This window comes from Cinclus cinclus, chromosome 3, assembly GCF_963662255.1.
Source record: "Cinclus cinclus chromosome 3, bCinCin1.1, whole genome shotgun sequence".
Lineage (NCBI taxonomy): Eukaryota > Metazoa > Chordata > Aves > Passeriformes > Cinclidae > Cinclus > Cinclus cinclus.
The window spans coordinates 96,709,921-96,780,464 of record NC_085048.1 but is presented as its reverse complement, the minus strand read 5'-3'; the positions used below and the strand labels follow the sequence as shown (position 1 = coordinate 96,780,464).

General features: G+C 47.9%; 1 protein-coding gene across 2 annotated transcripts; it reads left to right on the top strand.

Annotated features, from left to right (window-relative positions):
• Positions 1-9,994: 9,994 nt before the first annotated feature.
• On the top strand, positions 9,995-21,842 carry LBH (LBH regulator of WNT signaling pathway). 2 transcript variants are annotated; one of them, XM_062490491.1, is made up of 3 exons: positions 9,995-10,126; positions 10,849-10,951; positions 19,375-21,842. In XM_062490491.1, the coding sequence occupies exons 1-3, from the start codon at positions 10,101-10,103 to the stop codon at positions 19,570-19,572; spliced, it is 327 nt and encodes a 108-aa protein (XP_062346475.1). In that variant the 5' UTR covers positions 9,995-10,100; the 3' UTR covers positions 19,573-21,842. The 2 variants fall into 2 exon arrangements, with proteins under 2 accessions (XP_062346475.1, XP_062346477.1); XM_062490493.1 differs by lacking the exon at positions 9,995-10,126 and adding an exon at positions 10,248-10,693.
• The last annotated feature ends 48,702 nt before the right edge of the window (positions 21,843-70,544 follow it).

The following is a 70,544-nucleotide window of genomic DNA, read 5'->3' as shown; positions in this document are numbered from 1 at the left end:
TAAAAACACACTACTCCATCCATCTCCACATAATAAACACATTAAAAAGGAACAAGGTGTGTCTCCAACTGTCTCCAAGGCTTTACATGGGCCAAGCTATTTTTTTTTTACCTTTTTACAACAAATGGAAGTAGAGCAGTGGGTTGGTTTCAGGGTAGAGAAAGGAGTGGGAGGCAGAATATCACATCCTATTTCCTCTTTTAAACACTTGGCAAGGGAGAAAACTTTCCATTCCCATCTGGCATAAGCAGACTAAACACAGGTTCCTTTCTGATAGCCATCTGCACTCTTCTGCTACCTTTTCCCATCAGTCTTCTGAAGACAAAATGCAAACCCGCACACTATTTAAAGATTCTCAGATTCAGGGAGTGTAACAAAATGATCCCTTTCAGTTACCTTCGTTCCAAGTCACAGAGCTTCTAGTGCCAAGCCAAACAATAACCCAGTTAATCAACAGGCTCAGGACATGAAAGCAACTCCATTTCCTATTTGTGAATGCACAGATGTTGTTTATCTTGGATCTCCCCTTGTTGGTCCCCCAGGATTAAATCACAGGCCTTTAGGTGGAGCATGAGTGATTGCTTTTCTATTGAAGCAGCTCACAGCAAGGCTTGTCCAGCCCTGCTGCTGTGTCATCCTCCATCCCTTATGCTGGGTCTCTCTGCTGGCCCAAGGGATCCCCCACAAGAAGTGGGGTGTGTCATGGTGTTTGAGGGCATGGTTCCAGAGACACTTGCTGACACAGAGCTGGGTTATCTCTGCAAGGACCTGCCCCAGCACACCCTCAGGATGGTGGGGCTGATAGTTCTCAAGACCAGGCAAAGCTGGGTCAACCCTGGAACTGATAAGGGAGATGAGCTTCCTTGCAGACACAGATGTGGGACCCGATTCCTGTGCAGCTCTATGTCCAGCCAGCCAGCCCCACCTTGCAAGCCCAGCATGGTTATGGCCAGGCCAGGGAACACCATATTTCAAACGAGGTGCTGTTTTTGGTGGGGTGCAGTAGCTGGTGTTGCTATGAGAAAGCCATCCTTGGTCAGACCCCTGTGCCATCCCTTGCTCCCAAGCACTGAAGCTGGGCTGCAGCATAGCCCAGGGAATCTACTGGCTCCGTCTGTGAGCAGGCTTGGCCTCCATGTGTCCTACCAGACCGTGTTGTCCACAGTCAGGTCAGTGGGACGATTCCTCCTTCATACAAACTGAGATGCTCTGAAGGCCCAGGCACATTTTCCACCTGATGCCAACTCCAGCCACCTCGCTCAGCCCTGGCGGGGAGGGCTGTTAGCTCTCCTGCCTGCTTATGTAGCCTTTAATTTCAAGTGGAGAAGGCCATCCTCATCCTTCCCTATGCTTGTCAAACTGCTGTAGAGTCAGGGTGGCACGGCCTCATCTGCAAACCCTCCTGTAGGGGTGGCTGCACCAGAGAGGTGTCGGTGATGCTGGGGCACGGGTTCCACGCAGTATTTTGAGAGGCTTTCTGTGGCACGAGTGCCACTTTTTGCAGCATCGGCTGTGACTGCACTCGTGACTTACTTCCTCGGCTGCCAAGTGCTCTTTTGCAGAGCGGGGAGCCATGGTGATAGTTTTCCATATTGCAGAAACACCCCGACTGCAAGACTGAGCTGGTGGTGGCTGAGGCTGTGTTTGGAGACACCTTCCCACCCACAAACCCTCTGCTGCCGTCTGCCTACCGAACGAGAGTCCTCCTCCCGCAAACCCAGCACGCAGGCTTGCTCCGCAGCTACGAAACGCCGAGCAGCCCCGCTCCGCGCACGGCCCGGCCGGTCCGTCTGTCTGTCTGTCCGTCCCGTAGCGAGGCCAGCTGGGTGCGCAGCACCGGGGCCGCTCCCCGCAGAGGATGCTGCAGGGCCGGGCGCTCCCGGCAGGGAGCGTGTCCCGCACGCCGCGGGAGCGACTGGAGGCGCAGGGGGAGGAAGAGGGGGTAGAGAGCCATGGATCGAGACCTCGGCAGCCGGCCGCTTTCCCTGCTCCCCCAGGCACGTTCTAGCGCGCCTGACACCGGTCCAGAATGACTCGGAGACCTGGAGAAGCATCAGCTCGTGCCGCCGGTTCACGCTCTGGACGCAATTTTCCCCTAAGATGCTGTCTGCAGGAATTTCAGTGCCCAGGTTTCAGTGGCAGCAGGGGGGCCGCTCCCACCTATGGGCACAGGGTGACATGGGGACACGGCGTGTCCTGGGTGCCCTCAGCAGCTGGGAGCGGTCCCCGGAGCGGGACAAAGGGGGTGGGTTTTCTCGTGGTGCAATTGCAGTGAAATCCATACAAGTACAGGTGAACGAGCAGAGAATTTGTCTCTTCTTTAGTGGGGTGACTGAGCAGTCTGATTACTATTTTTCAACATTAGTGACAGATTTAAGGCAAAGCCCATCCCTTCCCCTGGGGGCAGGCCAGAGGACAGAGCCACCAGGCTGTTTCCTACCATGGGAAATGCCCGGAGCTGTGTAAAACAAACCACAGTGACTCTTTCTGGAGGCCTCGCTGGATAAAGGGCTTACACAGTGAGGACTGTCCCACTCCCATGTGTGTAACTCTATGGATGTGATGAGCTAGGGCCAGGATCCTTTTCCTGCTCGTTTAAGAATGGTAGGAGTAGTGGTGGGTGAAGAAGGAAGGAGTCATTCTGCCGCATGGTTGTTCTGGACAGTGGATCACAAACCAGTGATTGAGAAGTCTCACTGAGTGCAGGAACACAAATCTCCATTGGGGCCATGTTGCAGCCTTTTGAAAGGAAGTACTGCCACTGAATAGGCACAAGACTTCAGAGCTGAGCTACTTTAGTTATTCATTCCTTGAGTCCCCAAAGATGCAATTACTGCATCGATCCCTGTCTTAGTGAGCTCTCGGAGCAGAAGGCAAAAGGATAACTAGCCTTCACTCTTAAGTAGGAAGCTGAGGATTTTATGGGATTACTTCTTGCTCCTTGACAGATGTAGGTCCTGTTAGGTCAGAGTTAAGGTTGGTGCTGAGCATCATGGTTTGATTTAATAAACAGTAAGAAACTTTCATCAGGACAGGGATGGGACAGGCCGATGACCACAAGGGACTGTGCTGACTCTTGCACACCTATGCACATGCAGGACAGAGTGTGGAGATGAGCACTGCAGAGAGCCATGTGGTCAGAGTCTCTCTCTCCCCCAGGTGCCTGGATTTGCTCCCCAAGCCTAGACCTACAAGAAACCCAGAGGGGCTGGATGCCTGCCAGAATCCAGGCCACCCAGCACATCCTGGTTCAAGTTGTTCTCTGCCCTTCATCTGCAGTGTGGCCATAGCCCTTCCTAAGTCTGGCTTTCATCCAACAATTAGAAGAGCTTGGGGTTCTGCTGGGTGAGCAGCTATCTCCCTAAATCAGTACTAAATTTTCATCTGTAATTTTCTGCCCTAGGTCCTTTCAACTCTTTTTAACAAAGCTGATTCTGCTGGGAAAACTCCAGGGGCTGCCATGCCCCTGTCCATCCTCTCCCATTCTTTGTAGTGGGGACACTATGGTTTACCTGCTCTTACAGCAGCCATAGCTAGAGCAATGGCTCAGTTCTATTGAGACAGATGAGCCTGACATCAAGGATGTTAGTCCTCTTTTGGTGCAAAAATAGTACTACAGGTGTAAAAGCTGCTCTGTGCTGTGAGAGCAGTGTCACAGCTTTAATTACAGTGCCAGAGCCAAACAAGTACAACAGCACAGCTGAGATACTACATAAGCAATACATTCCCCCAGTCAGCTCCTGTGTTTTGGTGCCTTCTTGATGCTTAGATTTACATGTTGCCTCTCTCCCTCTTAGGGATGGGACATATCTTTTTGTTTCTCATGCTCCCAACTGTCTCCCTGATGCTTGCAAGTAACCTGCAAGAAACTGGGAAGGGGTGATGTTGCCTCTAGGGTCAACTTTTCTCAGGGTACTACTCATCTGACCAACAGAATAAAAAAGGGAAATAAATACCAGTGTTAAAAAAATAAACTCTTTAAAAAAAAAAAAAAAACAAACTATGCTGTTAAAAAAAACATACCCTGTTAAAAAAAAATGAACCCATCAATAAATAAAAGTCTAGGATGATGAAAAGGGGAAATACAGTGATTGAGTAAACGATTCAATTTTTTAAATGAAAGATCTTCCATGCACCAATTCCAGCCAAAAACACATATCTGTTCCCTTGACAGAATATAAATATTAAACCAGACACTCTTTGTTCTCAATGTGTCCTTTTGTATTGGCATGATCTGGAACCACATTGAGAGCTCACATCTTTTGCCGGCTGTCTTGAGGATGCAGGGTGCTCTGCTGCTCCAGAGAGCCCAGCAAGGACACATCCTCCTGCCCTGAACATGGGGCTCGCCTGGTCATCCATGCTTTATCTGAGTGGATCTCCTGCAGGTGCCATCAGGGTTCAGCAGAAGGATGGAGAAGACACCTCCTTTTGCAGAAAGGTGGAGGGGATGCTGGTGAGACACCTACACCATGTGAAGTGCACATCAAATCCCCTTCACTGGGGTTTTAAGCCAAATACTCTCCTGCTTTGTGGAATTTTACCTTATTGCAAAGTGGTCTGAAATTCTGCCCCTCTGGTGAGAGCAGTGGGCAACAGCAATGGCCATGGAAGAGTCAAGGAAGCCAGCCACGTGCCCAGGAAGACTGCAGGCTATGTGGGGACATGTCCCAGTCAGGGCTGGGTGAAACAAGGACCAGGCATTGGGTGAAACACTGGCCAGGCTGGAAATGGGGCTAGCAAGCTGTGCCACCTCTAGCAATGGAGAGGAAAAGAGAAGAAACCATGAAGAAACCAAGGTCATCATATGTTAGGTTTCTTGAGACAAAGAAGCCACATCCTTTGTCCTTTCCTCCTACCACCAGCCTTTCCACTCTCCTCCTGGCTATCTACAGGAGCTGTCACCACCCAAGGAAAGGCCCCAGCTCAGAAAACTCCTTAAGCATAAACCTAATTATCAGGACAAGATAAAGGTTTTAGCTGAATCGGGCTGGCAGAGCTGGATGGAAACCAGCTGAGCCACCATGAGCCAGGCTCACCAGAGACTCCAGACTCAGCTCCAGCACGGCCCCTTCCTTCCTGGGGGTAAGGGGGGTGGGATGGGTGTCAGTGTAAAATAAAACCAGAGGCAACCTTGCAAAAGCAGATCCAATTCCCAGGCCCTTAGCAGCCCATCTGGGTCCATAAGATTAAACCCCTCCACTCTGCCAGCTGTATCCATCCTTTTTGCTTTTCAGCACAGAGTATGAACCCCACTTTTCTGTGCTCTCCAACCCCCTTCACAACCAGGCACACAGAGCAAAGGCCAAATGTTGAGTGGCCTTTTCTTCTCAATTACTCTGAAAGTCACTGTGAAATGCGATGCTGTGTGGAAAGTGACTGGAAAGAATGACACTGCGAGAGCCTAATTTTTTTCCAAGGAAATAAATAGATTATGTGCCATGAGCATGGAGAGGAGAGGGTTTGTGCCAGGTCATGCACAGGTAAGGCCATGCAGGGACAACCCAGAGTTGTTTGAGCTGAAGTCACCACCTCTGAGGAAGATTTTGCTGGGCAGAAGCACATGGGACAGTCTCTTGTGGTGCCTCCAAGGTGGCAGCCTGCAGGTGGCAGCTGTTTCAGCTTGTCTGCAGCATCCCTGGGCATGCAAACTATTTGCAAGGGGGTCATGAAAGGTAGTGAAGCAAAACAAGCTACTGCACACTGTGTGTGCGGGAACCCAGACATGGGGAGGGGCTGACCACCCCTCAGTTGAGGAGGGGGGATTTTAATGCCTGGTGGGATGTCAGGAAAGCCAGAGCTCGAGGCCTGGCTCCAACATGGTTGCAGCGATGGCCTGGATTCAACTATTTCAAAGGGCACTGGATGGTCAAATCAAGCCCCAGATTTAAATTTGTTAAAATAACTTTTTGCAAAACATTAGGACAGAGAGAAATGTTTCCATGGTTTTGTTTTTAAATTCCAAGTGGGAAGAGTTTATTTTTTCACTAGGAAACTTTCCCCGTAGGATTCACAACGCTGGCTGGGAGACAAGAAACAGTGAGCTCCGCTGCCGAATGGAGGTGACCCTAAGGGTCACCCTGTGGTGGTCACGTCGCTGTGTGCAGCCTCAGTTACCCCTTGGAAAAGGGAGGTGGACATGTGCATGGCTGCAGAGGGGCTGGGACACCAGCGTGGCTGGCTATCGTGTGGTCAGCTCGTGCCGAGAGGGATCTAAATATGGACACATAGTGCCTTGTATCTGCTTGGAGGCAAATGCAATGAAAACTCTCACATTGCAAGCAGGTTAGGGTTAAATATGAGGAAATTACCAATCTCCTTGGCTCTGCTTATGCACAAGTGTCTTCCAGGAGTATAGTGATGGTCTGTCCTTTACCATCCCTCTGCTCCTGCTGGGTTGCTGCTGATCCAGAACCACTTGTTTGTCCTCTATTGGTTTATGCTGTCCTGAAAAGCAAAATATTATAGAGATTTATAAAATTAACTGAAGGTAATAAAAAAGGCACAGGGCCTCATCTAGTTCCCCTCACCTCAGTGCCCTGGAAAGCCCTTTGCCCCAAGGGCTTTGAGAGCCCAAGTGCTGCTGTTCCTGCCCCCAGGTAACTGGGGAGTCCCCGGTGTTTAATGCAAAAATTACACAGCAGTGAAAGAGGGATTTGGTGAACATTGAGATGAGGAAAGAAGGGGAAATCAGGGCAGGTTGAGTACCATTTACTAGAACTGGCTGAAATAAAAGACAAAAAAAATGGCAATTTGAAATGCTTGTGTCTTGCTCCTATCAAGATACAGAGAAAGAGCACAGGGGTTTATTGCCACTTGTCATCAAAGACTTTGAGCTGATCCTATTTTATTCTCTACTCCCATGTACTGCTCTGCTGTTGTGGGTCATGGATGGCAGGGAACTCCTCTTGCTTTGCTCTCCAAGAGAAGTGAAGACTTGGCATTTTAGGATCTCGGCTGTAATGAAAACTGATTTCTTGGACATGTGGTTTCCAAGGTGACAGCTCAGTAGCTCAAGGGTTAATGTTGCTCTCTCATTTTCAGCCTAGACATTGATATAAAGGCTTATCCAAAGTGGAAAGCTTGTTCTTAGCAAGGTGGGAGCTGCAAGTACAACAGCCCCTCCTGCTGACCTCTGCAGCCCCAGCTTTTCACACCTGGCTGGGGAAAACAAAGCAGAAGGAGCTGTTACAGCACAACTCCCTTGCATAGAGAATGCCTCCCCAGGCTTACAACACACCTCCCATCCCTCGGATACTCGGATGCCTTCAGCAAGACTTCCCCCAAGGGTAGGGCCAAGGGTGCAGTGTTGCTGGTGCACAGCTCACCCATGGAACCTCAGCCTGGTGGCGATGGGCTGTGGAGCCACCCTGATGCAGGGAAGCAGCCAAGCAAGACTGATGGGAATCACGGGAGGTGTGCCTTTGCTTTCAAAAGGACTATTAACACGCTTAGGGTTAATCACACAAATAAATCTCGCTGTGGCTTGGAGCCAAAGAGAGCAGTAAAAGCATTGATCCCCAGGCCTCCCGATGGGAATTGGCCAGGGCCAGGGCCCACGTTCTCACCCAGTGCTTGGGAAGTAATCTGTGTACTCAGCACAGAGGAATCCAGGGATTTTGTTCCATGTCATCCCCCCCGCCACACACCCCCTGAAAGGCACTTGCCCAGGTGGAAACTTGAATGTCTTCCCATGCCAGCCCAGATGGCAAGGCAGTGTCCAGAGGACATTGGCAAAGGACTTATCTGAGCTGCTTTTTTTCAATGGTGGCTGCAGGAGCCATGGAGGGTGGATGGAGGGGAGGGCGAGACCCAGTTCTGTCCCTTGACCTCCTTCAGGGACTTTGATGTAGCAAAAATTATATACTTAAAGGACTGAGCTTCCCAAGGAGGGAAAAGCCTTGAACTTCAAGCCCTGCTGAGTGTAGGAGGGCGTTTAGAGAGACAAATCGGTGTGCCTGGTGCAAGAGAGACTGGGGGCATACGTTTTTTTCATTAGCTTTTATTTTGTACAGACACCACCAGGAAATCCATAGCGGGTGTGTGTATGTTTGAGGGATACAGACAGGGCTGCTTCCAATGAAACATGCAAGGGAATTGAGCTATGGCCCCATCTCATGTCGCATGTTTTAACTGGACATGGTGGGAGATGAAAGCTCTTGGGGCAGACTGTAAAGTTAATATTTAGAGACTTGACTCAAGCAGCACCCTGTCTCTCTCTTTCTCCCAGAGTGGTCTCCTAGCCTCTGCACATACCACCAGGCTGACCTGGGCTTCAAAAAGATGTTTCATAAATTAAGTCTTTGTGTTCTCTTAGTGCAGAAATTAGCAAAGACAGTCAGTGTGAACGTGTGTGTCCCAGGGGATGCAGGAGGGATAGGGGATCCAGGTGAACAGGTCAGCAAAACAGGAAACCTGTTTCCCTAGCACTTTGGAGACTTGGTTTTGCTCTTACTCCTCTCCCTGGCTCCAAACTTCATTATCAGGAGGCTCAAGGAGGGCAAAGGGACTGTGTGCACTGTGTCCTCTCTGCTGCCTCCCTCCGATTAACCTTGTGGAAGGTGACTGATTGCCCTTTGCTGGGAGCCCACTCTCACCCACCTGAATTTCCACACAATGCAGGGGCTCTATTGACTCCTCCTGATTCATTTAAATATGGCACAAAGCAGCAGTTTGCTGGAGCCTGATGTGAAACACCCACATACGCTCACATTATATAATATAAATCTAAGAAGATTAAATTATCCGGTCGGAGGAAATGCATGCATGTATGGATGTATACATTTATACACAGTCTGGAGGGTAGCTGAGGGCAAAGCTTCCCTTCAGACACACTGAACTTATGCTTTTTTAGCACTTAAAAACAGTATTTGCTCATGCGTAGGCACATGCGTGAAGCACGGCAGCAGCTGCGTGTTCTGCATTTGAAGGAAACACGAGAAGGGTTTGTAAGTGCATGCTTGGTTATCCACAACGTTGGCAAAGTCTGAGCAGCAGCATGGAGCAACAGGTGGAATCCAAACGACCCCGACACTAAACTTCACCTGTCAGCATATGGACACATACTGCTCCCTGGGAAAGCAAACAGAGGAGGAAACCGTCCCTAAAACCTTGGGTATCTCTCAGCAGCCTTGGAGAGCCTGGCCCATCCTGTGGCCAAGAGCCCTGCCCTGGAGGTATGTGCCTCAGGGCACAGCCCCTTCCGCAGGCTGCACCAACACTGGCAGATCGATGCACAAAGTCGGGAGTCACGCTGAGTTTGGGGTGCCCAGGCCTTTTGCCCAAAGATGCACTTGGCCTTCCAGAAGTTCCATGTTGGGAGGGAAATGCAGGAAATGTGCTTCACCTACAGCTGCCCACGGTGCTCTTGCTGCCCAGGCAGCGAACGGATTTGCCTCTTTCTCTTCTCCTGCACCTTCCCGTCATTGATTCACATTGTTTCGCTAAATATAGCTCGGTCCCCTGAAGCTGCTCGCTTCTTTTGCTCCAGAGAGATGCGGAGCAGGGAAGATGCCGGCAGGAGCGGCCCTGGGCGTCCTCCATGCCCGCGTCCCCGGCCACCCCCCGCCATCACCGCCATCAAGGGGATGGGTCTGAGCCCCGCTTCGTGAGACCCAGCCCCGGCGACGCTGGGGGTACCGCTGGTGTGCCCCTCCGCGGCCGGCAGCAGAGCCGGGGAGCCGCACCCTCGGGGGACACGGTGGGGAGGGACGGACGGACGGACGGACGGACGGACGGACGGACGGACGGACACCACCACCACCACCACCACCACCACCACCACCACCACCACCACCACCACCACCACCCCCCCCCCCCCCCCCCCCCACAACCCCTCAGGCGGCGCGCGCCGAGGCCATTCATGAAAAAGTTGACGTCAGGCAGGTGGGCGGGGCTGGGGCTGGGCCACGCCCCTGGGGCTATTTAAGGAGGCGCGGCGGCAGGCGCCGGGCTCAGACGGGAGGCGGCGGCTGAGGCGTGAGGGGGTCGGCTCGGTCCGGGGTAGCGCCGCGCATCGTCCCGCCCTGTCCCGCCGTGCCTGGGTGCCTCTCCCGCCACCCACCCCCACCCCGGCTCGGGGCAGCCTCTGCTGGGACTTCATGTCTGTGCTGTGTCCCCTGCCCTGGTGAGTGGGCGCGGCGGGCGGGGGATGGCGGCTCTGCTGTTGCGGGGTGCTGCCGCGGCCGGGGGGACGCTTGAGGCCGAGCCCGTTCAGCTGTCCCCTCTCCCCTGCGCCGGGGGGAGGTGGGGCGGCGAGGGGCTCCGGGGGGCGGTCTAGGAGCAGGGGCCCGTGGCGGTGGTTCCCACGGCGGGCCGGGCGGTAGCGAGATGGATGCGGGAGGGAGTTCGCTGCATTTTCTCGTGCTGGAATTGCCATTAAGGCTGTCAGAGCCGAGCTGGAGTTGGCGTGGAAGTCCCCGAGTTTGTAAAATAAGTCAGTGGGATCTAAAGCACACCGGCTTAAGAAATGGAGCGAAAAAAAGAAAAAAGGAAAGAAAAACCAAAACCCCTCGCTTGCACTTTATTTAGTGTGGTTTTTACTTCCCCCCGTCCCCGCGGGGCAGAGCTGGAGGAAGCGGAGTTAAAAGCGAAGCGCTGCTGCCGGAGCGTCCCCGGGTGTGCTTGAGCCGGGCTTTGGGGACAGAGCCGGGGAGGTGCTCCGGGGGCGTTGGATGTAGCTCCGGCTTACAAGGTACTGAGCTTTTTCCGCTGCCTTCCAAGGGGGGGCAGGAAGGAAGGGACCAGAAATAGACTGCCTACAGCCTCTGCTGCTCTCTTCCCGGTTTGAATCGTGCTCAGCCCTGCCGGAGCCCCTCAGATCACTGGAATGCTGTCTTTTGTTTCTAGCTCTGATTATCTGAGGTCCGCTGAAATGACTGAAGTGATGATGAACACCCCAGCCATGGATGAGATTGGACTAAGCCCCCGCAAGGATGGGCTGTCGTATCAGGTAAGTGTTTTGCTGGCAGTTGGGGCTCTAATCCCTTGAGGAATTGCCTGAGCCAGACTGTAAGCTTGGTGTAAAGTACCTTTTCATAGCCTGACCTAATAGCAGATCTTGCAGTAGTAAGAACTAGTCAACCGACTGGAATGTTTGCTTGGCAGGAGATGGTTGTCTAAAATATCACTTGCTATCAGTGTGGGTTGGCAGAGGATTCACTTGTTTTGAAGTGACCCAGCCTGTGCTCATTCAGCATTCCCGGGGCTCAGTGGGAGATGGGTTAAAGAAGGATTCATGATGCTCACTGGGCTGTGAGGGCTCTTTTGAATTCCTTATAACACAATGTATACAGCTGATCTGCTGAAAGCAGGAGGATGCTGTTTATATGGCATCCACATCTTTTTGCTCTAGTTCTTGGTTTTCCCGACTGATATGTCCATTTGAGAGGGTTAATAGTCCTCTGTAAGATGCAGTGAGGCCAGACACAGCCTAAATGAGCCATGAAATGTCACTGGAAATACCAGTACCTGGAGGCATGAGTTGCATTCATTCTGAAACTTCTGAACAACATAGTTAGCTATTAATCTCTTGATCACTGAAGAAGTGTTTTCAGTGAAAAAGTGGTCTTTGGCTAGGCTGACCCTTAATCCTTTTGTCTCAATATCTTTTTCCTTTGGTAGCCTGTAGTTAATCAAAGTACAAGTTAGGCACCTTAGCTTCCTAGCTCCATGGCTGTCTTCACTTCCTGGAGACTTGCTGGTGAGATCTCTCACAGATGCTGAATGCTGGCAGGTGACTTGCATCTGCTCTGTGTATCGGGTGACTATTGTCAGCAGATCCAGATGCAGGCTTTGTCCTTTACAGATGTTACACAACCTGCACAGAGGCACTTGCTCCAAGTGTGCATTCAGATGCAGTGCTGTATGTTTGCATATTTGTCTGAAAAGGGAACTACAAGGCAGCAGCAGTGCACTGGAGCGTGAATTCGACTGAACTTTGGGCCACTGCTCAGGCCTCCAGCAGAAGCCATAGCTATGTGGAGGGTAAGGAGATGCATTCCTTCCTTTAGTCAGGATTCTAGCTCTGGATAATGCAAGTTGATTGGTTTATAGCTGTGCTATGCTTCAGTACTTGAGTTAGTGGGGAGTATGCAGCCTTTTTCCTCTCTAACAGAGTGCAGAGGGAATGCCAATAGTTAAATCTGAAGCAATCAAATTAACCTGCATGGGATGTTTTTATGGGTCACCTTCTGAAGAGGCTTAACCCAGTCAGGTCAAATGCCTCTATTTACCCATCCAAATTCCTGGGGAGAGGCAGAATCTAGGTGCCCTGCTTGTTCTAATGATCAGTTCAGTGAGGTTCTTCCCCAAGTTTAATGACCTTGATAAGTCTGCTTGGGCCAACTGGGGAACAGGACTGTTTGGTTTTGAGTGGATCACCTGAACATGTGAGTCATAAAAGCTGACAATTTATGTGTGTAGTGCTTATGCATCCTAGATCTATTCTCTTTAGTGGTCTAGTTATACAAATTTTTTTCAAATGCCTGTGAGGAACTTCACCTTGATGTAATGAAGAGTGATAGCAGCAAGAGTAGAGGAGTTGATATGGAAGAGCCTTATGGCACTAGCAGTGTGTGGGCTATGTATGAGGTCTACCTCTAAATCAGGTTAGCATAAAGAGGATTGGGGAGCAGGATGCAGCCTTCCTTCTCTGGTTGCTAGGCTGAGAATGTCGCAGTGTAAGTCAAGGTAAGTTGAAAGTGTCCTTAAAGGGTTGAAAACTCAACTGAGACCAGCAAGGGTGAACCTGATGCAAATAGCACCATGAACTTTTTGTTCTACCTCAGACTTTGGCACTTTGTGCCTCATCTTGGTAATGAAGAGAGTTTGGTACATGGAAAATTGTATGCTTGTCTGAGAGCTGTAGTGCAATAACTTAAAACCAGACGGGGCTAATGGAGCATGACTGCTCCTACACTGAGGCTTGTTGTTCTAAGCTGCAGCATCTTCCTCCACTCATCTGCAGAGTCAGGCACTCGCACTGCAACAGCTCTTGGTTCACTATGAGAGGCAAAAAATAAAAGCCAGAATCAAGCTTTTAGTTTCCAACTTTTGTCTTGTTCCTTTAGTAGAACTTGGATTTATTTTACTACAGAGATGACCTCAAACCTGGGGTTCAAAATTTTCCCCTTCAAGCTGTGTCAAGCTGGGACTGCCTAGGAGTTGGTCTGTAGGATACTACCTGTGAGACTGGGGGCTGCTTCTGCCACCAGAGGCAGGCATGAAATGGTCTGGACCAGAGGAGGTGGTACAGCCCAGCAGCACTGCTGGAATTCTAGAGCACATCAGTACCTGCTGCAGACAGATTTGTCCTACCAAGAGAAGTGTTTCAAAGTCTTTTGTGCTTTTACTTGGAAGTAAGCTGAGGAAGCAAGCTCATACCCTGAGTATAAACTTCAGCAATCTGGTTCCTCTGTCTTGTGGAGTTCACTGAACTGCTTGGCTCCTCTCTGTCTCTGGTTATGAAAGGAACTTGGGTCATTGACTTTTCTTCTGCATCTTGTGCATGCTGGGTTTTCTGTCTGTCATAGACATCAGCAGGTCGTCTGCACTCTCCTCCCTGGTGAAGCACTGTGCCTTTTGCTGGGCTGGTCATCACTGCTCAATAGTGTGAAAGCTCAGACTGCAGAAAGAATACCAGTATTAACTGGTTGCCTCCATAGACTAAAAGCAAACATGCTTTTTCATCATAGGATTGCCTTTTTCCAGTTAATACACAAAATACTTGTAAGCTAGTGTGCTAGCTTCAAAGTCCTCTGTAAGACAGCTTTTTTTACTGTATTTGTGACAGCAAGCTGCTGTCTGATCCCCCTGAAGATGCTTCAGCCAACAGATTTCAAGACCTGAGCCAGAAGTGAGTGGTGAATTTGGGGCATGAGTCTCAGAACAGGACAGCATAGACAAAACAGAAGATGTGACTGAAAGAGATGATGTCATGCTGGGTCTTATGCCTGCAGTGAGGAGCTATTTCTGGATCATTAATAGATGTCCTATAATTCCCATGGGATTTACTAAACAAAAGACTCATTGAAATGCAGCTGATGGCTCAAGTTGCCCCTGCAACAAAGAGATGTGGCTATGGAGGGCTTCATGCACTTCCTGCCTGTCAATGTCCAGTGAGTTAGGCTGTTTCTGCTGGCAGCCAGGGCTAATGCGCTGTTTGCTGTTTCCCAACTCTAGAAATACCTGTTCTTTGAAGAGCCTCATCAGCACTGTACCAGCTTGTCCTCCGTGCTGTCTCCCAGCAGCATGAACAATGCCACTGAAACAGAGGCTGAATTAATCATTTTGTGGAGCTGTTGTCAAAACAGTGCCTTGACTGGAATCCTACCTTCTTGGAAGTGGAGCTGGGTCTGAGCACAACTGAAAATGCTTTAATGCCCAAAGTGTGTGTTCTGAGCAAAGGCAGTGTCCTGAACTGAGTGTGCTGCTTTGCTGCAGGCTGACTGGCAGGTGACTCGCTGGTCCTTTAGGCTCCTGTGTAGGAGACTGGCCTGCAGAGGGCTGAGCTTGCCTCATGCCATCAGCTGAGGTTTGGTTGTCATGGGGAGCTTGAACTCTTTAAGTCATGATCGCATCATGCTGGGATTTCTCTAGGTTAATCACAGCCCCAGCTCTCTGGGAATCACGTCAGAGTGGCTGAATCTGGGTAAATAGGCTTAAGGCTCTGTCCTGTGGCTGTGCCAAAAGCTTGGTGTTGGGGAAGTAATTTCTGGTGAGTGCAACATCTCTTCACCAGCCCTGTGGAAGCATTGCCTTTCCCAGGAAGCTGAGGGGCTTGGGCTGTGTCTACTGGATCCTTCCAGTTAAACTGGACCACCAGTACGTTACTGGCCCAAGGGCTGTTGGCTCAATGGAATTTGAACTTCCTCTGTGATTCTTTCTTCGTCAGGTGCTTCATGTCTGTGCAGCCTTGATTTGTGGAGGGGAAATCCTTCAGAGGTGCTGCTTGCTGCTGTGGAAGGTTTTGAGGCTGCGAGAAGATGATGATGGCAAGCATGACTGCTAGACAAGATTTGTAGGCAGATTCAATGTGTATTCCAGAATCTGAGACCTCAATGAAGGCAGAAGCAGGATATGGGATAAACAGATAGAAAAGCAGTCATGCTTGCAGCTGTGCTATGCAGAAGTGTTCCACTGAAATTCAGACTGAGGACAGCAGGTCATCGGAACACCTCAGAGCATGTTTTTTCCTCCCTGCTTTGATGCCTTGTTACTCTGAGGGGAAATGGTTAGATGTAGGACGTTTCCCTGACATCATGCCCTGAAGCAGGGCAGTATTTCTGTGGCTCATCAACCTGAGTCACAGCTGCTGTGTACATACTTGGAGCTCGTTCTTGAGTCATGACTACTGTCTGAGTAAATGTATGCATTGTAGCTGGAGAAGTCCTCTAAAGAGGACATGGAGAGATGACTGAAGTACTGCCTGAAATGAGCTTGCTGTGCTTATCTATGGCGCCAAAGTTTTATTTTCAGAACTTCAGTGCTGATTTGGGATTTGGAATATTGGCTTGATATTGCTGAAAAGGCATAAAATTCAGTTCTTCAGTCCAAGGAGGATGAGTGATGTATCCATTCGGGGTGTATCCTGTACCTGAAGTGGGATGTCTCCCAGTGTGGACTTTGCAGTCTTGTATAGCACTACCACAATCAAGCGAAAACTTTTCCCCACACCAGTAACTTAATTTGGAAAGATGTCATTGCTTTAGTCTCCCTAAAATACAATTCAAATATTTTTCTGCTCCATGGGAGGGGAGACAGGCATTTTAACTATGGGTGTTGGTATGGAGTACACATGTGGAAGTTGTTTTGAATTTACAAGTGTACTTGGATTGTGGTAAGGCTGAGCTTACCTTCTTAATTTTCTGACATCTCTCCTGCTTTTGGTGTTTCTCCATCCCCGTGAATGCAGAGAGAGGGTTTGAACTTCCCCAGGGCAATGAAAACTTTCCTTTCTTGTTGCCAAGACTTCATCCAAGGATAGTAGAGCTAGATCATCTGAAACAGAGGCAAACATGATCTTCCTAAAATCGTTTCAAGGGGTTTTTTTCCCAAGTTCTGCTTTTCCCTGTCCTTTCCAGCTGCAAGGCAAGAATTTGGTTGATTTGTGTGTGATCTGGATAAGTTCATGAGGAGAGTAGTTCCCAGACATAAATCCAGAGGGGCTTGTAAAAGCCAGTCTTGCTGTTAGCAAGAAGCTGTGTTGAGTACTGCAAGAAGCAACATAATGTGTCCTCTGTGGATCTGGAGGTGTTGGATGTGTCTTTCCATGGCCAGGATTTGAGGTTCAGATACAGGGGAGGTTTTGTGGAAGTAGTTGTAGCCCCTATATTGTGCTATATCATGCAAGTGAAGGGGTGGAGGATGGATGCCTTTGAATTGCTGCTGTATTTGCTTTTAGGCAGCCATCACAACCAGTTGGTTGTCACTTGTCCCCCCATCAAGTGACCAGGACCACCAGGGGAAGGCATCTGCCTCAGCTGTGAGCAAGGTGGCTTCCTGTCATGGATGAGAGGGAGCAGCTAACCTATGTCTATTGCCCTCTTTGTGATGTGGGAAGTTCAGAGCCTTCCTCCCATACTCCTGAGCAGGTTAATGTGAGAAATGAAAGGCTTGGAGGCAGGTGTTGCTGTCCTGGATGCTGTGCCCAAGAGTGCAGAGTTCCCAGGTCAGGGATGAGTTGCTGCAATTCCCAGTGTGGATCTTTCTGCAAGTCTGGGAGGTTTTTTCCTTGCCATTGTCTAAATCTGGAATGAGACCAGATTAGGCCTGTGAAACCAACGATTATAGCATGGCACTACTGGAGCAGAGCTGGTGCTTACTTAACTGTTCCTACGAAGAGGAATGGGGAGGCTGGTTGGGTTAACCTTCTCACTTGGTTTCCTCAGATGTTCAGTTAGTCTTAATCCCTTTTTCATTGGGCCCCTGTGCTTGGCCTGCTGTCCCTGCCCATCACATTGGAGGAAATCTGCCTTTCTGTATTTTTTCCATTTACTGTCCACGCCTCTTCAAAGTGCAGTTGCAACATCTCCCTTCGTGCTGCCTCAACGATTAAAAAGCATGACTTAGTGGAAAAAATCCTGACCTCCTTGGGTTCAGCCTGTCCTGCAGCTGTTTGAGATAAGATTGTGCTAAGGTTTTTTTTTTATTAAAAAAGCTGCACACCACATTTTGCGGATATTTGTTTGTAAGGAAATGACTACTACTTAGTTTCTGGAAAAAAAAAATCTGTCATAGTATTTTCAAAGAAATTGCTCTAATTTGACCTAATGTGCTTAAAATAATAGCAGCCAAAGTTTAATTATTATACTGCTGTTTTTCTTCCATAGGAGGCTATTTTCATGACATTATCAGCTTATGTAACCTCTTGAACCACACTTTTTTTCCATTGCAACCTTCTAAACCATGTAATGTCAAGGGTGTTTTTTTCCCTATCCTGGGTTTAGATAACTTGATTCTTAAGAGCCACTGACTGTACTATCAGTTATGCACTGTGTGCCTGAAACTGATTTTGTTTGGCCAAGCAGAAGCCACAAAGTTCCAAAAAACAGTTGCTGTCTCAGTGGTGCTGGGAGTGACTAATAGCTAGTGACTCACACTGCAATGCCCAGGTTGATGTGGCTATGTTCAGAGGATCTCAGCTGCTCTTATGCACCTGAAGAACATGGATGGTGGGAGCTGGACTCTTGCAGCACTGTCCCCAGGATCTGATGATCATGTGCAAACAGCCCCCAATGTGTGCGTTGCCTTCTGTTACTTTGCCTGAATTTGCATTAGGTGGCAGCCCAATGCCTTTGTCAATCTGACTGCCACAAAGCTTTGGGTGTGAAGGAGAAATGAGGCTGAACAGTGGAAAACAGAATATTTCCAGGGAGGTGATGCTGTAACTAATAGTTGCTAGGCTGAAGGAGCTGATAGGCTGTTACTTCACTTTCTGTGGCCAGGGCTTTCCAAGGTGGTGGGTACCCACATGATGGGCACAAGGAGAATGAGGCTTCATGGTTAATGCTCAGGGCTCCTGGATGGTGAGCCTACTTTTGTAACTGGAACCACAAAAATCAAAGCTAACCAGATTGCTCTTGCTCTGAGATTGAGGCCAATGCTGGCAGTGCTGCTTCCTGCAAGGATGCTCTTGCAACTCACTTGAATGCAGATGATGGTCAAAGAAAAGTACAGCCACATGACTTCTCAGCTGGCTTACAACCTTACAACAAGGGGAAAGTGTACTTTGCTATTTTCTTCTTTGGGGTGTTAAAATGCACCTAACATGAAATGGGCACTCTGATAAAATTATTTGAAATGGCAGGCGGTGGTTGTTTTTAATCTTCTGGCTGTTAACCAGAAGGTCTGATGTAGCAAGTGGGTTTTATCATCCAGCAGTTCCCTTCTGGATGAGCAGGGGTTTGAAGTTGTTCCCACAGCAAGTTATCCACAAAGTAACACAACCTTTTCTGTTCACATTACAATCTAGTTATGTGAAACTGCTGCTAACACTGCACCAGCAGTTATTTTCCTTTACCCATTCTTTGCCTCAGTTCCTAGTAGGATCAAAGTGTGCACCACTGGCACTACCAGTGAGTATGGGCCCTGGTGCTGCTGCACTGCATGAGCTTGTGCATCCATGTGGCAAGCAGTAGGTGGGAAGGAATAATGGGTCAGGTGCATCTTGAGGGGCTGGAGGTCAAGGAGTCCTTGCACTGTATTTCTCATGCAGTGAGTACATAACTGTGCTGTGCCTTTTCCTGAAGAAATATGGTCCAGTCCCCAGCCCTTCCATAAAATGAGCATTCTGGGGAGTTTCAATGTTGATGTATGTTAGCTGTAGTAGCTGCCAGAATTATCTCTAAAATGCAGCTGGGCTATTTCAGGCTGGCACTGTGGCCCTGGAGTGATACCAGACACAGCCCTTGCTTGCTGCAAGGGTCTGGGCTGCTCTAACCCATGAGCCTCCTGCCTCCCAGCAGCAGAGCCTGGAGAACAAGCCTGTTCTCCTGTGCAGACTGACCAGCAGCAGGAAATGAGATCTCAGATTCTCTGATCAAGATAGCTCTGTGTGCAAACTCAAGAGCATTAATGCAAAAGCAAGGGTGGGGGGGCAGGGAGGCATTTGGGTAAATATCCAAGAGGGCAGATACCTATTTGCTGAGCACTATCTAAGCAAGCGTGTGCTTCAGGAGCCTCTTGGGCAGTGCTCATTTCCATTACTTGGAGACTTGAAAAGGTTATTTACAAGTTCAAGAGTATTCCCATCACTCAGTGGTTGACTCTGTGTCGGGACTAGTCTGCCCTGGAGACCTAAATGTCTCGAGCTGGGCTTTGGCTGAGACTGTGTGAGTGCAGCCCCTCTCACAGACTGTTCCTTGGCTCTTTCAGATCTTCCCCGACCCCTCAGACTTTGATCGTTACTGTAAGCTGAAGGACCGCCTGCCCTCCATCGTGGTGGAGCCCACGGAGGGGGACGTGGAGAGCGGGGAGCTGAGATGGCCACCCGAAGAGTTCCTCGTGCAGGAGGAGGATGAAGAAGAGGAGGAAGAAAACTGTGAAGATGCAAAGAAGGACAAGGAGCAATAAATGGCATCTGAAGAAAGGCAAGGGACTGCACCCTTCTGAAGGAAGAGCCACACTTTCTTTGAAAGTCTTTTTAAAAAGACAAGTTCAATTTTGCACCTGCGAGATCTTAGTTTTTTTGTATTCTCTGTATTGAGAACTGAAGCCCTCGGTGTCACCAGACCTCCTGAGGAAGGAAGGAAGTAACGCAGAGAAATGTTTGCTGTTCTCGAGATCATTATCTGTATTTTTCCGAGGCGGAGGCAGCAGTGAAATTCCAAGCACATGGCAGAGGGTGACCACACGAGGACTGCTGGAGGGGGGAGCTCGGGAAGGGGGAGGAAAGTTGGAGGTGGCAGCATTTGGCTGGGAGCTGCCTCTAGCTAAAAGCATGAGAACAGAGCCAAAATATCTCAGATTTGCCTTTCTTACAGCTTCCATTTTGTGTGTTGGGGGATGGAAGGGTGTTCATAGCGAAGCATGGTCTAGTGACAAGGGGCCTGTAGCTCTCCCTGGTTCGGCACCTCCTAGGGTAAGGTGAGCGTCCATAGGAGTAGTCTGGTTTCTTGCTCTCGCTGTTGAGCCTGTTTTCCAGCCACTTTTCCCAAAGTTACATTCTCCCCCTGTTTGCCTTTAGACTCTTCAATGCTGAGCAGCTATATTTGCAGGATAGCGTTAGGCTGCTGCTTGTCATCTCTCCTGCAATGCCCTAGCTTATCTTGCAGGTGGTGAGCATGAGGTGATGTGCATCGGATATAAAAAGGTGCTTCTGTCTGCAGAAAGAGCTCACGTAGGTTTGAACACCTCAGATTTTTCTCTCCCATTTGCAGAGGCTGCTGTGGGTGGTCTTGTGCAGTGCCCCAAGCCCGAGGGTGGAGGTTTATGCCTCCTTGCCTTGGTGTCCTTGAACTTGTAGGGTGTTGTGTCTCTTAACTTGCTGGTCAATGGGCTTGAGATGGCTGGGGGGGGGGGAGGTTCTTCTCCAGCTTTGTACTGCAGGGCCTCCTCAGTGCAGGACAGGCTGGTGGGGAGTGCTGTGAGGAGGGCTGCCAGACCTGGGGGTCATTCAAAGACACAACACCAGATGTAGTGTGGATCACCAGTGGGGTTTGCAGGATGGGGTCTACTGGGAGAGGGTTTTCCTGGGTGTCCTGAGATGAGATGTGTTCCTGCTTCTTAGCATGGGTGAAACATTCATGGTTGTTTTAATGAAGTGCAGAATGGCTTGTGAAGACTGGGTTTGTCCTCTTTTCATATCCTGCCTCAAGGAAAAGGCCAGTCTACTGCCAGACAGGGTAACCTGCTGCTTTCCTGGAGAGGGATGATCTTGCAACTTTGGGGACCAGCTTGGGAGCCAGTCTTGGGATAGGATGAGAACAGTTACCACCTAAACCAAATTTGGGGTCATGGAAGAGAAAAAGAAATGTCAAGGCCTTAACCAAACTTCCATAATAATACCAATGCCACCCCCCCTTTGCTTATAACTTGTTCCATTTTTAAAATCTATTTGGACATGTGTGTATTTGTATTTTTAATACCTCATGAGTAGTTAAACGCTGGTGGGGTTTGGGAACTGCTTTTAACATATTGGCAGGATTGTTTTAGTCTTGTCTTGCTTGTGTTTCAACATAATGGCAATAATTTATCAGCTCTGTGTAACTATTTTTAGACAGATCCGAGTTAGGAGATGAGTTAGCACAAAGCAGGAGAAATTCAGTGTTCCTACACTGCGGCTGACCTCTGGTCCAGCCACGCAGACCCAGTCAGACACTCTCCCTGCCCACCTTGGTGGATGGTTGCTCATGGAATGGCCATGATGTGGTGGTAGCATTTTCTCTAGTGATGGATTCAGCTGTTGTGTCTGTAACACTTGTTCTAGTCTTGCTGTCTTGCTGGAGTGAGCTTGTACACCTGCATACCAGCCAGTCGTCTTATTTCTAAGTGTTACTCTCTATTGGTCTCTACCATCTGTACCACCAAGTCAAAGCTCTGTATCAAAGATATTACCACGTGGGCAGCAGTGAGATGGCAATCCTTGGACTTCAGACCTGCTGTGTGCCCTAAAGACTTGCATATTTCTGTCTGCATCTTTTTTTTTTTGGAAGTATTGTGTATATTTCTATTTGTTGTTGGACGTATATAAAGAACAAAGCACTCCAGTAAAACTCCTCCTGTTGTATGATATACATCCTATATTTCTGTAATTCTTTTTTGAGCCTCAGGGAGAAGCTAGCATTTTTTTCAAACTACATTTTTGTCACTGTGACAGTTGTAAATAAAGTTTGAAAATGCTTTCCAAACATACTGGCTTTGTTTTTAGTGTGAAAGTGGGTTGGGATGGTCAACCTTCCAGATCATGGCTGTCAGTTGAGCCTGGAGATGCTGGTTTCATACTGGTAGCTGCCCTGAGATCATGCCCTATGGCATTGGAAGCTAAGCCAACTTTGAAGGGCAGCACCTTTGCCTGCTGTCTTCCTGTGGTTGCTCATTGCTCTGTGAAAGGTTGCAGCAAACTGCTGCCCCAGCTTATTTGTTCCTGAAAAAAACAAAATCTGTATATCTGTCATCTACATCTACCCCCTTACCTAACCTTACAGAACATGAAGTAATGGAGAGTGGAAACTATTCACAGCTGCTGTTAGTCATGTTCCCTGTGCATACCCTTCCCTGCCCTGAGCAGCACTCATGAAGACAAGTCTTGCCTTGCTGTGTGCTTGTGGAGTCTCAGCTGAGCTACCCAGGTTTGTCTGTGTTGGCCATTTTGGGTCTAGAGGTTAACTCTTCCTGAGTAGTTTTTTTGTCACTCACCAATGGCTATGTGCTGTGATTTGTGGTGCTGCTGGAGGAAATGGCATTTCTGAGTGGGAGTCTGAGCTTCTCTGGTACCAAGGCCCTGTTCTGGGTGTAGAAGTCTGACCATGCCAGGACTCAGTAATTCAAGTTGTGTACTTAATTGGATTAAATTTTCCACTAAAACCCAGTGATAAGAAGCAAATAACCTGGAATACCCCTATCTTTAAGGTACATGGATAGGAGTTCCTGTGATTTGGCAACTAACACTCTAATCTGACCTAGGCAAACAAGTCCAGCTGAGGCTGGAGTGTTATGTTTACATGAGACTAGTTTAAATACACTAATGACCCTTCCATTTAATGCTTGAGCTGATGGCATGCTCAATGTGAGCCCCACAGTTCAAAGATGAATTGTATCGTGCTCAACCCTCATGGATATTTTATGCCACAGGAACTAATGCAGTATTAAAGCTAACCTCTCCTTTTCTTCAGTCAACCTCTAGCAGAGGTGCTTTGATTTCTTCGTCTCCTTGGGCACTGAGTTGCTTGCCTTGTAGAAGCTGCAGATGTGCTGGTCTGAAATCACTGAAGACATTTATTCTTAACCCAGAACATCTTTGTTTAACATACAGCACTGGTTAGGGAAACTGCAGATGTATTGAACTTGTCTGCTGCTTCCATGTGCTTCACACCAACAGGTTTTTCAGGCTCACATAAGAATTAATCCTAATGTATCATCCTGTTTTGGGGTGAGACCACAAGGGTTGGCCTCTGAGTGGGGCTTGCTCAGTCTGGAGCAGAGCTGCTGGGGAAGGAGACTCTTTCCTGCTCCTTGGCTCCAGCTGTTGTGGCCAAACTGGAACTTGGATCATCAAATGAAAATGGATTTGCTGCTGAATGGGTGAGCCTTAGTCATCCAAAAAATGATGGGTGGCATAAGGACCTTTCTTTGCACACAGAACAATGTTTCTCCTGGCTCACATTTAAACCTGAGGCATTTGTCCTCCTAAAAGCTTTGTCCTGTAGTTGAAACTGATGAGACAGCAAGCTGTGCACTGCTCTCCTGCTTAGTTCAGCCTGTGTTCACTCCCCCGGATATTTCCCTGGTAGTGTTCAGTGTGCACCCACTTCTGTTCGTCTTCATCAAAGCCCAAAGTCGCTTGAACCTCTGCACATGAACTGCTGGCATCTGACTTTGCCTACATTTGGGTGCATACAGGAAAAATTCTTGCTCTGTGGGACTGCAAAGATAATTCACCAGTCCTGCATGTGGGGAGCAGCCACCCCTAAGATATAGGTCCCCTTGGTGCAGGTCGAAGTCGTGCTCTGGTGTAACCACACTCTTTATCATTGCAAGCAGCAGGAGAAGCTGAATTTTCTTTCAGATGAGCTGTTTCCTTCCAATTTTAATCCCAGCAGGAAGTTCCCAGCCAATGAGGACATGGAGTTTTCATCCTTGTGATGCTAATCTGCTTTTGAGATGCCTTGAACCACAATCAAAACTAAACCAAAATCCTCCAATAGTCACCTGGAACAAACCAAGGGATGTCAGGAGCAACGGCCTGTAATGCACATGCTCTGAGCTCTCAAAAAGCAATGCCTTTCTGTTTGTTTGGACAGCAAAAATCTGTGTCTGAATCTGAGAGGAGCGCTGCAGAGTTATGCGCCTGCGTTGTGTCCCCATGGTCAGCTGCCTCTGTGTCAATGCCTCTGCAGCAGGAGGGCAGCGTGTGGGACATCCCTTGAGGCATGGCCCATCCCAGGCTTTCCCAGAGGCCAGCGGTGTCAGCAGCACAGTGTCATTGGCTTTGAGCCACTTGGGTTAAAAACGTGTCACTTTCTACAGCCCCAGTGATCATCCACCTGCAGAAAGGGCTGTGCAAGCCTGGCTGGAGAGCAGCTCTGCTGAACTAAGCTCAAAGCCATCCATTTACAAATGAAGGCTTGTGAATGCTGTTTTTAGGAGTGGGAGGGAAGAGGCCTCATGCCCAAAACCTGAGTGATGGAACTGAGAGCAGAGAAACCTGCTTCACCCAGGGAATGCCTGGGACTGGTGGAAACATTGAGTGTGTTTATGTGATGATGAGTAGGGATAGAGAGAACAGGAGCTGCTGCAAAGCAAAGGGAGGCACTGTGGGCAGGGTTGTTAAGTGTGATAGTGGAGAGCTGCTCTGCTAAAGGTCCTTGTGACTCCCTGGTTTCATGCCTGAAGGACTGGAAATGCAGCCAGGACATACTCTGGGGACATACCCAGTGACCTCTGCAGTTCCCAACTTTTGTTCAGTGGAAGTTCACCTGGAAGAAAAGATGAGTGGAGCTCAACTGTGCCATGATGTGCTGATAGTCCCAGCATGAGCTGAAAGACAGAGGGAGTAGGCTGGGTGCCAGGACTGAAGACAGACCAGCTGGGAAAGAGATTTCTTTGTTCTCTGGTCTCACCTTCCCTATAGCGGCTAAAAAGGGAAGAATTGGGGTCAAAGCAAGAGAAGTAATTTTTTTGTTGTTGTTGTTTCAAAACAGACCTTTTCCCATCAATGAAGAACTTTTTCTCCCACACCAAGTTATTGACTTTGTGAAAGTTGTCTTGTGCTTTATCCACGTTGAAACAAAAACCCTCAGCCCCATGCTTGGCGACAGTGACCTGCAGGTTGCCCACCAAAGACAGGACAAGAAAAAATGGAAAAAAAGCAGTGGCTGGCTGGCAGGGGAACAGAGCTTGGAGGAGTGAACCTCCGCCCACCACAACAGGCATCTGAGGCATAACAAAGTCAAACCCACTGTTCTGAGAGCCCTGAGGGGTGGGAAGACTGCACAAGCCACAAAGGAAACATGCACTGAGCACTGGGTCCCTGCTAGAGCTGTAACCACACAGGGTTACCGTAGCAGCGACCATCAGCTTCATCTGATAAAAATAAGCAAGGAAGTCAAATGTATGAGAGGGAGAGGATGTCAGAAAACAAGCATTAAAATGTCACAGCAGCTCTGCTTTCATTTTCAGTGCTTCCTTCTTTATTCTGCCCTCAGCCAGTTCAGGAGCTCAGGTATTTCCCTGCCCTATCTGTCCCAGAGCATGTCCTGCCCTTCTCCCAAACATCCCGTGGCCCAGGGGTGCTCGTGGTCACATGCTGTGTGCACAGTTCCCTGCCATAGATGCTGGGTGCCTCAAGCACACAGCCTGCATCTCTGCTGCAAGCTGCAGGGATGGAGCAGCAGCCAGAGCCTTGTCTAGCTACAGCCAGACAGCTCCCCACCTCCTCCAGGGCCACTTTGGCTGTGCCTTTGGCTCTGGACTGCAAAGGTGAGGATCAGCACAAGGGGAAACACAGGAATATAATCCCAATGTGGTCACTGTCATGTAACAGCCTGCTCCTGCTGTTCTCCATGCTGAGATCAGCTCAGCTGGGATGAGGAGATGGCTCAGGTTTGTGGCTTTCTCCAGCTGTGCTGAGGCAGGGAAAAAGGGTGGCTGTATTGCAGGGGTTTGAGCTCTTCCCCACAGGCTCTCTGCATTCAGAGGTATGAGCCAGGCAAGTTACAATCAGCTCAACAAATATTTGTCAAACCTGAGCCTTCTTGAGCGGTGTTTGACAGCTCTTTTCCACTGCAGTTGTTGCCAGCACTGCTGAGACTGCTGTGGATGCTGCCTGCAGGGGTGAGGACTGACCCCTGCTGCCACAAGAGCTGCAGCCACACTTCCCCTGCTTAAAACCTGCTTTGTGGCCCGGTGACAAAAATGCTGGGTCCCCCTGCATGGAGGTGAACTAGCTGAAGGTGGGTGGTGATGCAAGCAGCAGAGGTGGAGCTGCTTTCCCTGTTCCCTCAGGTGGGTAAACCCTTTCCAGTTGGCCAAGAAGGCTCTGTGTGTGTGCAAGTGAGATTTGCCTCTCCGTGCCCTGCCCTCCCCTGCGCCAGTGCCCACAGCTTGCTTTACCCTCTGCTCAGCCTACTGAGTAATTGGCACATTCTGACATTGATTTGGTGGGTTTAATCCAGTAATGTTCCAGCTGCTGGGATTTGGGATACCTTCACAAGAGGGGAACACAGAGGCAGCTTTAGAGCAGGGTCTCATGCATAAACTTACTCTGGCAGTAGGACCAGGGGAACTTTGCAGGGGCTCTTCAGTCCCTGCCAGGCTCAGCAGATCATGCTCTAGATATTATCCCTGCACCCAAGCACAACGGGACTTTGTAGTGGGCAGTCTCATGACCTGTCTCTATCTGGGGCTCTCAGCTGACCTGAAATGGGATTTGCCCAAATCTGCAGCACTCAGATGTGGATTCCTGGCTGGGTCTGCTGTGGGTGCCTGTGTGTAGAAGAGTGAAGAGCCTGTAGGCATTCACATGGGGCAGAGGAAAGTTGTGCTCCATGCTACTGTGCACCCCACTGATGCTCCCAGATGGACTCCCAAGCTGTTCTGGCCCAGTCTAGGGCCTTTCTCAGCTTTCTTGTTTGCTGCAGCATGTTTCATAGACTTCACCCTGTCCATGTGCTCCTTTCCATACAGAATCCTTCCTAGTTTTTCTCAGCAGCAGCCCAAGGGATTTCTCCAGGGCTTCCTATCTCTGCCTCACTTATCTGAGCAACTAAACCTCTGCAACTATTCCTATTACCTCTGTAAAATAGGACTGGCCACAGAGTGCATGAAGTATAACATTTAACTTCAGTGAGTATTTCGTTCTTTACAGGGACTTGCCATCAGTGACTTTCCATACCTGTCTCTTCCAACAAACCTTAGATGTTTGTCTACAGGGAAGGTTCCTGGTGTGATGCAGCTGCAGTCACTTTTGAGGAAACCTGACTAGAAGAAATCTCCAGAGATTTCTGCTGTAAGAAGAAATGGTTTATTTGGCTGAGTTTTACCCGGAGAGCCAGCAAAAGCTCCAGACCCTGGAAGAAAAGACTCCAAAAGTTCCAGACCCTGTGATGTCACCTCCCACCCTGGCCCTGGGCTAGTCATGCTAAGCTGCCTCCATTGTAATTAAAATCTGGGTGTTTAGTCTGAGGTATTTGTTAGGTCTCCTGCTGTACTCCATGGAAGGAAGTCAACATCTCCAGAAGGTGAATCATTTTAACAGCCTATCTGGAAAGAATGTCCTCAGGCCAGCAAGAGGATGGAGATAACCATGTAGTTGATTAGAGGGGTGGAGCAGCTCTCCTATAAGGAAAAGCTGAGAGAAATGGGATTGTTCAGCCTGGAAGAGAAGGCTTTGGGGTAACCTAATTGCAGCTTAGTACCTGAAGGGAGCCTACTACAAGAAAGATGGAGAAGAACTATTTAAAAGGGCCTGTAGTGGCAGGAGAGGGGGAATGGCTTCAAACTGAGACAGTAGATTTAGATAAGAACTTAGGAGAAATTCTTTACTGTGAGGGTGGTGAGGCTTGGTATGGGGTGCCCAGAGAAGTTGTGGATGACCCATCCCTGGAAGTGTTCAAGGCCAGGTCTGAGCAACCTGCTTTGGTGGAAGACATCCTTGTCCATGGCAGGGGGCTGAAACTAGACGATTTTTAAGGTCACCTCCAACCCAAACCATTCTATATTTTTCATGTTTGCATGCCCAGCTTTCAAGCAGCTGAATCCAGATGAGCTGAACTTCACCCTTAGTTTGTTTTGTACTTTCACCTTGTTGGGTTTGCCCCTTCACATGTCAATGCCCCCATTTCTATAGTGAAAAAAGATTAATGCACCCAGGGCCGGCCCAATGCATTCTGTGCACACCCAGTGGACTGAATTTTCATATTAAAATGTTGTGGACTTCAGTATTTCTCTTGAACATTTTTCTGTTCCCACACACGTCAGTCCAAGTGCTATCAGTGGTGGCTCACCTCAGCAGGTTGGCTGGACAAGAATCTCCCCACAAATTTCGGGGGGATGTTGGTCTTTCAACCTCCTCTGCTGGGGTCTCACAACAAGTCCATCTGCCCCTCAAGAAGCACAGACTCCGTAGCACCCTTGGAAACATTTCATAGAAAGGCAGAGCACCCAACAGCAGTGGAAAGCAGCAGCCTGCCACTCATGCAGATGCAGCAGTATGTGACAGTGCATGGGTAGTAAAGCCAGCTGCGAGCAGCACACATGAAAGGCACCATAAGAACCATGGTAGGAGAAGCACAACAATGAGAGTACAGTATTTTCACTTTCCATCTGTTGATGCCTGCCTAGCAGTAGCTAGAAGGAGAAGTGAGAAAATGATGCCTCTAAAGTTTTATGTCTTATCTGCTATTTACTGTGTTACATAAAGGCATAGTCTAGAGGTATTTCAGTGGTCTTTCTTAACAGGAGGATGTGTGGAAGGGCTTCATGTTTAGCACCTATTTTCTTCACTTGGCTGCCCCAGTCCTCTGGACAAAAGCAAGTCTTGGGAAATTACTGCCAAAGCTTTGCCTTTGACCAAAACACAGTGGAGGACTGGCAGGAGGACGAGTAACCGACAGAGCTGATAAGAAGTTGTCTTTGCTAATTATTGTTTTTAAAGTCCAAAGTCATTGGAAAAAATGAGTAAAGTTAGATTTCACACACTAACGACAAGAAGAAAGTGCACTGGAATGTCTGAGTCACCGCTCTGAGTACTCCTAATTACACAGAGATATGGTTTTCATATGCTGTGTTACATATTGCAAATGTATGCAGAGGCTTGGAGCAGCCTGGTGTTTGTCATTATGCACACTGTTTACCAGAAGATTTGAGATGACCCAGTGGGCTGCAGTTAGAGGGGTGCATTTTTTGTAGGAGATTTTATTCGTTTTACACAAACTTGGAGCGAAGTCTGAAGCCAGCAAACTGAAATAACAGGTAACAATTTTCTTGCATGTGTGGAGCTGGTGTTTTACCCAAGCCTACACTCATATGCAATGTGCCCTTCACCCTGTGTCTGCACAGTGCCCTGCCACGGTGCTGGGTCTCATGAGAGTGACTCTAACACGTACAACAGGTTTGCTCTGTGTGTGTGTGCCAGCCCCTTGCTGGCAGCCTAAGGGGCATTGGGAAGCCAACTCTGGCCCAAACTCCACAGTCCAAATTGAGATGATTGCACAGGGCAGGGCAGGGCTCGTCCCTGTTGGTGGTGAGCCCTTGTCGAGGGACAGGGGTCCCTGGGGAGGTCTGTCCAGTGTCCTGGTGCATCTGGGTGGAGCAAGGCCAGAGGTACATCTGCCTCTGGTAGAGGATGCTGCTCTGGTAACTCCTGGACCAAATCTGCCAGCCCTGTTCTCAGGGTAGGACCTCAGGCACCCAAAGGCACCTCAGAAGACAGAGGGTACCTATGTACAGGCTCACACATCCTTCCTCAGTTGTCACATGGGCTTCCTGGGTAATGCCAGGGCAGCTAGCACGTGGGCCATGTCAAGGGACAAGTTTCCTGTGTGACATGTGGACCATGAGCTGCAGAGCCAACACAGTCTGCCCTGCGAGGTGTAAAGATGTCCTTTCACTGAGTAACCTCCTGGGATGCTGGTGCCAAGGCTGTGGGCAGAGGTCAATTCTAGAGGCAGTACCAGCCCCCAAAATTGATAGTACTTTTTCTGGATTACCTTCACGCTCATGTGATTAAATTTCCCAACAAAAAAAGAGCTGAGACCTCATTTAAAAAAAAATAAAAAAAAAATAAAAAAAAACACAAATCACCACACCACAGGGCTTGTGACGGGTAGCTGGTGTCTCTAGCACAATTGTCTGATAAGGGTAAGGTTTTGGAAAAATCCAGCATGGAAAGGGTTAGGACCTCAGTTGAGTAATTCCTTTAATAAGATTTTTTGTCATAAACCATATGATAAACAGGCAGGAACAGGGGCAGGAGGATGGGGAGGAGGAGGGGGATGGAAAGCTCCATGTAGCCCCCACAGGTTGTGGAGGCTGTAGGTCGTTAACTGCTGGTGACTAATGTTGTTATCTATTTTTTTTACCCCTTTGAAGTGGTAATGTTTCATCTGTGGTTTGGCCTCTTTATCCTTTTGTTCAAAACAAGCCTTGTTTGCCTTTTCCTTCTTATCCCCCATGGTTCCCCTCCCCTGGGATGGGAGGTATGGGTGGGGAAGCTTACTGATTCCCTGAGGGTGAGGATGTTCAGCCCCAGACAGCAGACTGGAGATGAAGGGGGGAAAAAAGCAATTAATGAGTTTTGGACCCCAGGTCTGCATCCTCTCCAGAAGAGCTGGCACCCTCTGCAGCAAGGTCCTGGACCCATCCAGCTCCACTGCCACCAACATTTCCCCAGCCAAGGAGCAGATCAGAGTGAGGACACCATTGCACTGCAAGGAGGGCTTTTTAAAAGTGTAACTGTAAAAATAACTCCTGTTGCCTTTCTGCTAGCCCAGATTCCCAGGAAACACCGTGGTGGGGACCCCGTGCCTCCCCACTCCTGGGACAGTGACAGCGGGAGACCAGAGCCAGCTAATGGCTGCAGGAAGCTGAAGATACAGGCAATCGTTTGTTGGCCAAGGCTCTCTGAATGTGTTAGGCAAACTGGTGTCCCAGACTGCTTGGTTGAGTCCCACTGGGCCTGGCTTATCCACTGCACCAGGTTTTTTAGCACATTTATTATATTTTCCATCCTATGCTGGGGATGGTGCCTGCTTATCAGTGTCACCATTACCCCAATAGAGAGAGATGCCCTGTGGCACGATGCACCAGCAGGAAGGCTGGAGGTGTTTTGTCTGCTTTCCATCAAAGTCCTGGGAAAGCTGAAGGGGCTGGGCAGCTTTGCTGGGCAGCAATTGCATGTGCTGGGATGTGCCCCTGTGTGCTGGAGCACCTCAGCCTCTCATGTTTGCACGCAAGATGTTCAGCTCCCTGTGAGACCATGAGGTTTTGCCCATGGTGACAGTGCTGAGAAGGTGTGTGAACACATGTGTGGGGTCACTGGGTTTTCCTCCTTCTTCCCAGGGTGTGCCAGGGTAAGGCAGGTCTGGTTCCTTTTGGGGGAAAAGTCTAGCCTGCTTGAATGGCATAAGAAATGACCCGAAACAGAGCTGAGACACAGCAAAGCATGAAAAATATAATAGGAGCTTCCTGGCAGTGGCAGCCTGGGGTGCTTTATGGTGGCAGGTCAGTGTCACGAGATGGGCAAGGGCAAGGGGGACCCTCTCCCAGCTCATGTCTACTTTTTCCCTTTTGGAAAGGCATTGTTTTTATGTTTGACATCCAAACACTTTTCTCCCAGCTGCTACATGAAGCTCTGAGTGCTTTACTCCTCTTTTTGAAGTGGTCAAGGAAGGGGCTGAAATGTGAGCCCAGATGCAAAGGTGCAAATTCAGCATCAGAGACTGCACTGAAGGAGCCACAGCTCTTCCTGCTTCTGGAGGGATAATTAATCCCCTGAGGTGGCTGCCGGCTTCTGTTTTGGGGAACCAGTTTGCAAGTCAGGGACTAGAGCATTAAGGACCAGCTATTAGAGGCAGCTGAGGGTGCAGAAAGGGAGGAATATTTAACTTACACAAGAATTTTAAGCTTGGGGCCAGAGTGGCTATGCTCGTGAGAAGGGAATGGAGGGGGATCTAATTTTTAAATAAGTGCCACCTCACCTCCGCCTCGCACCAGCCTCCCCCACCCCCTCCCCAGTAACAGGCTCTTTACCACGATGCAGAAGGAGGGAAAAAAATTAATAAAAAGAGAACAGGGAAATTCTTGAGATTCTTTCCAGTGGAAAAAATGTTTCCACTTATCACTCAGTGTCAACAGCAGCAGACACCTGTGCTTAAACACCCAGCAACAGGGGCAAGCCAAAAGGTAACCTAAAGTCTCTGCTTCTACCTCCTCAGGGGCACATAAGCAGGACAATGGATTTGGGCACTTCTCCGTCAGCCCGGTGGGGCTGTGGCCAGTGGCTCCGAAGCTGTGTGAAGGCAAGCTCTGAGGTGGCAAAGCTGGCAGCATCCCTCGGCCAGGAAATGCCTGCAGCCCGGCTGCTGGAGCCAGACGCTATCACGAGGTCCTTAATTAGACTGTCACCCACTTATCCCTCCCTCCTCCCCATCCTTCCTCCCTCCCTCAGGCTCTTGCTTCATCCCGTGCTGTGGCACTCACTGCCTTCTCATCAACCAGCCTGTGTGGGAAGCTCAGGAAAATGGTGGGTGGGCACTGGGAAGCCTGGCATCCTGCTCTGAGAGTGCCAGAGTTATTGGCCCTTGTGGTGTCACAGCAGGGCACACCTGAGCCTTGTGCTGCCCGTTTTCACCTGCTGGGAACACCAGGCCCTTCAAGTACTGCTGCTTTTGGGGATTTCTTGGTCAACCCATCAGAGCTCCTGCTCTTCCCACTGCCTCGTCCATCACTCTCCAGCACCCAGACTTTCTCTCATTCCCTTCCTGCCTTTCTTCAAGTTCTTGTCCATGGAAAAGATCACAGTCTTGGAGAAGAGGACCTCCAAATGTTACAGCAGCCTCATGTTTTTTGGGTCCTATGCAATGCCAAGCTGTTGGTAGGAAGCCGCTACAACCTGGCGGTCTGGTCAGGGCAACACCTGCTTCCCATCCCTCAGTCCTCACCCATTTCCTGTGTGTTGATGAGCAAGCTGCTGATTTTCTACATTAATTTCATCATTAATGATAACATTTCAGTTTGATTGCTACCTGTGAAGGATAGAAATAATGATAATAATATTAATAACAATAATAATGCTACTAATAATTAAGACCATTCATGGAATGTGCAGAAACACCCAGAATATGAAGACAGAGAGATGGTCAATGATTGAATGTACAATCGTAGAATGGTTTGGGTCAGAAAAGACCTTTAAAGATATGTTCAAACCTCCTGCAATGAACCTATATTACCAGACATCACTACACATGTCTCCATCATGTTTCTTTCCTTATTTCTGTTGCTGCTGCATTCCTCCTGGCTTGGTCAGTGATGATGCTCTTGAGATGTTTTCTAAATAGAGAAAATTATCTCACACAGTCAATAGGATTTAATTTATCCTTGTTAGGAAGATAAATCTTGGTTAAGGTCCATGCATCCCACAGCATCTGAGCTACTAGAATGGAAATTCGGCTCACACCTTCCACCGAGACCTGGTAGATCCTGGCTGATGCTTGTTAGCTGAAGTGCTTGGATTTGGTGTGATTGCTCTCAGCACCTCTCACAGCAATTCAGACGTGTCAGGGGGATATCTAAACCTGACCTTTCCCAGTGCAGGTTTAACCGTTTGATCCCGTATTTTTTTGCTAATAGAGATCAAAACAGTGAGAATTCATTAGCATTGTTCTATCCATTGCAAAAGTGACTTTTTCTCCTGTTATCCTGTGTTTTCCCCCAAATCCAACCACTAAGCAGCATCCGCTAAGCGCTGCATAATTCAGCATCATTTGGTGCCTGTAATTCTACAATTACTCTTCAAGGCTCATTTGCTTCAAGGTCTTCAGGCTGTAAAGTTATGGGAGTGTGGTTAGTTGATTTTCAGGAATGTCTACTCTCTGGCAGGGGCTGGAGAAGGAAAGAACTGGAAAGAAATGCATGCAAATTCAGTGACATAGCAGGAACTTTAGAGGCATTTCAACACAGTAATACCCACAGGCAAAGGAATTGTAATTGCACAGGGGAAATACAGCCTTGACAGCTCCTACGATTTTATCAGGAGTCTGGTAATTTCCAGAGTGTCCTTAAAAGCCCAGCTGCTGGAGTCATCTCATTGTTAGGGAATCTCGGCTTCCTTTTAAATGAAAAACAGCATTTCCAGTCCTTTTTTTTTTTTTTCTTTTTCCCAGAGAAAATCTTTAATAAGTAAAGATTCAGACATGGACGTAAAAGAGAACTCAGGTCATACCAAAACTAAGCAGAACATTAATGCAAAGACCCATGATCAAAACCATGCTTATTTGGAGGGGGGGTTTGGTTTTGGAAAAACTCAAAGCCAAAACAAAACCTGTCACCATTTTTGTCCAAACATCTGCTTTGCAATCACTTGTGCTTGGCTGTCCCAGCCTTCTGTCCTTACTTGGAAAAGCCTTTGGTGGCTCCAGGATAGGCAGGAGGAGATGTCAAGGCTCCACCCTTGCTCTTTTTCTTTCTCCTGTCCTCATTTTCACCTGTGACCTGCAGCTTTCCAGCTCTAGAAGTGTTTGCAGGGGAGCTGGGCCCGTGATGAGAGGAGTCCCGAGGAGTGCAAGCTCCAGGACCAGTTAAAGTCTCCACATGGACATGGTGGAGAGGGAAGGGAAGGGAAGGGAAGGGAAGGGAAGGGAAGGGAAGGGAAGGGAAGGGAAGGGAAGGGAAGGGAAGGGAAGGGAAGGGAAGGGAAGGGAAGGGAAGGGAAGGGAAGGGAAGGGAAGGGAAGGGAAGGGAAGGGAAGGGAAGGGAAGGAGAAAGGCAGCTGAGCAGAGGGCAAGGTGAGGAGAGGAGTTTAGCTTGACCAGAATGCATCCCCTTCCTTTCCAGGTCGTTATACAGACCTGAGGTGGGACGGAATACCAAACAGAAAGCAAAAAGACTCTGCTTTTTTAAACAATGCACCTTTCCCCCAGAAAATGGCTTTTTGTTAGAGGCTGTGAGCTTTTACAGCACCTTTCAGTAATACCATGGGTCTGTCCCCTCCTTCCTCAGAGCAATCACTCCAGCAAGACTGGAGATACAGTCAGGGGTGAGGAAACGTAATGTTTATAGAAGCTTCACTTTGCACTAGATCAGTACCCAGAGGTTTCAGCACTTATTTTGAGCGGTTTTGGACTTAACTGGGCCTCCTGGCTCCTGGAGGCAAAAAATGAGCTCCGTCACATCCTGTGTTCTGGTTTCAGCAGGCCCCTGGCAATGCAAACACACTGCCAATTGGCAATTCCAGCCCTCTGGAACAGCCCTCTGGCTACCCAAGACACTTCCCCAGCTGGTGACTCCAATCCTCCCCCAGCAAGCTGTTGGCTCTCACAAAGGAGGTGCATGTACAGTGCACTCTCCGTGGCTTTGCTGTCCATCCAACATCCAAATCCCCAATTCCCAACATTAATTTTGGGATTTCTGTGTGAACTCTGCAGGACATTTCCGGAGGTGCAGCCATTGTTATGTGATGAACTGCTCTATGTGAGAAGCAGGTGGAGCAGTCTGAGCCCTTTCCTGCAGTGCCTCTGTGCCAGCAGTGAGGGCTGCCTGGGAAGGACTCCTGCACACCCAGTGCATCACTGAGCTCTGGTCTCCTTTGCTCTTCATATTCCCATGAAGTCCCTCTCTCTGTCTCACTGCCTGTGCAATTCTGCCAGAGGTTTGGGTTCATACTGCTGCCAAAATGTCTCGCTGAAACCTAAGAGTGAAAATATTTCTGTTTCTGAAAGGTCCCATGTTGGCTGCTGACAAGGAATGAACTCTTTCTTCCCATAGACAAAACCCTAAATGTCTGTTCTGGCCCTAGCAGACATTAACTTCAGCCTAAGGAAAAAGGCAACAAATCAGGAAAGCCAAGTTTCCTGCAGAAAGCCCAGTGTTTGGCCGACCTGTAACTGAGTTAGGAATAAAACAGCTGCTATCCTTGCACTCAGGCAGTTGTCTTAGAATTGAAAGAGGAAATAAAATGGGGAAGGGAAAAAACAACAAAAAAATTCTTAAAATATCAAATGTAAAACCATGCCAAAGCTATAGAGCAGCAGAAGTTGTCATTCAATGAATTGCTTGATAGGTCAGCAAATACTGTAGGTAAAATTCTAGGTCCTCTGAAGCTGACTGTCAAAATTGGAGGCTGGCTCTTTCTCACAGACCAGGCTGTGCATGTGTACCTCATTTTGCCTCAAATCTGTTTTGCCTAAAATCAGATTGCAAAATTTACCTTTTGCAATCTGTTTTCATGATGTTCATGGGATATGCTGAGTCCCAATCCATGGAAAAGCAGAGACTGAGATGCAGCCTGCATCAAGTCAATGTGGTCCTATAGGTATAGGTACAGGGAGGCTTCAAAATTTATGAAAAAGTAGTGACAAAACAATTTCCACTGCTGTTTGAGTTGAAACAGTTTTACCTAGGTGGGAACTTGCACAGTCCCCATCACTTTATCATCTTGGTGCTTCGTCCTCTTTATTGCATTCATTCTTGTGCAGTACCAGGAGGTGAAGGTCTCTCCTAGCACAGATGATGCAAATAATCAGAGATTTACTGAAGTCTCTTAACCTGGCTGTCTCTCCTATAAAAGGTCTTTGTCTTCAACTTACTGGCTTACTGCTGATGCACATTCTTTTTCTGGTGTACCTCTCTTTTTTCTCTGCCCCTTCCTCTGTATTTAGTGGAGGTGCTGTGCAACACTGAAGAGCAACATCCTGAGGTAAGCCCCAGAATAACTTTTATTCATGCTGTGCTGCTTCTTACTGAGGGCTTCTGTGTGCACAGGAGCTATTTCTAGTTTCCATTTGCCACATCTGCTTTCCCCTCCTGTCTTGTATTCCCCTTTACTCCCAAAACTCTCTCTGTGAGACTCTCATTTTCTTCTCTCTCCTGATACTGCTCTGCTGTCCATCCCCCCTGCCATGTGTGGCCTGGGTAGGGTGGGCTGATGGGGTGTGCTGCTTCTTCCTGGGGCCCTTCTGGTGCCCCCTCCCTTTGTAGGGGGCTACTCTCCTTGCCCGTGCAGAAGGCACTGGGCCTCTTTGTGGCATGGCATTGATCTGTGTGCATCAGAAAAGAGAGTGGCTCTGGAGGAGGGATGGCTTCGGACCAGCTGAGAAGCTGACAGCAAACAAAAGCCTTTAAAGCTCCTGTCACTGGGTCTACAAAGTCTTTGGAGTGTGTTTATAGTTGCAATCTTATAGATTGCCAGAGGCAAAAAATGTTCCTCTGTCCTTTTTGCCTTTTCCACTATTAGAAGATACCTGGGGAGGGAAAAGCTGTGCTCGCAGCATCTGACTACCCTGTTTGTGCTGGTCCATGGCAGGAGGTGGGAAGTCAACGACATCACCGGGCTGTTTGCTTTGCTTCCCTGCAAAGTGCCACTGCTGGCAGGGAAGCCATGGCTGGGGCAGCCTGCTGAGGTGCTTTGCTCTCTTCCTCTCTCCCCAGCAGCCTGTTGCCTTTGTGGGAACAATGGGATGATGGGACTGGAGCCTTATAAATACTGACTCACCTTTGAGGCTGTTGCACCAAACAGGAAGCACAGACAACCCCAGAATAGAAATTCAGTCCTCACGCTGCTCCTGGGCAGAGGCTGCTCCCAGGGAATGCTGCCTGCCACTCCCCTCCTCATGTGGCCGAGCTGCTCTGCCCCACACAGTGTTCCCCAGGCCCAGTGCTTTGACTGGACCATGGTCACCAGGAGGTCCTCCCCTACCTGGAACTGGCAGGCAGGTGGGTTTTGGAATGTACCTTGCCCTGGCAAGTGGTGTTTCTAAAAGGATGGAGATATGTTGCAGGGGTGGCAGGAGCCATGGGAAGGTGAATGAGGAGGTGACCCAGGTTTTGAGGTCAGATCACAGGGGAGGCTGTGCTGTGCCTCTCCCTGTTACCCCAGCTCTGAGGTAGGCTGCTTGTTGCCAGAACTGCAACTATCCCCTAGACCTGCTAACGACTTAACCCTCTCCAAACTCATTTTCCCTTTTGCACAAAAAGAGCAGTAGGGCTTTAGCCATGGACTTGCAGTTGCTACTGGAGTGTTGTTCCCTCTCTAACACACTTATTGGGGCATCTGTTGATATCAGTAGACCTCTGGTATAAAGGCAGGAACCATGTTGTGGTCAGGGCTAAATCTTTGGTGTTGACTTTGAGAAAGTGTTTGAGCTGGGAAGGGTCTCAGTAGAGATGCTTAGAAGAGACAGTTGCAGGAGAGGTGTTGCAGTGTGCACTAATGAGTTTCCTCTCTGGCTGAAGAAGGCTCACATGACGTCTTCCTGGAGGATACAGGATGACTTCCTAGCTCAGGGACCCATCAAACCTCAAAGTTTTCCTGAAGACTGATGCACATCCAGGCTCTGGGTGTGTAAATGGACTCTGGAGTGGTAGTCAAGTTCTTACCTGCCAGTATGGTAGGTCATGCCTCTACCCAAACAGAGTCTCTCCATCAGTGTCTGAATTGCTTTAGGCTTTTCCAGGTTGGGATAAGAGTTCAGAGGGCCGGGGACAGACAAAGCTGCTCCTCCCTTTGTGCTATTGACATGTTTTAGCACATTTTTAGCTGGTATTTCCTGGAGTTTGTCCTGAGCAGCTAAATGTAAGTAAAAATGGGAAATTACACATGGAGGAAAAAACTAGCTTTGGTAAGACACAGCCTGGCATCTTGGATGCTTCTAGGCAGCCCTTTGAAGACCCATTTCTAGGAGCTTTCACTGACAATGGGGACATCCTGACCTGAGTTGGTTACAGCAGACAAAACTTTGCTTTATTTTCCTGACCATCTTCTGTGCTTCTGTCTCATTTCCATTGTTATTCTTTAACCTCAGCCTTGCCACTCTCCAAAAAGTGCAGTAGTGATGATAATGCGCTGCTTTCATCTGCAAATCGTGCTGGTATCTGTTGGAGGAAACACCCAAAAATGCTGCTGTGCTGCTGGTAGGGAAAGGATGTCAGGCCACTCCTCAAATCCTCTGTTCAGTTTTTGGGCTCCTTACCCCAAGAAAGATACTGAGGTGCTGGAGTGTGTCCAGGTAACAAGCAATAGGACAGGAGGAAATGACCTCAGGTTGCATCAGAGGAGGTTTAGATTGGACATTAGGGAAAATTTCTTCACTAAAGGTTGTCAAGCTTTGTACAGGCTGCCCAGGAAGGTGGGCAGTCACCATCCCTGGAGGCATTCAAAAGATATGTAGATGTGGCACTTAGGGACATGGCTTAGTGGTGGACTTGGCAGTGCTGGGTTTGTGGTTGGGCTGGATCATTTTAAAGGTCTTTTCTAACCTAAATGATTTTATGATTTTCTGCCTTGGCACTCAGGACCTGACAGGCTTCCCTTGCATGTGTAGGTAGTCAGGAAGGTCACCAAGCTTGCAAAGTTGCAAAGGATAGGAACAAGATTTTCCGACATTTCCAGTAACCATCTCTGATCATTACTTTAACGGGGGAGAAGGGGTTGAACTTGTAACTTGTGTGAGACTGAGGGTGAATCTGGGTTTTAGCAAGGGTTTGTAGGATTGTGACTCTCTGGGAGTTAGGCTGAGATGAAATAACACATTACTGCATCTTCCTGTGACTGTGTCTTGAAGTCTCCAAGTTACAAGCCTCCTTATTCTCAGCTTCATGACCCAGTGCTACTGATAATTCATGTTTCCAGCTTCTATCATGCACAAGGTTAAACATGATATCTCCTGAAATGCTGAGTGTTTTCTTCCCTGCACCTCAAGGTGATAAACTAGGGGCTGATATGCTGAGAAGGAAATTCATTTTAAAAAAAATAAAATTGAAGATGAGGAATTGTGTTTTCACACTCCGAAAGCTGAGAGTGAAGGAGAAAAAGAGCAGGGTCTGAGCTTCTGTGTGGCAGGTGGGAACTGCATGGCTCAGGAGGCTGGGTAATGGGCTATGAAAGTCCTTCACCTCTGCGTTCACAGTGTTCACCCAGGCCAGCAGTGGGGGAATATTGTTGCTCTGGCAAAGCTGCTCAGTGGTTTCTGTCAAATTAAAAGGACTTGATTCCTCTCTGAGAAGCCCTGTTCTTGCTGCAGCAGGTGCTTAGGGAACCAAGAGCTTTTTTTGGCAAGACCGTTGTTGCCCCGTTGGAAATTACCAGGCTGCAATTAGACCAGGTGATAGACCAAGGGTACATTTTGTCTTGGGCACACAAATCTTCTCATCTACTTGGTGCCAGGTGAGAAAATGTGTGTGCTCAACTCAAAAAACTGAAGAGATGGGCTGGATATCAAAAAGCAGTAACTGGCTGAACTGGCAAGACAAGAAGTGAATGAGAGTGAATTCCCATGGGCAGATCAGTCCTTGCTGGTGGTAGCTGGGATCCTGAAGAACCATCCAAGATTACAACCAGCTTCCTGACCCTCCCTTCCGGGGAAAAGTGTGGCTTCACATCTAGGTGCAAACCAGTACACACTTATCAATACCACATCAAAATGTGGCTGTGTCAGACCCTAGAGAAATTGGCATTCAAGATTAGAGAATATGACATTCAGGAAGGGAGAAGTATTAAAAACATTTGCTATTCAGGAGCAGGCAAGGGAGGTGGCATATGCCTTTGGTGACTTTGCAGGCATCAACAGTGACAAAGTGTAAACTTCCCAAGTCTGGCTGCACTCGGCTGGAAGTGGTGGAAATGCTAAAAGACTGGTGCAAGCTGTGACTGCCTCAGCGGCTCTGGGCAAAGAGTGAAATAATGGCTTGACCTCGGGATAGGTGCCAGACAGGCCGTGCTTGAACACTGGCTTGTTTCAAGAGACACCAGAAAAAAAGTGTTCCAAACAGTCACTGATGGAAAATCTACAGGAGGGAGCTTTGGAGCCCTCAGAAGACGAGAGAGCAGTTAACTGTGTGCTTCAGTGATGAGACTGGACCAAACAGAGCTTTTGCAGGAAGACTGATGAAAGCTTTTGGGGAAAAAAAGTTGAGGAAGAAGAGGGAATATCCCTGTATTTTCTGTGCGGATCTTGAGAGACTGCAATGCTTGCAGTTCCACGCTTACCCATCCTATGTATTTTAGGCACTTTGACAAGGAACTTTAAGCATTGCCTCAAAACCTGGTGCAGGCAGCAGTTGCATCTCTGATGCTGGGGCTGGGAGGGCTGTGGGACGATGTCCTGGGCTGAAATCCTTCTGTCAGTGTTCAGAAGGAGGACCTGGGGCCTTTAGATTTGCCTTAACATCTGGTGCCAGCTCCCCGGAGCTCCTTGGGGCTTTCTGAGCCTATGCATCACATCACTGCGGGTGACCTTTCTCACATTGCTTTGGGCTGGGTATCTGCAGTCTACCCCTGCCTGTATTGAAAATAGGATTACTTTTTACTTTCTACCTCAAAAGGCAAATTGAAATCCATAGAGCAGGATTTAAGCCATTAAGGCATTCCTATTAATTAGTCTCCTGAAGGTAGAAAAGGCAGAGGTAAGATGCAAAGCCCCTTATCTCTGGGGTGGGCTGTGCTGGAGTCCTTGGGGGCTTTTCTGTTTGCTGTGCTTCTGAGGTAAGTATGATCACTAATGTCCCGTGGGGGAGAACAGGGTTTAGCAAACAAAGCCCTGTGAAAAGGGAGAGCCAGAAATAGAAAGGCTGTGAATATAGAAGCCCCAGGCAGTGTCTTCCTGCCTGGAAGAAGCTTTCCTTATTATAAAAGCCACCCTCTGACTGCATCTCTTGATGGCCTCGAGGAGTCAGGGGAAAACAAGGCTGTCAATAGGCAATTTTTCTTTTTTTTTTTTTTTTTGAGCCACAGTAAAGATATATCCATAAAAGAAGCAGCAGGAGGGAAGGTGGGAAAGGGAGGAGGTAGAGGGAAACAAAGGGAAGTTGTAGCCATACCTTTCACTGTCTGAAGACAGTCTCCGTGTTAACCCTTTAACAATGCTATGAGCATCCTCAAGTCCTAAAAATCTGCTAATTAATCCGCAAGCTTGTGCAAAGGTGAAAACCGCACATGCCAAATTTGGACTGTGTTTTGCTGGAGAAATGCTCTGCTTCCAGTTGATTCAGTGGTAAAGAGAAGTGTTGGGACCAAGGAGAAAGTTCCTGGGACATAACTTTGAACGACTGAAAGGCAATAAATCACTAGGAAGGAAACCTGGGGCAGATCTGGCAGTGTAAAGGTAATATCTCACATGCCCACGTTAAGGATATGGACATGAAGTGCTGTGTGACAAGCATTAAAGGGCTAAAAACGATGGCAAGGCAGAGGAGTTTCTGGCCTTTACAAAGTGATGTTCATCGTACTTAAGTGGTTCCCAGGGAAGACATCCTGTAACATTCCTCTGCAGATTAACATCTCGGGGGATTTTTAAAGAAATGTTTTGTACTTGGAGGGGGTAATGGAAGTTCACAGAAAACAAGAAAACATTAGAAAGCTCAAACTGATTTCCAGGAAGTTTGCTATTAGCAAGTTGTGATTTTGCAGACAGCAGTAGTCAGACGCAGCATGAAGGTGCTTTGCAACACCCCAGTACCTTCTCTGTTAATGCCCTTCTGATAAATTGTCTTTAAAGTGTTATTATGTGTATTTAAAAGGTTACAACCATGCTTTTTGTGTCTGCCCCACACCAGCTGCAATAGCCTCTATTCCCAGGAGAAGGGTTTTCAGTTCCACCTTGGAACTGCAAGCTCCAAACACAACTCTCTACTTCCACTGTCCCCTCCTCGACTCTTGTGGCCCTGCAGTGTCTGATGCAGAAGCTGTGCTGGTGTCTTTTTGTATACATCCCCAATGGGGAATATTGCATATTATAATATTAATATTGCAATGGGGAATATTGTGAGAAGGAACAGGTGTGGGGCAAACAAGCCAAACAGAGAGAAATCCCACAGAGAGCTCCAAGGGGTTGTTCCGTGTGGGCAAGTGGCTCACTCCATAGGTTTGATCCACTGATGTTGTATTTCTTGTTGATGATTTCCAAAAGAAAGTCACTGGGCAATTCAAGAACTGAAATAAGGGACATGTGAAAGGCACAGGAACATATGCCTGTCTTTTGGGGTGCCACATATGTTGTTAAGCTGAATTACTTGCCCCTAAATTGTATCAGGAATGTGTATGGCAGCTAAACACAGTCAGAGCTTCTCAGGATGATGAGGCTGTTGAGGAAGTATTAAGTAGAAACAATGGGATAAACTGGGTGAGGGGAAATGTAGGTTGAATACCAGGAAAGCATTTCTTCACACTAAGGTCACTTGGGCTGGGAGAGAGGGAAGTGGCAGCTCAGCCTGCTGCCTTCTCCCAGCTTGGGATGGCTGTGGCTTTGGGGGTGTTGGGAGAACAGGGATCACTGCCTGGCAGTGCTTTCTGTCCCTGAGTGCTCAAGGCTGGAAAGGGGAAATGTCTGAATGCTTCTGTTGTCCTCTGAGGGTTTCTACTGCAGCCCAGCAGCAGGGATGGGCTCTGAAAGAAGTAAGAAGGAAAAGCTAGGGATTAAGTAAGGAAAAAGACTTTATTACAAACCTTTACCTGAATAGGCAGTAATCACTGCCCAGAAATATCTGCAAAGACAAGTGTGGAAGGGATGTCTTTGGCCACAAACCAGGCTGATTAGGGGTCCCTGACTGTAGCCTGGGGTGAGGCTCAAGCTTGGCACTGCAGTGGTGCTTTTGGCAATTTGGACCACAACAAGTCCCTGCACCCCCTGTCCTGGTCAGTCAGCATATCTGGAGAAAATCCTGCCTCTGCAGCCAGGTTTTCTACTGAGCTGGAAGCAAAATGTGTTGCTCTAAATGGTAACTACATGGGCTGCAGTGTGGATGTGTGAAGGTAAACCTGTGTGCAGGTATGAAGGAGTCTGTGTGTCTGAGGAGAATGTAGATTTAGATATAAAATACAAAGGATAAATATGGAATCATGGAAGAATTAATTATTTTTTCATTTACCTTTCGGGAATATTCAGTCCTTTATGCTGAAGACAGTTTAAAGTATATAACTAACAGGAAATGAGGGTCTGAAATATTCCCTTGCTTTACTGCATTGTCCCTTGCTACAAACCCTCCCAAAAACCACATAACAAAAACTGAAAGACACTCCGCCTTTGGAAAACTGATTTTTCTTTTGTTCCTAGAGATTATAAAGGACATTTTTGGATCAAGCTTTTTATTGCCCTGTGAGGGTTGTCTCAGTGAAGATGGACTTTGTGTCTCAAAGCTTGACTCCACCTTCTGAAAGGTTGCTGTCACAGCACAGAACAGAGATGGGACACTGAAATAAATTGTGTAATAATTCACCTGCCAGTCAGACAGCTCAGCTGTGTCCCAGGTGTAAGTGGCACCCCAGTTACTAGAAATCCTCTTTCATTCTTCTTAATTTTTAGTTGCTAATTCAGATGTCATCTGAAGCTGCAACAGAAGAAAACACAAAGACTACCATTCATTACCTTAAGAAATTACTTGGGAGAGCCGTTCAAGGTGTATTTGTACACCTGGGCAGTGTGATGAGGCCACTGAACTATTACCATTACCAGGAGAACTGCAACCAGAAAACTTCAGAAAACCATTTGATTATTTCAGTCCTTCTCTGAACTCCTCAGAAGAGGAGGCCAGATGGGAAAGGAATTTATCATGGAATCTGACGATATTGGCATCTGGTTTCCTTCTGACCTGGGGACAAATCATCTGAGTTAGTATTTGAAGACAACTTTACTGCATGAAATTCTGTGGTGAAAACATGGTCTCATCCCACTCCATGGTATAACTGACCTTGAATTCAGCTTAAGTAAAGATGTTTCTGCCTGAAAAGATGTTGAGGGGGAACTCAAACCTTCTCCCTCTCTGCAGAGTCAGGCAGGAAAAGAACTGGTTGGGGCTGTTCACTCCCAGGATTAATTGAGGTGTTATTTCTGCACTCTGTGTGGGACACCATTGTTCAGTCTCTCCTTGGCTTGGCCTTTCCAGGCTCAATGGAACTGTGGTGTCCAGTGGATGGTCCCAGCTGCTGATGGGGCAGCTCCTGGGTGACACTAACTGCTGGCCATGGGTGACAAGCATACCTTTTGTTAAAGACCTTTCGCTGGCACCAAGAAGAATGAAGTGGGTGCCACTTCCATATGGATATGCTGGCACTTCTTCAAGCCCCCTGCATGCAGGGGTGTGAGCTACAACACCTGTATCAGAAGGGATTGTACTGCCTGGGAAAGCATTAGGGCAAACACAGGTTTCACATTTTCTGCCACTAGTGACACCAAGGCAACAAGATGAGTGGCAAGGCATTGGGTAGAGTCTACCCAACCTGCCAGACCCTCTCTGCCTCCCAAGTAACCCCTTCAAGAACCCACTGTGACTTCAGGCAGGGACTGGTGCAGTTAAGGAACAGGAGAAAATAGAGGTGGTGAGAGATACCTGTTATCTTAGCTGGTGGCAGAGTGTGGATAAATGGTGGGGTGAAACCACCATGAGAGTTTGGGGTGGCTCTGGCTGAAGCCACAGAGTGGGTCCTGGGGCAGCCACAGGGATCAGGCAGTGTTTGGCTGGGTGCTGCACTACATCATCATTGCTATGCTTTCTTTCAGGAAACCTTCCCCCTGCCTGAAAGTCCTCTCTGCCTCCCTTGCTTTTCTTCTCCACATTGCAGTAATTGTGCTTGGGTGAGATGGAAAGCAGAGGAAATCCAGCAAACACCATTGAAACTGGGATGAAATATGCTTGTTCTGTAAGGCTGAGTGGGTGACTGTGAGACACTCGGCTGCCTAGAGATGCTTCAGATGAACAAACAGGGGTAGGAAATCCCTACCCAAAAAGAACTTAGAGCAGAGATCCAAACTGTGCTTGTAAGATGAGTGAGTACAGAAAAGCCAGTTTGATACCGCACAAAGTTTAAAGCTTTGGCTTCACCCTTGTGGAAGACCTTTGGAGGGAGAGGGAACCATAGGAGAGATGAACCAAATATCCAACAGGATAGGAATTTCTCATGCCCCACGAGACCAGATAACTGGTGGAAACAATCTTTAGTCCCCTGTGAACTGGAGAAAGCAGCCTGCTGCAGCAGGATTATTAGAGACTTTGAGATTTGCAAAGGAATGGCACAATTTTATCTAGTTTCTCTTTCAATTTGAAATCAAAGCTAAGTTATTCCATCCACCTCAAACCACCAGACTGAAGTTCCAGTCTAGTTTGCACCTGCCAAGCCATGCTGACTTCAGCGTGTGAGCTAAATCCAGCCTTTGGCCCTAACCCCCACAGAAGCTCTGGGTTTGGCCAGATCATGCGAATGTACGTTCACAGTGCAGCCCTGGAAATTGGGGGAGGAGTTTTTTTGTTTGATTTCTGATATTTACTTTTCCACCAAGCTGGTGCATGGAGAGCTTGGTGCCTGAAGCAGAGTGAGCACAGGCACTTGTTTCCAGAGCCAGCTCTGGCTGGAAGCAGCCCTGAGTTTCCTGCACGGAGCCCTGCTAAAAGCATCCTGTGGCCCTGACAACAGGGAGTTAAACAGAGGAGCCAAGTGGCAGTGGTCTCTCTGGAACATTTTCTGCCACCATGAAGGTCAAAAAGCTGTGATTGTTTTTCTGCTTCCCAATGTAGTAGGTGATGTTGAGCAAGGAAAGCTGAATTCAGGCAAAGGATTGTATTCAGGCATCTGGGGAAGAGGTTTTGGGAATAACAGTATATAACTGATAAAACTGAGGTTTGATGGGCCTGATTTTTTTTTTTTTTTTTCTCCAGAGAGATATAGCACATGTGACCCCTGTGTGACTGTACTCGTAGCATGGGCATTTGCCAGTTAAGGTCAGGGCATGAATGTGTTGGGCTAGGAGCCTGGACACACAGAAACCCACCCTGAAAACCTTCCCATGATAGCTCAAAGCATGAAACTAGAGGAGGGTGGAAAACCAACTATATTCAATCCTGTTCTCTGTTTTGATTTTTTGGCCTTTGAAGGAGTCTGTGAAACTCTGAGAGCAAGGGAGTCAGGACCTTTGGGTGACCAGAACTCGACGTATTCTCCATGTTGAATAAGACCTTTGAGAGTCTTTGGGTAACTGGACCAAAGAAAGAGTTCTTGCACTGCAAGAAGGATGAGCTGGCAGGTTTTGATCAAGTACTGGGTTTGACTGGGAGGTTGGGTTGGACTGATGTGGCCGTTCTGCCATGTATAACCACTGAATTTCTGCCCTTCTTAGTGCAGTGACAGAACTCTGAGTTCAACAAGATGGAAATTCAGCTAAGTAGTTGAAAAGTTACTGTTTATTTCAATAATCCTTGCAGGAAGTGCAATCACTTGTTTGATCTAAGGTCTTTACAAGACTGTCTCTGATGCTTGCAGTGAGGGGTTGGGGTCAAGGGCAATCACTTCTTTTCACCCCCCCAACATGCTTGCTATTGTCTTGTCAACTCTAGCATTTGAGTAATTCTGTTCTTTCTGTCCGGTGCTGGTTATCTCTTTGCTAATGGTGAGATGATTTGATATGCAGCAAGGCCAGTACTGCATTTCAAGCCTCCTCGCCTCTGCCTGCCTTCCTCCCGGTGTGGTGAGCAGTTATCACCCTCTCAGACTTTGAACGGGGTGCTTGCAGAACAAGCCCCGAATACCTGGGAATATTTAAAGCAGCACACTTTGAGGGTTGGGGTTTTTTTTCAGCTCTGCACTGACATTCCTGTGTTATTGACCGGCAGAGCTTGTTGCTTTCATAGGAAGGAAAGCTATGAATGGCTCAGGAATGTGATGTTCCACTCAACCCTATCTCTTATCAGCACACGTAAGGCTGCTGGGTCTTGTGGAGAGCTTTTCCATTGCTGTTAGCAGCTCGTTTCTTCTCCTAAAGTTGCTTTTCACTTTATATATATATCCTGCCTGTTCCCCTCCCTGAAGTACCCATCCATCTGAAAAGGCAGCCACTTCGTTTCCTTTGAAATCCCTTCAGCGGTGCCTGCTCCTCTGAGCCTAGGGCAGGCTATTCCAGCTTGCTCTGGGGGCACTCAAGCGATGTCTCTCCCCACCTATTAATTTTGGGGAGTGCCTTCTCTGAGGCAGTGGCAGTGTTGTGCTTCAGAGGATGCTGATGGGATCTGGTTCAGAGAGCAGTTCCCTGCAGCCAAAAACCAGTCACAGGTGCATCCCCTTAGCACGGTGCTGGGTGAAACTACATGTGCAATAAGCAGGTATAAATATATAGGTAGAAAGCTGTAAGGAAGTATTTCTTTAGAATCCTTGCAAGGGTGCTCCAAGGGCCAGACTTTGCCTTAAGCATCAGTTGCAGCTCAGTTACCACGGTGGGCACCATGTGGACATGTGGCGGTGCTTGGAGAACCTGACCCCAACTGATAAAGACAACCAGGCAATAAAAAAATATATAAAACCAAAAATTTTAAAAAAGCCCTTTGGTATTTGTTTAAGAGATAAGATAAGCTGACAAAAATGCAGAAGACAATTGTTTACACACGCACACAGACACATATACCAGGAAGAAAATTCTTTTCCGAAAATAGCTGCTGACTTTTTATTTATAGACTTTTTTTCCTCCCCTTTCTTCTGACATGAAGCAGAACATTTACATAAGGGGCAAAGATCTGATGATGAATAACTGTTTCTTGAGCAGACCAAAGTCCTCATTAGACCTGCCAGCAGGGACAGATGTCTGGGCCCAGGGATAGCACCAGAATTAGCAAGTATCATTTAACTGTCTGCAGTCTTCAACTGACAGTAGGCTGTCTCCTAGAAGTTCAGTGGGATTTTTTTCAAAGCATCAGAATTATGGCAGGCCTGATTTATTCTGTTTAAAAAGTTTGATGGGGCAGAATAAAAGGCTTAATTTGTGTCTGAGCTACACCTTACTCACTGTGGCTTCTGCTCCCAGGCCCTTGACTGCCTCCTGGCCAGCAAGAAAAGTACAGTAGAAGTTCTTGTTGAGTCAGAAGTGCTGGACTGTGGGCTCAGGGGATGATGACTGCAGAGGAGGAGGAGGAGGAAACAGGTTACAAAGGAGAGCTTTGCACTTTGCAGTGTACGTAAAACAAGATGCCACCACCGGGCAGAGGATGACGGGAGCAGGGGAAGGGAGAAACACGTTCTTTAGCTTTGTGTGAGTGTATTTTTAGTCTCACAGAGTACAGAACCAAACTTTGGACAAAAATAGCTATCCACTTACATAACATCCTTGCTTACAGAGCTCTCCCCGAAGCGCTGGGAGGCTCCTGGAGCAGGGGGCTGTCACTCAGAGCGCAGCCGTGACTCAGCGTGGACGCACATCCCAGCACTGCAAAGCCAAGATCTGCAGTGATTGCACTGCACCAGGCGTGTGACAGCAGAGGCAAAGCAACATCCCAGCTCTGTGGTCCCAAGGATGAGGCAGGGTGTTGACCAGGGAACAGAGATGCAGATGGAGCAGTTCTTCCTCTTTTTTCCTATTTGCCCATGGCAGATGGACAGGATGAAGGAAGGACAAGGGAAGGGTTTCCATTCTGTGGGTTCCTGGTTTTGCTTTGTTAGGGTTTCTTGAATAGTAGGCAGTGAGACCTACTGAGAGAGGCCTTGCTCTCTGTTGCCTTGCAGTGGGATTTGTTGGTTTGACATGGCCCAGTTTTAGTGTCACTGTATCCCTGCCGCTGCTGTGACTGACCTCTCAGAACTGAGATTCCTGCTCAGAAGCTCTGGAGCTGAAGAGGTTTGGAGTCACAGTTCACTCTTTGACCCTCTCCTTAGGACACAGGCATACCCGTGCTCAGGGGAAAGTTGCCCGGTCACATCCTGGGCTCCAGTTATTCCAGTGATAAACAGGGGAGTGTGGTGTCAAGGATGCTCATTCTTTCCATTTGCACTTTGAACATGCGTGGTTAGAGATTAGTAATGTGTCATCCTTTCTTCATCCTGTTTTTCCTTGGCAGCCATGCTGTAAGTGGATGAGCCTGGGCAAGTAGGTGATACTTGTTTGTTTGCCAAAAGCAACATTACATGGTGATAGCATTCATTGGCTCTGAAGGACCAGTTCTGCTGAACGTGCTTGTTTTGCAGGGCAAAGGCACTAAGGTGGAATGGGTTTCAGTTAAAAATAACTGACCTCCCTGTGCTGAGCCTAAGCATTTTTTCCTGGGAAGCCATTTTTAACCACAGATGGTCACCAGATGCAGTGGTTATCCAGGAGATCAAAGCTGGAAGCCCACCATGGGGAGGAGTTGAATTCTTTCCTTTTGCTATCAGACCTTCTCAAGTGGAACATCTTCCTGGTTATCTGCTGGTGTGAAGGGAAATGTTTGGGGGTAATATGTGGGAACACTGGGTCAATGAGAGACGTGCAGTGGTGGGTGTATGTGTGCATGCTTGGGAACAAACACTGCTGATGGATTCTGAGAAAGCCAGGGCTGACCACCGTGTCCCAAAATAGCTCATGTAAACAGGTGGCCTTACACTGCATCCATACTCTGTGATGGAGATGTACAGCCCTGAAACGTAATTTGTTATGCAATTTATCATAATAGTCATCCTCCAGGGGCTTTAGGGCCTTTCTGGGAAGAGACAAGGAAAAATGAGAGACAAGCTTGTTTTATTGAGATAAATAGTAAGTTGTTTTCTAATGCCTTGGAGGGAGTTTATTTGGAGTCTTGTGTGACGTCAGAATACAGCGGTGCATTTATAGAAAAGTTATTTTTATCTTAGCTATGTGGAGGCGTGGTGCTAAAATATCCATATTGTTAGCGGCCGGGAAGAAAATATCTTCCAGCTCCCTGTCTCTTCAACAACATCAGCTTTGGGTGTTGTTGTCGGCCAGGTCCCTCTGCCATTCTCACAGAGGCACACAAACACGTCACATGCAGGATGCAGAGATGCTCTGTGGTGTGTGCACTGGAGGGAAAGAAGGTCTGGCAGCTTGGCCAGCAGACAGATCTACTTTCTGCACTGCTTTTCTTGATGACATCACACCAGGGGTGCTGCTTGCCCACGAGCTCAGTGCTGACACTGAAATGTGGGGGGCCCTTCCCCATGTCTCAGCTGTGATGGCAGGGTCCACTGCAGCTTTGGGGGTGCTCGCAGGGGCTCCTTATCTCTCCTACAGCAGGGCTGAACTGTGATTCATGCAGGGACCATCACGTACTTCCCATTTGCTTCAGCCTCAGCCTGACACATCTCACCTTGGTGGATTCTACTTCCGTCTATTTTTTTATTCTTTTATTTAGAGGTACCCAGACATTTCCAAAAATAGAGGGAGTAAAAATGCAGTGTTTTCCCCCAGTTAAAAATCTGGCTAGCTTTTTCTAGAGTAGCTCTAATACTCATACTGCTGGGAATTACGGAATATGTTAGGACTTGGTCTGCTTGCCAGCCCAGTACCTCTGGGTTATGCTGTGTCAAACCTCGGAGGACAGGAAAGTAGTTTGCATATACTAATATGGATTTTACAGAGAAATTCCCAGAAGATTTTATATGTTTTAAGCAAGTCCAAGCCAGGTACTGAGTAAGACTTTGGCAGCCGGCAAGTCTGTGTCCAAATACCTGAGTTGGAGGCAAGAAGAATGTCTTCCTGTGCTGTTAGTGCTCATCCTGTTAATATACAGACAAAGATCAAACAAAGCCCCTGAGAACATGAATAGAAGTGTCTTCAGAGCGGAACCTGAGTATGACACAATATAAAGGCACATGGAGGAGCATAAAACAAAATCCAGAATTCTCATTCAGTGAGTGATCACGATCCAGAGCAGGACCTGAATGTGGGAAGAGGCAATGGCCGGCAGTCATGCACTTGGTGGTTGTGCTGTACGACCTGCACAGTAAGTTAAGGAGCTAAAATCCTCAGAGACCTCAGTGCATGTGTTGCTGTAGCCTCAGTGGTCTGCGTTGGATTTTTATGGATATTTTGATTTGTTCAAGTTCCACTATAGTGGTTTAAATCTGTCCTGCAAGCTACCTTGATACCTTTGTTGGAGGAAACAAACACTAAAGGCCTTTGAAAGTTCCTGCTGAGAACTGATTCCTTTTCTCCTGGTAGCTTTTCTCTATCTCTGGCTTTTTCTGCACAATTTGCTGTTCTCCTGGGCTGGCCTCAGTCCAGGGCTCAGGACGGTCTTGCTACTGACTTTTACAGGACCAAGATGCTGCTGTAGGTGTTTCAAATCACTGCTGTAGCTGTACAACCTGACATCTCTGCCTAGACAGGCTGCGGGAATTAAGAGAAGCCTTTGCCTCAAAGGCTTTTCCCCACCCATCCGGCACTCATTGTGTCTGTGAGGACTTTCTGTCCCTGCACAATAGTCTTTCCTAGGATGTTCGAAGTATTAAAAGAAGGCAGGTTTTCATGCAAAAGCAAGTCATAGGCAGATGTGATCCCTAGCTCTGCTTTATGAACAGGAGAACTAGCAAGGAAATATAATTCCTTTACCCATGTTGAGTAGCACCTTGTGCACTTGTGGGCTACTCAGGGGACTGGTACCACCAAAAGTGTCACATGGTCCATGACCAGCATTTCCTTTGCATAAGGCCCCATGAACCAAAATGAGCTGTTTTCAGCAGAGGAAAGGCAGAGGGATACGTGTTGAGTCTTGTTTGTACCCACAATACCACGCACATGTTCCTAACTTTTTATAGAAACACTCTAGTGTCTCGGGGTGTGCATTGGTTTGGGTTTTTTTCATCTGTGGGGATTTGTCCCACGAGTTGGTCCAATCAGCTCCCAAAATTGGGTGATCATGAGAGGCTGTATAGTGAAAATAACTCTTGAGAACTGAAAAAGAAAAATGCTCAGGACATCCAGGCTATTAATAAAAGTGAGTGTTGCAGATCCCAGTATAAGTTTGCTGCATCAAGGACACTGAATTTGCCACCCAAACTATTTTGGCTCTGTCAGCCAACAGAACACTTGAGCTCATGTTGAATTTGTGATATTTTGGTGTCCGTTCTGTGCAGGAGGAGTTGGTGCCAAGCTGCATTAGGGGCACCGGTACAGCACCATTGCACTGGAATGCTGTGGAGCATCCTGTGGCGCCTCTCCCGTGGAGGCAGATGTTTCACCAGTGATTCTGGCATGACTACATCTGCAGGTGGCTTTGGAGAACCTCAGCCTACAGCATGGCTGTGTTTCTTCCCCTCTTTCCCATGAACATGTACACTGCTTTAATCCAGAGCCAGGAGCTTCCTACTGCTTCATAAAGTACTTGCAGCATTGATTTCCAGTCTTTGCACTATGGGAGCAATAACTAACCAAGCTGTAATGTTTTCCATTGCATATTTAATTCTGTATGCATGGCGTGCCCTTGCCAGAACTTGGATTGGCAATTCCATGGCCTGGGAAATGCATGCATGAGGTATATCTTTAGCGAAGGATCCTGGTCAAAGTGATGCCTTCTCCACCACAATTTTAAAGATCGGTGCACAAAAAAGTTGCTGCACTTCTGCTGGATCCCTTCCACAAATATAGGAAGAGTTTGCTTTACTGTGATTCACATCTTCCAGGCAGATCTCAACCCCCACCTTCCGCTTCCCTCCGTATTGTGCTGATGCCAAATCAGCAAATGTTCAGAGAGAAACAGGATAGGCCACAGCTGTAAACCAGCCATGGCATCTTGTGCATTGGGCTGTTCTTGGTTTTATTTTTTTTTTTTAGCATGAAAGGCTGGAGTAGTGCAACATTGAAATTGCATTGGCTAAGATAATAAATGGATCAGACAAATATAGCTGGGCATATGCTGAGTGTGGGTATGGGTTTTTAATTTCCCTTCTTCAAACCAAGATCTATAATAAGATGTTTCCTGGCTTGTGTGTGAGTATTTTTAATAGCTTCTCTTTATTTTTTTTCTCGCTGGATATTTCTGGACATGGCTGTACTAGCCAAGCCCTGCACAGCAGCTACAGTGAAAATTGTTTTACATCTCTGAGCTGAGAGTACAGTAGGTGCCATAAACTGTTCTTCAAGTCTGCTCTGTCAACGGGTGAGCACATTAGCAGCCTTTCTTTGCAGGAGAAAAGCACAATTCTCAGCTGGCTTCTTGTTGGAGCAAGGGGGGGCATGCTTTTATTTTATCTGCCTTTGAAGTCACAACAGGTAATGGATTTGCTCCTTGATCTTCTCCTTTTGGAATCCCAAATCCAGTCCAGTCTGGACTCCAGCTCTACTCTGAGGACCAGCAAATCCCACAGCAATGCAGCAAGCAGGAGATGCTGCAGGATTAAGGGGCAGAGGAGATGGTAAGCAGAAGGCTTCCCACAGAATTATACACACACACACCAGCAGCAGCTACAGCCATGGATTTGCATGGAAACACACTTCTCATGTGCTTTGCTGAGCCCATACTGTGCCCATCATTTCTTAAGATGAGCTAATTCCATTTTATATTTCCCATCCCTGTCCCACACTACAAAGGCAGGATGCTCAGAGAGTCACCCTGGGCAGCAGCAGCATTTGTCCATCACTGCAAGGGCCAGTAAGTCACCTGTGGATAAAGTAGGGCTTTGGGGCTGGAGTGAGTCATACATGGTGACCACTGCTTGTTCTAGGCTTTAAAGTACCTGCCAGTGGAGGCAGTTTATTAGAAGCCCTGTGAAATGTGTGTGCTGGCTTAAAATCCCCTTGTCAGATGTCCTCTTAATGATGAATCTCAGCTTTCACTCAAACAAAATTATCTCACATCTGGCTTTAGCAGCTTTGACCTGGGAGGCTCAGAAACCCAAAGGCGTATCCAAGGTATGCTCTTATTTTAACCAATAGGATTTATTTTTAAAGTCAGCATCATGGCTGGAAGAGGCCTGAACTGCAGCCATCTTCAGACTGGAGCCAGCTCCCAGGTCTCAGGGAAGACATTTCTAAGCTTCCTGCATAACACTTGAACTTTAATTTGACATGAGTCAGCAATGTAGTGATGTTATGGGAAAGGCAAACATTGGACTAAGGAAGTGTGTTCCATAAGAAAAGATCAAACTAACTCGACCTACTAAGACTGAGGGAAGGATGTTTCTCCAGGGCACAAGTCAGCTAAGAGAGGGAGACATTTTTGCAAAGACACTTGCATTCCACTTCTGTGGAATCAAATGTAGGTTCGTCCCTGATTGGAAAGGGAGACAACAGAGCAGTGGAACATTAGCTCCTGCTTTCAGTGGGGAAATACTTTACCTGTGTATCTCTTCTCCTCATCTCAGGGATGGGATCATCGCCATCATTCTGCCTCATGCATGTTAACAGAACAAGTAATCAGACTTTATCATTTCAGGGCCCTGTCAGTCCCTCTGATAAGCAAATTTATAGCTCCAAGTGGAGGCAACAGTTGCCTTAGGAAAAAACGAGCATGAAAGTGGGTTTTCCTGTGGGTGGAGAAGGACACCACCCTGATCAGTTCTGGCCATCTTCTTCTGCAAGCAGTAATGCACATTCCTCTTGGACTTCTGCAGCAGTTAATGGTGGGCAGGGGAGGAAAACAGGACCCAAACATTTCCATAGGAATGCGATTCACTCCTGCGTCTTAAATACCAGCTCCCACCATGATTTTGCCACTTCATCCCCACTGTGATCCCAGCTCTGATGAGTTGAGTCCTAACAAGCAGGTCCTCTTTTCAGGGTGCATATATAGGGCAGTATGTCTGGAATCAACTTCACAAAGGGGGCCTATCCCCTGCCTTCCACCCTGTGTCCACATGGGCCATGCTCAGCTGCTGGGATAAGGCGTGCTGGAAGCAACTGCAGGGCAGCTGCACTGCTGAGGAGCCCACCCCTTCAGCTCCAGTTGGAAAGGGGCTATCCCACTGCTGGTACCACCACGGCTGTGTTGCCACCTCCCAGGCTCAGCTCCCATTCATTCAGACCAGCTGCAGTCCTGGCTGTAAGTGTCCAGGGCTGGGGAAGGTGCTGCTGCTGCTGCTGCTGAAAAGGTGGCTCAGCAGTGGATGCTGAGCAGGTTGCGCCTGTAGGGAAAGGGCTTTCTGTAAAAGCTGCCTGAGTTGGCTGATGTGGGTGGTGTTTTACTGAGGGCTCTGCCCTGCTCATCTTGCACTGCAGCAGCAAGGAAGGCAAAACTCACATTATCCTGCAATACATTGAGAATTAGCCCCTGTTCCTTGGACCTCTTGAGTACCAGGTCTGCCTGGGCTGCGTTTCACCTTTGTGCTGAAATGTCCCATGGCCAGCTGTCAGGAGCATATTCTGTCTGCACTCAGCTCATTCCTCACAACCTCAGTATTGCATCTGTCCTCATTTATTATTCCAGATCTACCAGGTGGAATGGCCAGGGTGCCTCATGGCAGGAGGGAATCCTGGGCTGCAGGGGCATCTTCATCCTGCAGCTGGAGGCTACGTGACCATGGCAGAGCCTCTGCTGGGGGTACCAGCATCCTCTGCCTGCAGGAAGAGCACACACCTCACTGCCCCAGCAGGCACCCTACAAACGGGCTTTTGCTGCCAAAAATAACCATGGTGTTTGTGTTCCTTCCCTCCAACTGTTCTCACATCCCAGGCATTATCAACACACCCATGCATCCAAGCAAACCAAAGCCCAGGGGGCTGTGAGGGTCTCCCAGGTTACACAGCAAGTCACAGGTGTCTCTGTGTCCGTGCAGACTGTGCTTGGCCTGTCTCTTTGGATGGAAGCGGTGCCATCCAGGAGTTAAGATTCCGTGCTTGTTAAACAATGCAGAGACACCTCTGGTTTGGGAGGGTGCTTGGGAAATTCTTGTTGAAATCAACCCACAGCTGGCTGCTTTCCTCCTGTGCTGGCTTGTGTGCCGAGTGATCGCTTCCCATTCTTCTCAAATCCAGCTTTGCAGATGTGCATGGACACCTCCCCCCAGCCTGAGACGAAGCAGTGCAATGAAACTATTTTGTCTGAGACAGCCTGCACACATAACATCTTATATAAACAGTCATGGGCTTCATGATTACTTCTGCTGCTGCCATGGCATCATCCCTTTTCAGCATGTCAATCACCACCTTTCCCCAGGGCTTATTCCAGTTTCCCAGGAGGTTTTGGAGCTTAATTGCATGCCATGGCAGTGGGATGGGGCATGTAACCATCCCATAGCCCTTCCTACACTGACACCCAGCAAGATGACCCTGGAAATGGCTGGCAATGGGACAGTGAGGTACAGGGCAGGGGCACTTCACGGTGCCTCGAATGCCTGAAAAGATATGGGAGAGGTTTTCCCTGTCCTTGGAGCAAGCGGGGCTGGTAGCAACATCCTCCCTCTCAAATCCCCCTCTCTCCATGATGGGAGAAGGAGTTAATTCACCTCTGACACCAAGTGCTAAAGTGTTTGTTCTGGCAGCCAGTGCCAGGCAGCAGGAATACACTTTTGACAAAGGGCTATTAAGTAAAATGGAGTGGTGACCAAGGAGGTGTAATTAGTTCTGCTGTCATATAGGAAAGGACCTGTTTGTGCAGATTATTTCCAATTTCTAGCAACACCTGCTCACTCACTTTAACCAGGTTTCTCAAAATAAGGACTAATTAGCACTTCCTTAGAAGCCCAGCTCTCTCCAGGCAATGGCTTCACCTTTCAATTGGTATTCCTTCTGCAGGAAGGCACATTAATTACTGTATCAGGAAAAGCTAATGGTAGCAGGAAACCATTTTCACTACTAAACATTACTAAAGGTAATTCTAGAAGGCAGAGCTCACTAGATCTGGACTTTCTTGCTCATGCCAGGCATGAGGGTTGTGCAGTGACTTTCCTTCTCTGCATCCTTGAAAGAGAACAGGAGCAGGTAGAGCAGGAAGAGGACTGAGAGCCTGAGCCAGTGAGGTAGCTCCTGTGTATCTGTGCTTGTTGTCATGTCCCTTGGATACAGATGTGTGACCTTTCAGACAATAGAAATCCTAATTCCCCGACTGACCTAGTTGAGTTCACACATAATTTAACATGCCTTATAATATTTTATAGACTCCACTCTGTAACTCAGCATTGAGCTATTATTTAATGAAATTATCCCCAATAGCAACCTCAGGAGAACTAATTGTGCATAAAAGCTTTGGGGGTGTGGTTGTGAGAAACATCCATATATGCTTTAAATGCTGATATTTTCGTCTCTTAATATTTATTAATTTATAGCCTCTATTCTGGATGCAGTTCTGCAGATACACTTCAGCATGGTGTTGTTTAAATTTGGTTCCAGAGCAAACCATATCAGACTCAGGCTCAGAGATGCAGTATTTTAATTGTTCTGAGACCATTTTGCCAGTTGGGACCTTTTTTCAATGGCACTGGTAGATGTGTGAAAAAGCAGTTGCAGGAGACTTCTAAGGGAAGAAATTCAAGTTAAGTGCCTTTATCAGTGCATCTAAGAATTTGGATGCAAAAACTTCTTCCAGGAAGTTTTGCTTAAGGTCTCCTTATGGATCTCAGTCCACATCCAGAGCAGCAGGAGCCTGAGTAATGGGTTGGACAGCACTGAGAGGAATCCCCTGGTGAGAAAGGAACATCTAGTTATTGGTTTTTCCAGTTTATTCTTCTCAACACTAAATTTGCAAAATAAGTACGATCCATTGGATTTTGAAGACCACTTGAATGCTTTGCAAAAACGTGATGCTTTATTTTATCATTACGTTATTTTTTATATTTTTGATTGATTTATTATATCCAATATCTCAGCAGACCTGTCAGCTTACAGCAGACATGGGAGAATGAAATGGAGCAAGTCTTACCCTCAGGGGCCTGGAGAACAAAGAAACTTGGGAGGCACCTGAGTGCTTATTGGTGGTATGAAGTGCAAGAGGACATAAGAGCTCTGGTTCTTGTGCCCCTTTTAGGGCTTTTATAGCATGCCAATTGACATGAATGAGGACAACTTCTGGTACAGGCTGATGAGTAATATTTTTCCTACTGCTGCTGAAGCCACTGGAAAAATCTGGTTGATCCAGGATATCACGTCAGAACCTAATTCCCGTTTCTGCGAACACCCATGTGCTCGTGTTCAGTGCTTAATGAAAGGTAAGCTCCAGTCAATGGGAAAATGTGCTTAAGAGCTTTATTCTCATTCTTAAGGACTGCTGGGTCTGGCCTCATGCAACGTATCAAGCACTCGTTGCCCTTATCTTTTATTTGTTTAGTACAGATAGTTGTGTGGGAATAACGCTCTCACCACAAAGGTGGGGGTTTTTTGGAGGGGAGACCACCCTGTTTGGGTGATGTTCTGGCTTTCTGCTCCGAGGAAATAAAGGGGAGGAAACATGATTTTCTTGGAGCAGGTACAAAGCTTTGAGATGCCTGGCTTGGAAGAAACTGCAGAAAGTGTTTCTCTTTGTATTGCAGGGCCTGGCAGCCCGGTGAGATAATGGAAGATAAAGCAAATTGTACGACAATGGAAAATGCTGAGCTCCCTGAGTAATTAAAGGTTGTGTAAGATGGGTCGCATGGCTTGAAAGGATTATTAATGCAGTCACGTTTGCATTATATAAAGGGTAATTAAAATGCAGCCTGCTTACCATTGATTACACCCTTTGCCTGGCACTGTGAGCAGCAGCTGCACAGCCAGGCAGCAAAGGTGGCTTGGGAAGCAGTGACTGCCAGCAAAAGGAGAGGCTGTGAGGTGCAGGATGCCCAAAACTTTGGGACCACTGCTGTGCCACGGCTTTGGACAAATCTCCCAGCAGATTGCATCCTCTACCTGCCACACAGGCAGGAGGGTGCCTTTTCATCCCACCATGCCACAGCCACTTAAGCTTCCCTACAAGAGCTTTTTGGGGTCTGCCCAACATGGGCAGTAGTGGGGTATGAGCAATTCTCAGTAGATACCTAGGCTAGCCATAGATTATAGATTGGTGAATCTGAAGAAATTTTGCTGGGGTAACCTGAGGAAGCTGGAAGGTGAGGGAGGAGGGAGGCCACTGGCAACAGCCACTGCACAGCTGGGAGCCACCCTTAGCCCTAAGAAGTCTGCCTTGCTTTTGGCAGCCCCACCCTGTCTGTGGGTATCACTCAGGAGCGTGGGGTGGCACAGGTCAGAGAAGGGCAGCTTCCTGAGGCAGTGCAGAGCAGACCAGGCTGAGGATGCTGGCTGGTCCCACTAGGATTCCCAAAGCCCAGTTTCACTAGCAACGAGGTGTGAAAGATGGGGGTGGGTCTGGCCATGGTTTTCTGGCAGCTCCACCTCCAGGATGAAGGACAACTTCACTCATATGATGCTGCACATGGAAGTGAACAGCAAGAAGGGCCTGAAGCAATGTGTTACTTGTTTGGAGGTTGCAATGAGCACTTTCCACTAGTCCCTACAGCAGGGAGAGACAAAGAGCCCAGACCAAGGAGAAAGGAGTGTAAACTCCCTGACATCAGCTCCTGTATGCCCTTGAACCCCTGGCTGCATGTTCCATGGCAGAGGGTACCTTCTGGTGCTAAAGAGGAGTTCAAGCAGAGCAGGGGAGGCCTGGGCTCTTTAGGATACCCTGCTTCCTGGAACTCTGTCTGTCTGCTCCTGGCAGGACAGGCAAAGGAGACAACTCAAACCTGCAGCTGAGGATGTTGGGATGCTGAAAGCACATTATGTCTTGATGTTCCTGATTATTTTTCTGTGTTTATGATGGTTTCCCTAGACTCCTTTCCTCAGTGCAAGGGTGCTTCTTGGGCAGTGACAAAGGCAGTGCCTCCAAGGGAGCTGGAGATAAGAGTACATGGGAGAACAAGCTGGACCTACTGTTTTCTCCATGGAAATATGGTTGACATTGAGCTGCTATGCCCAATAGATCCAATTATGGCTGTAGGCAGAAATGTGTTTAAAGAAAAAGTCAAGCTGGTGTAAATGAAAATACAACTGTGCACTGTAGAATTGTTTAGGCTCGCTCTTTGTTTCTTACAGTCCCAACAGCTTACCACCTACAAACTTGTGGGATGTGTGTGTTGAGTGATGTTTCCTGTGAAGCCATGGTAAACTACACCTGTCCTGAATTATGGGACAGTCAGCCAATGCCAAACATTTAAAGAGTGAAATACTTCTGGAAAGTCACATTTCATGTAAGGGACCGAATATCCAAAACTTGATTTCCTAGAGATAACGGGGAGTTTTTAGCTTTCCTGCCAGCCAGTCCTGCCCCAACAGTCCTCCAGTGGTTTATGAGAAATCACTTTTTACATACACACTAGCCTTCCTTGCAATTCAGGAGACCTTTCTTAAAGACACCTGAGCCACACAGAGAAGTGCTGTGAGGTGAGGAAGACACAAGCTGAGTTTAAAAACCCTGGTTACAGGTGAATGTCTATCCCAAATAAACACCATGTGCTTTCTCCCTCTATTTTTATAATTCCCCATCCTCACAGGTGATGTACTCTCTGTTCGGCTAGGAACCAAAATAATTTATTGCAGCTAAAAAGCTGCAACTAGAATCTGAACACAACTATTTTCCTTATAAACCCAGGCAAATTAAGAATAAAAGTTCCCCCAACTTCAGCCCTACCCCGACACAGTGTTTTGGCCCATTCAGCCTCCTCCACGCAATCCTGGGTAGCACTGTTGGCATCTCCTGCTCCCCAGACCATCCTACCAGGCCTTCATCCCCTCTTCTCAGGGGGAAGAATCTGTCTGTAAAGCAAAAGACTCCAAAACCATTTTTTCCTCTCCATGGAAGGAATTAATTGCTTTAACTGCACATGGGGGTGGGTACAACTCAGTATCTTTTAATTGGCATATCACCTGTGTTTATTGCATTCTCACATAAAATTTCTTGATTCGCTTGAGATCTATTTTGCTTGTTTAGTCACTGGGTACCAAACCTGTGGAGAAGTCAGGAGATATGGATGGCTCTTCCAGTGTTGCTACCAACTTTGCTTGACTTGCTTTTAGATGCTTATCCAAAATATTATTTGTTTCCCCATCTGCTAAACAGAGATTGTTGCTACATCCCCTTCTAAAAACTTTTCAGAGAACTTGGGACAGAAACCAGCCAGTGGACTCCAAGTTGAGTGAGTTTCCATTTTTCAAACCCATAACAGTTTTAATTCTGTGCTTTGAAATAAAGAGAATTATGGAAATGTTCAACTCTTTTTTTTTTTTTGTAGGGGGTGGGAGGGGTGGGTGGTTTTTAAAAGCTCTATAATTTTGGTATGGTGGGAGAGTTAAAAATAAATACTTGCCACAAGACTTTAACTTTACACTGGACCAAATCTTGAAGGAAGTAACATTGCCATTGATTATAATTGTCAGGCTTCGGCGTTTGTGTTGTGGGAACCAAGTCCCTCATCCCAGCCATATTCTGCTTTCTCATCTCTATTATTCCCAACTGAAAGCAGTAAAATGCCTCTCGTCTGAAGGGATCCATTTCAGGCTGCTCAGGCTGCCAAGCCTGTGGTGAGAGGCAGCTCCCTCTGCAGAGGAGCTCGGTGGCACGGCCAGGAGTTCTCCTGAGCGCTGACACGTGGGGAGCAATCACCTGGCTCTTCCATGTGCAATCACCTGGCTCTTCCGTGTGCACTCTGTCCACCAAAATCAAGTCTGACTGACTGCTCTGGAAAAGTCCATCCTCACAGTGCTGGGCAGGTCGGGAGGTAATTTCATGAATTTAGGGAGAGGTGTACAACCTCCTGCACCATGGATGATCTTTGTAGACCTGGAGCAGGTGGGACTCCTCTCACATTGCCAGCAGCTGGAGCAACCCAGTGCCCTGGATCATTCCTGAGCCTGTCCCCCTCTTGCCCTGGAAGTGGATCCAGCTGGAAGGAGACACCCTGGCAGCGGGAAGTTCTCTGGTTACATAGGTGGCCCCACGCAGGTAGTTTTGATTAATGGTATTAAACACAGGGGGATAATGTTACCTCAGGGATCAAGTGGTGAGCTTTTTACAGCCTTAGCTGTGGCAGCAGTGGGAGCTTCTCCTGCCACAGAGAGGCCTGGGATGTCACAGGGAGCAAGCAGGTAGGGGGCAGATTTACTGGGGAAAGAAGCTGGTTAAGTCCCCCTAGAATGGGTGGACTGTTCTCAATAAAACACACCTATTCCCAAGAGTGTAGCCCCTCTGAGCACAAGGGCTTAGTTTAATTTTATAAAATTTTAACTATTATTTTGGGATTACCTCCAAACATGCCAAAGCTATTTATCTTCCTCTACCTCCTCTTGCCCATACCCATCATCAGCCTGGGTCTACCTCTAAACATACTGGAGCCATTAATCCCTCTCCATCTGCTTTTGCCACTGCTTTCTACCACTGCTACTGCTGGAAATGAGCTCCACAGTTAAAATTAACCATTTCAGTGGTGGCCATGTGTCTGCAGATGTGTGATCCAAATATCAAATAAGAAATCAGTGAGGTGGTCTCAGGATCTGTTTGCTGGCAAGTGGGCAGAGGGCAGGCAGACAAAGTGCCCAGAAGTCACTGGCTTGGCTTTGGTGACACTGCAGTTTGTCCTGTGCCCTCACTGAAAAGCTGGCTCCTGCTGGGGTGAGAGCCACAGCTGGCTGTTGTAACCTCTCCAGGCTTTGGGTGGTGCATCCAGATACAGAAGGACGATGCTACATGGGGGAAGTTATAGTGGATATGTATAAATACATATATATAAAGGGTTGCTCATCTCCATTGTCAACCAAGAAAATGCCAATTTCAGTCACATTAAGCCATTAAAGGAGGTGCTCCCTTGACTTCTGTGAAGGCAGGACAAATTTCAGGCAGGTTTCTGTTGGAAGGGAGAAATGATGAACTTTTGATTAACTGGGGCTGGAAGCAGACAGTTGCTCCTATTGAATCAGCATTGTGTAAGGCTGGCCTCATTAATGAATGTCAGAGAGCCTGCTTGAATCAGAGGTTTCAGGCCTCTGCTTTTTCTTTTTAATTGCATTTTCCAGAGTTCACAGGCCAGAGTAAGTGGGGAAATTTCTGATGGGTCAGAAATGGCTGTGGTTTGGAAAGAATTTCAGGCATCCTTCATGTGGCCTCCTCCTCCTGCCTGTGCACAATTGTTGCTCTCAAAAGAAGCAGCGATAATGGGGGACCAGGGGATCTGCCTTGCAGAAATCTTGCCCTCAGTCCTGCTTCTTGTAAATTCTTTCTTTAACCTGTGGACAGGGAGAGGCCAGGAAGATGTCCAAGGGTAGGGAGCTTGCAGTCAGGCACCCCGTGCCCTGCTCTCCGGTGTGAGCCAAAGCCTAGAGCAGCCACCAGGCATCTTATGGAAGCAGCCACAACTCCCATGCTGTCTGTGGAGTTTGGAATTAACCTGGAGCCAAGCCAAGGTTGGCAGAGCCTCAGGAATGGAGGGGATGCTCTCCCTTTACAGAGATAGGAAAAGCCCCCTATGCTCCCCCACTGACTTAGCTGGCCAAGCTGATCTTAAAGAAACCAGTTAAGGCTGCACAGTGGGAATGCCTCTCAGCTGAAGGCTTGATTGAATAAAGGCTGCAAGATTTAGCTAACAGTGCCCTAAATCCCAGCAGAGTGTTCCTCATTTAGATAGTCAGTTGTGCCCCCTCAGCTCTTCCTTTGCCACGGGCAGGACATGATTCAATTGGCACCAACCCACCAGGGAATGAGTGGCAGACTGAGCCTGGAGCAGGGCAGTAAGGGGAGCAGAGTGGCTCTCTCAGCCCCAGTTTCCCCACCTGCAAAACCAGTGGTGCTCCTGAAAGGTGCAGAGCACCCCAGGCTGTCCTGCAATGGATGTGGGGTAGTTGTAGTACTGGGTTAAATCACAGATGTGTCCCTGATAGCATGATATTATCACCATGTGTGAGGATGGAAAAGAGCTGGGCTTTTCAACATCTTCTAGCAGCCTGGTGGTGATCTCTCCATGAAGTGTTTTAAGTTTCCTGATGAAAAGGTGAAGAAAGGCATCCTCAGCTCTGACTGCCCTACGCTTCCTACCATGACTGTGGAAGAAGCTGGACCTGGCATGAACAGGTAACTGTTATCTCTGCAAAACTCCAAAGAAATTGCTTTCCTTGGACCCAAGATTCTGACATCAGGGCTGGCTGCTGCTTACCTCTATCTGTGGTTCCCAGGCTGCAAAACCCTGCTCTGGTTAAATCTAAGAGGCAAGATTATGTGTAAGGGCCTAGATCCTTACTTAGATATTGTGCTGCAGAACAGGAGGGTGCTTGCAAGAGAGGGAGGAATGGGGATTTTTAAAAAAATTGTTATTGTTATCATTTTGATAGTAAGGAAAAAAAAGCTCCCTTCACAGAGTACCTCCTTATGAATTTATAGTCCTCCAACCCAGTATTTTATGATCTCAACAAGAAGCTCATAAAATCAAATATTTGGAAAGGGTGAGGAAAAGAGGAAAAAAAAAAAAAAGAAGGTATGAAAGAGGCACTGGCAAGTCTAAACTGAAAACATGGAGGAAGGTCTCCTAAGGCAAGAGCTCCCATGGAAGGAGCTGGGCTGGCTCAGCAGGTGAGGATGTTTTATGGAATGCCTTTTACTCAGGCTCTCCTCAGTGCCAGTGGGTTGGGAGGTCTGGCTGTGGGGGCGAGCACAGGGGTATCCTGCAGAGGGGAAGCAGGGAGGACACCGTGGGCTTTGCTTCCTCTTCTGCCAAAATCCTTACTCATCCCAGGAATCTGCAAGGGGACTGCCCAGCTAAGAAAAGGAGTGATTGACTGGAGGAGGCATGGGTCTGGAGGATGCTGTTGTGGGGAGGGGGAGGCATGTGCTTAGAGCCCCCCATTTCTGCCAGGGTTCAGGAAATGTGTTTAGTTTAACCTGGGGCTGGAGAGGGTTCACACAGGAGGAGTGGTGCCCAGCAGAAGACCCTCTGGCAAGTAGGCACAGGCTCTGCCACCTGCACATGACAGAAATGTCTGTCTTAGAGACATTGACTGCTACAAATGACAAGACAGTACATAGTGAAAAACACAGAAATGCTGAAAATCTGGTATTCAGCAGTGTCAATTTCTGTGTGAGGGAGGTTTGGTGGTTTCTTTCTTTTTCCTTTTGTCCTTTGTGCTCCCCAAAGGCTCTGCTGTATTTTACATGTTCTGGTCTGGCAGCCTCTGAGCACCTTCCCCTTCAGTGCTGCTGGAGAGAGGAGCAGCCTTGGCTCTGCAGGAGACCTTTTTCTGCGTCTGGTGTCCCGAGCACACCCTGGCCACACAACAGGGCTGCCTATGATCCAGGGAACTTAAACACCAAAGCTGCAGGTGTCTACTACCTAGATAAATCAAATGCTCCTTCCAGACACTAAAGCCAGCGAGGAACATCAGTGCCATGTTCTGCCCCTTAGCCACAGTGACTGGTTTTCTTGTGTTAAGTCTACCACATTTCTGTTGCTGGATTAGAATCCTGTTGGTGACTCCATGAAAGCAGATGAGCTGTAATTAAACCACCTCCCAGGATCACCTGTGCTCTTTGGAGTTCTACCTTCCTTTCTCTGGGCTATTCCCACAATTTCAGTGCCCTTTCCAAATCTCAGACCTCACCACCCAGTGCCATCAGTATGGGCTGGGTAAAAGCAATCCCTGCTTTCTCTCTGTACCCGCACCACTAACACACTAGGATCTCATTTAGCGCTTTTGCTATGGGATTGTGCTGGCAGCTTGGATTTGCTTCTCTGCCCTTATGAGCTAAGGATAGGTCTACGGTGTGTCTGGATGAATAGGCATCTGTCCCCTACAGGCAGCAGCAGGGAGTGGTGGCCTCCAAGCCATGGGAGCAGTGCCCACTGCCCTCCAGAGCTTCTCTTTAAAGGCCATGAAAAGTTGTTGTACCTAAACAGGCACAAAGGACTCACCCCTGACATCACAGAATAAGTCAAGTTGGAAGGGTCACACAAGGATGGTGGAGTCCAGCTTGTGGCCTTGCACAGAACACCCCAGGAGTCACAGCATGTGCCTGAGAGCATTGTCCAAACCCTTCTTGAACTCTGTCAGGCTTGGTGCTATGACCATTGCCCTGGGGAGCCTGTTCCAGTGCCCAGCCACCCTCTGGGTGAAAAACCTTTTCCTGATATCCAACCTAAACCTCCCCCAACACAGCTTCAGGTCCTGTCCCTGGTCATCACAGAGAAGAGATCAGTGCCTGCCTCTCCTCTGCCCCTCAAAAGGAAACTGTGACTGCAATGAGGTGTTCCTTCAGCCTCTTCTTGAGGAGCACACCAGGTGACCTCAGACACTCCTCAATATGGCTTCCCCTCAGACCCTTCATCATCCTCATCGCCCTCCTTTAGACACTCTATAAAAAAGGTTAATGTCTTTTTTATATTGTGGCACCCAAAACTGCCCCCAGCATTCAAGGTGAGGCTGCCCCAGCTCAGAGCAGAGCAGGATAATCCCCTCCCTTGCCTAGCTGGTGATGCTGTGCCTGATGCCCCTCAGGACATACTTGGTCCTCCTGGCTGCCAGGGCACTGCTGACTCTTCAACTTGCCATTGACCAGGACCCCCAGGTCCCTTTCCATGACACTGTTCTCCAGCCTCTCATTCCCCAGTCTGTCTGTACATCCAGGTTTGCCCCCTCCCAGGTGTAGAAGCCAGCACTTTTCCCACATTGAACTTCATACGGTTGATGATTGATCACCCCTCTGATTTGCTGAGGTCTCTCCTGCCTTCAAGGGAGTCAACAGCTCCTCCCAGTTCTGTATGATCTGTGAACTCACTGAGTATCCCTTCCAGTCCTTCATCCAAGTCATTTATGAAGATGTTGAAGAGCACAGGGGCAAGGGCATCCTTCCTGAAGCTGTCTTGGCTGTAATTGACGACAGTGTTTTCCTTCAGGGGTTTTTCAATACCCCCCAGGATAATCTTCTCCATAACTTTACCAGGTACAGAAGTGTGCACATAGCAGTATCTCTTACTTTTTGCTATTTCTTGATTTATTTTCTGTTAAACTCATAATTGGTTTAAAGATGTGTAAGAGCAGCTCTTTCACAATTTGCACTTTGGAAATGGGGAAAGTGTAATACTTCCCCTACATGTGCAGAAATGTGCTCAGTTTTTCCAAAACAAGATATTTACTTCCTGGCCAAAGTCCAGAATGGAAAATTTAAGAGTAGTAAACATTTCTGAGCATGGGGAAGAGGAGGGGGGGATGTTGGTTTTGGTTTTGCATATTCTTTTGTTTGTTTGTTTGGAGGGTGGGGTTTCTTTCGAGTTGTTGAGGGTCACTGCCCTTTCCCCCAGCTCCTTGCACAGCTGCAGTGGGATGCCCCCACTTTAGGAGGTAGGAGCTGATGTGATTCTCCTTGGTTTTCCCCATGCCTGACTTGGGGGCTATGAAAGAAACCTGGGAGGGATGATAATCTGTGTAATTCTGTCTGTGCACACACTGGAACAGGTGAGCCTGGAGCAGCAGGGAGGCTGGGCAGGGCTGTGGTAGATACCACCTGTGTGTATATACGTACACAGGACCGTGAAGCTGAGAGCTCTTTACTGCACTGCCCTCATATAGGTATAGGCATAAAGAAACACATTTTTATAGGCTTTACTTTCTCTCTTATCCATGCATGTCCTCAGAAATACTAATTACTGAGTGTAAATTGTTGTGAAACAGCTGCACAAGTCCATCCATTTGCTGGTAGACTCATTTCCTCTGCATCCTTCCACCCCTGCATTTTAGAGAGGAAAGAGATTTATTATAAGGCAGCACTGTGGAAAAAACTTCCTTAGAGAAACCCACTGGATAATCTGGGAAAGGCTTGAGTAATGGAGCTTTTTGTGAGCTAACAGAATAAAACTACTCCACGAAAATATTATCGTTGGGAACATGAGCTGAAAAGGGAATGATTCATGTGAAATCCAGGATGTGCCTGTGTTTCCTATGAATCAGTGCTATGAAAAGTAGGAGAGGGCTGGGGCAAAATGAGCACCCGAGACCTGCCCCGAAGCATGGAAAAGATAAAACACCTTTATTAAAGACCTTGTCAGGAAATAACAGAGAGTGAGAGACAGACTTGGGAAAACCACAGGATGGAGAGTCCCTAGAGCTAAGGAGAAAGCTGTATGAGGAGCCTGCATGATTGCTGATAGAGCTGTGATTAAGGACCAGGCAGAATTTCCTGTGATACTCCATGCAAATAAAAACAAATCTCTTCACTCCTCTGCACCTACTCTACCTCATCCAGGAACATGAGAAAAGAAACTGCTGCCAAACAGGAGCTTTGTGGGTTATCTCTGCACTTTACTGGGAGATACTGCTTCAGAAGAGGCTTAGTGGAACAGATAAGGCAGAGAAGAATCTCTGACCTAGCAGTCTTTTCCCTATCTTTCTTAAGGAGAAATTAGTCCCATCCACTCTTTAACATTTCACAGGCAACAGAACTTGTGCTTCTGACTCTCCAAGGGCTTTTGAAACCCACCCCTAATTTTTTCCCTGATGCTGCCATGGTTGAGGTGATGGAGAAGCAGGAGATTTGGCTTTTGTGGCATCTTTGCTTTCTTTGTGCCTTGCCAGAGATTTTGTGGAAGCACTGAGGTTAGCTGGTGGTGCATGCAAGGCCTGGGCTCCAGGGGAGCCATGGGGCCAAAAGCTGCTGTGTTTCTTCTCCCACACCTTTATGGCTGGGCTGCTCCTGCTTCTGACAGTCCCCCAAGGTGCCATGTTGCTGAATTTGGACTGGGACTTTCTGTCACGTGCTATATTTAAGGTGTGGATTTGCATTGTTAACTTGGGTGTCTTAATGAGCAGGTGCTTTTTTGGCACCAATCACTTGTCTCTCATGGGCTGTGGCACTCTGATGTGGGAGCATCTCTGTTGTGTGGTCAAGGATGCTGCAGTAAGGGAGATAAAATGAAAAAAACACCTTTTTTTTTTTTTTTTCCATAGGCAAGTCTTAGATGCCCCCATGTCCAAAGCCTGGCAGATTATGGGTAACATCTATGGCTGTAACTCACTCTGAGGTTCCTGTGCTGCCTCACTTTTTGGGGGTGACACAAGTGAGATGCCACCAGGAAGGGCTGGGGCTGTCAGATGCTAGGGCTGGGGGGTATCCCTGGCTGCCATGACAGCCCCTTCCCTGCCCACTCATGGTTTGCATTGCCTTTGCAGAGTGCTTTGCTGAAACAAAATGGTCTGGGTGCCAAAAAGGAAAAACTGGCCATCACTTATTCACAGATAGATCTTAAAAATATATGGCTATTGTTCTCTTCCTTATGACCCAGCTGGGATGAGTTGTTTTGTACAGGAAGCAAGAAGATAAACAAACAATCCCAGTATGTGAGGGTGAAGGCTGCTGTCCAACTTTGTTCAGCTTCCTGAATCTGGCTCATTCTTTGCTATCAGGCTTCCCTTCTCCAGCTCCCTTTCTGAGCAGGAAAACAGGAAAGATGGCTGAGGATGCTCATATTGAATGCCAGGCTGAGATACTTCACATAGGGAGACACTGGGGCCCTCCAGCCATGGTGCTGCTCCTCCCCATGTCACTAATTCAGCTGTGGATCATCAGGGCTGGAGAAAGGATGCATTGTGACCCTGGCATGTGTCGCATGCTGGGAAGCTGCCACAGATGGGAAACCCACTGGTGGTGTCACTGCTCTGGAGGTGATCCTTCTGCAGCATCCAGAAATCCACCAGTGCTATGGGTAAGGTCTGATGGGGTATTAATGCGAAATGTCCCTGCTGACCCCAACCAGGATATTCCTGCCTGGCTCAAACTGAGCCACTCCTTTCTTCCCACCTCCCAGCATGGCTGTCACCCTGCTCAGCAGTTTAACCCTGTCACCTCTAATTTGGTCTGAGCACAGGAAGGAAGCACAGCACTCATTAGGCTGGAAAAAAACCAACCCAAACCAAAGCATATGGTGGCATGAAGGTCTGGGCACCAGTTTACAAATCTTTGCTCCTTTTAGCAGCAGGTTGATCTGTAACAGCTCATTTCAGGTTTGGTGGTGTGGATTTTTTTGTTCCATTCAGAGGGGGTGCTGGTCCCTTATGTGGTTG

What these genes read in the sequence shown, in the direction of transcription:
- LBH (XM_062490491.1), top strand. Translation starts at nt 10,101, where the DNA reads ATGTCTGTGCTGTGTCCCCTGCCCTG. An exon ending in GTGCTGTGTCCCCTGCCCTG is followed by an intron (nt 10,127 to 10,848) that starts GTGAGTGGGCGC and finishes TTTTGTTTCTAG; the next exon opens with CTCTGATTATCTGAGGTCCG. An exon ending in AGGATGGGCTGTCGTATCAG is followed by an intron (nt 10,952 to 19,374) that starts GTAAGTGTTTTG and finishes TGGCTCTTTCAG; the next exon opens with ATCTTCCCCGACCCCTCAGA.